General features: G+C 37.9%; 2 protein-coding genes across 5 annotated transcripts; both read left to right on the forward strand.

Moving 5' to 3' along the window:
* Nucleotides 1-23,349: 23,349 nt before the first annotated feature.
* Nucleotides 23,350-33,021, forward strand: LOC110936583 (DNA glycosylase/AP lyase ROS1). Of its 2 annotated transcripts, XM_035989054.1 has the most exons (19): nt 23,350-24,235; nt 24,380-24,904; nt 25,087-26,985; nt 27,089-27,179; nt 27,469-28,372; nt 28,454-28,533; nt 28,939-29,023; nt 29,088-29,179; nt 29,244-29,312; nt 29,427-29,463; nt 30,240-30,322; nt 30,433-30,867; nt 30,976-31,012; nt 31,099-31,156; nt 31,257-31,396; nt 31,494-31,559; nt 31,638-31,752; nt 31,832-31,870; nt 32,507-33,021. In XM_035989054.1, the coding sequence occupies exons 1-19, from the start codon at nt 23,512-23,514 to the stop codon at nt 32,617-32,619; spliced, it is 5,592 nt and encodes a 1,863-aa protein (XP_035844947.1). In that variant the 5' UTR covers nt 23,350-23,511; the 3' UTR covers nt 32,620-33,021. The 2 variants fall into 2 exon arrangements, with proteins under 2 accessions (XP_035844947.1, XP_022034681.1); XM_022178989.2 differs by having other exon boundaries at nt 23,350-24,904.
* A 3,717-nt stretch (nt 33,022-36,738) lies between these two features.
* Nucleotides 36,739-44,214, forward strand: LOC110936582 (zinc finger BED domain-containing protein RICESLEEPER 2). Of its 3 annotated transcripts, none has more exons than XM_035989055.1 (4): nt 36,884-37,590; nt 39,164-42,682; nt 42,756-42,829; nt 42,971-43,200. In XM_035989055.1, the coding sequence occupies exons 2-3, from the start codon at nt 41,099-41,101 to the stop codon at nt 42,819-42,821; spliced, it is 1,650 nt and encodes a 549-aa protein (XP_035844948.1). In that variant the 5' UTR covers nt 36,884-37,590; nt 39,164-41,098; the 3' UTR covers nt 42,822-42,829; nt 42,971-43,200. The 3 variants fall into 3 exon arrangements, with proteins under 3 accessions (XP_022034679.1, XP_035844948.1, XP_022034677.1); XM_022178985.2 differs by lacking the exon at nt 36,884-37,590 and having other exon boundaries at nt 39,777-39,919; nt 40,681-42,682; XM_022178987.2 differs by lacking the exons at nt 39,164-42,682; nt 42,756-42,829; nt 42,971-43,200 and adding exons at nt 43,586-43,758; nt 43,836-44,214 and having other exon boundaries at nt 36,739-37,590.
* Nucleotides 44,215-72,089: the final 27,875 nt, after the last annotated feature.

Consider the following 72,089-nt stretch of genomic DNA (forward strand, 5'->3'; position numbering starts at 1 on the left):
GTTTATCCTTGCTTTACATTGCATACAAGTGTTCTTTGTAAAAGACCCGAGCAAACCAAGATACCACATCGTATTGCAAGGTAAACGACGTATCCTTGGTGTTGATAATGTCGTCGACGAGGAAGAATATGACCACTTTGATGACTTACCACCATTTTCTGTTGGTATTCAACCGTTAGAAATTCAACCGTTAGAGGATCAAACTGATGACCCCACATACTTACGATCTGACCACACGGATGGGATATATGTTGATCCACCACGTCAAACAAGATGATCAAGGTATGGTGTGTTTATATATATATGTATATATATATATGTATATTTTAAGTGTCACAATTTATATATATTAACTTTTTTAATTAACTGTAGGATTATGAATCAAGATGTGGCTCAAGATCTACAAGGCATTATAGAAGATTTGCCTCAAGTTTATGCTATGGAATTGACAAATGTTTTTATGTATTTTTTTAGTATTACTTTTGAAGTTTTTGTTTAATTCTCATTAGGGGTGCTAAATGAGTCGGGTTCGCGGGTTGGCGGGTTCAATCCGACCTAAACCCGAAAATTTTTCACGAACCCGACTCGAACCCGAAAATCGTATCATTCATATATGAACCCGAACACGACTCAAAATTTCGTGGGTTGACCTGAACACGACCCGTCCAACCCGGGTTTTTTTATTTTTTATTTCTTTTCTGAAATAATTATATTAAAATTAAAATTTAATTAAAAAACACAAATGTTTATAACACTGTTTGGCCAAGCCACGCGGGCTAGCCACGCCCCGCCATACCCCACGGACACGTCACTCACCGGCGATTATGTATTTAGCATAAATCAAATCATATATGATGATAATGGTAAAGATAATTTCAAATAAAATGTAAGTAATATAATTGTATACTATGTAATATGATGATAATTGTATACTATGTAATATTAGTTGTACCTTTTAAAGTACTTATTTATGCATCATCATAACTTGCAAAATATTCATATATTCAACTATATGGATATGGATATGTGATAATCGCAATTACAACTTTAAGCTTTATGCATCTCTTCACGATGTAACTTAGCAAAACCCATACCCCTAAACAAATATCTACAGTAATAAAATATTACGCATAATAACAGTTGATTATATTTACCCTGCCCCTAAACTGGTTTAGAAAGGTTTTATTAAAAAATCCAAACAAAGCCCAAATTATATTTACCCTACCCCTAAAAAAAGAGCGTAACTGCTCCTGGCCTTCAATACATCGACGATTCCATCTCCTACAAATCGATCTACCCCCAAAAACCCCGCCATTACTTCTCACTCTCCCGCGCGCGCCTTCAATTGTTCTCCTTCAATACATCGACGATTCGATCTCCTTCAAATCGAGTGTCTTCTTCCAAAACCCTTGGTAAGAAACCCTAGTTTTATCAAGTATATTCTTAAATTCTTTATATTAGTGCAAAATTTTGAATACAATTCATTATTATATTAGATATATGTTTGATTTTGTTATATATATATATATATATATGATTCCATGTGTGGCCCATGTCGTCAGATTCAGTATAGTTTTGAGCGGTTTATGCGTATCTCATGTGGTCCCCTATTATATATATATATATATATGTTAGGTTTACTGAAATTGTTGACTGTTGGTGCTTGTGCTTGAAACAGTTCATGGTTAGATGAAGATATGTCTATAGCTAGTTAAATCTGTTGGTGCTTGTGCTTGAAATTGTTCATGGTTTACTGAAATTACTCATATATTTTACGATAAAACTCACGTTTAGATGAAGATATGTCTATAGCTAGTTAAAACAATTAAAAACTAAAATGATAATATAAGAAAAAAATATTATATAGCCCATATATTATGCTGACCAAAAGTGTGAAGTGAGTTAAATGATGATGAAACCATATATTATGCTGACCAAAAGTGTGAAGTGAGTAGTTTTTCCAAGTTTTGCACTCATTGTGCATCAATACTAATCAGCCATCTTTTATGTTTTTCCATGTCCCATTTCTTTGCTTTTTTCCTTTATAACAATTAACATCATGTTTCTTTAACTATATCAGTATATTCATACGCTAAATATGAATGTGCTTTGCATGATAAAACATATGGGCTCTAAGTTTTCTGAATCTTGAACATTCGGTGATGTTCTATATCTTATAACAACTACTATGACTTTTTTACTTACCGTAAGCTCTTGTTTTGTTTTTGTTTTTGTTTTTGATTTGTTGTTGATTTTACTTGTAAATTGCTCATGCAGCACTAGCACTAGTTGATGCCATGCCAACCACCACAACAGATGTCACATGCAAACTTGGGAGAGGGAAACGTGGGCCTGCGACTTTCTCAAAGAAAGACTGTGACTATACCATTGAGTTTAACCGTGATAATCAACTGATTGGCAAGAATGCGACTGATTATACTTCATGGTTAGGAGTGAAGATGAAAGCCGAATTTTCTTGCCATATTCTGCAAGATAAATTTGAAGAACAAAAATGGGAACATTTATGGAAGGATATTCAGGTAATATATATTTTTGTTTGTAATTTTATAGAAACAAGAATAATATTTGTTAAACTTTTTTGTTTTATAAATATGCAAGGAACTATGGAAAGTTAATAGCATTGCGCCCAAACAAGCGGCACTTAAAAATACAAAAAAGCGTCATACAAATTGGCGAAGTTATCTTACAACAACCTATGTAAGGATGAATAAAACTCCTTTCAAGACATATAAGAATCTCCAATCACAACATTGGGAAAACTTCGTTGCCCAAAGGAGTAGCAAGGAATTTATGGTATATGAGAATTTTTAGTTATATTATTATGTATGCTATTGTTATATGTTCATAACTATTAATGCATTACAATTTGTTTATTTATGTGAAGAAAAAAAGTGAAAAGGCGACAGAAAGTGCCAAGAAGAACGTATTCCATACTTGCTTAGGACGTTCCGGGTATGCGGCTTTGGAGCCTCTTGTTCCGCTCATATGGTCTCAACTTGTGCCGGTGTATAAACACCTCAAAACTATTCAAGACCGGCGCTCTAAAAGGTGGATTTTGGCTAGAGCAAAACAAAACAAGAAAACTAAGAAGTATGAACTTGTAAAAGATGCGCGAATAGAGTCTATTAAACTAGTAAGTGAATGTATATTTTTATATATATGTGTTAAAGTCAAACTTCTTAACAATTGTATATATTACATAGTCCGAATACGAAATAGAAATGAAGGCAGATGGCAGCTATTTTCCCGGGGTGGAGGATCCACTAAGTGGGCTACTTGGACCGGAACATGGAGGGCGATTACGTACTGTTTCTAATATTATAGGTAATATTATATTATTATATAGATAAATATATAATGAGTTTTTGGATTTAATACTTGTGGTTAATGTTGATTAAAGGACGCACAAAGGCTAAGGGAGGATTATTTGAAGGTGCTAGACAACAAAGTTAAACAGACGTGTCTCCCACTCAAAGGTTAGGGGTGGTTTGCGATTATAGAGGGGTGGGCTTGAGCCCTAGTATTCGTGGCGCGAGTGATGTTGGTGGATCCCATATTCATTATCCACCTATAGAGGTACTTATATTTATACATTGTTTTATATATAATGTTGGTTTTAAAAATGTTTTCTCATTTTGTAGGAGCTTGCTGAATGTGAATTGTTATTCTCGGGCCCTTCTATAAAAGAAAAAGTAGTTGGTTCAGGGCTTGTGTATCCTACTATGGATAGGTTATTAGATGAGGTTCAAATGGAGGATGGCTATGTGAAAGTCAAAGTAGATATCATCGATCCAAAATTCGAGAACAGTCCTCTCCCTCCAGTTTCATGTTATGACGAGGTTACAGATTTAGGTGATGCCCGTGGTAAATATGTTCAATGGCCACGTTTTGCAATAAAGGTAATTTCGGGTTTACGTAACATTTGTGGTTTATAGTTTCATGTTTATTGATTGTTTCACACAGTTAGTAAGTGTGTTGTTTTGAAATAGGTTTATTTCGGGTTTACATAACATTTCGTTAGGTTAAGTTCGGTTTTATTGTCATGAGTCTTTTAGCGATTTTAGAAGTTTTTTTTTTGGAATTAGGTTTTAAGGGTAATTCAAAGGTCTGATTGTGATTATAAATGTAATAGCAGATGAGATGGTAAATGAGAAATGTTAGAAAATACTAAAAGACTATTTTTAATATAATTAAAAGTCATTAGCCATTAAAAAAGATTGTAGGTGACTATAGATTTTTATCCATCTGATGGATGGGCTCCAAATACAATCATATGATTCTCACATATTTGACAAATGAAAGAAAATAATGTATGTTTTGTTAAATTGTAGCTTTTGAACATAGAGACAACTCCCCAAAACCAAGACTTGACACAACAATTGGAGGACGTCACATGTTATGAGCCACAGGTTAGTGGTCTGGTTACTTTGGTCCGGGTATATATATTTTATATTAATTTTATTTTATATTGCAACAATTTCGTTTGTTGTAGTTTGAGCAACCTGATGAACTAAATCAAACTCAACATTATCATATTGATCCGACTACTACAGAAAATTTTGATGACGAGGTAATCAACAACTCAAATTCTCATTATATATATATATATATATATATATATATATATAAACAATGCACAAATAATTAGTTTTTCAATTAATGCAGTTTGTTTCTGGCGCATTTTTTCCCGATCAACATGATGTACACATGTCGGAACGACTCGATGCGATGGTAATCAAACAACTCAAACATGTTATATGTTTGTGTATGTGTGTGTATATATACTCTTAAAAGCGTTTGTTTAATTATGTAGTTCGATGAAGAACCTCCCGCTCCAAAGTTGTCAAAGGCTGAACAAAAAATACAAAATGCCTTGTTCAAGATAGAAAATGAGCGGCCTGAAAAAATTAGGTTATGGGCTGAACGATTAAAGGATCTCTTTAATGGAAAGATGAGCATTGAGATTAATGTGCCTAAGGAGATGTACCCCAAGACTTCGTTTGATATCGAAGTTGAATCCATCGAATATGAGGGGATGTTACAGTTTTTGGCGAACGGGTTACTTGAGGCTAGCTTTTTACATTGGTGTCAAATGTAAGTTTTTTCTTATTATTTTTATTTCGTACAATAAATTTATTTTTTAACACAGCTGAATTTTTAACCTTGTAATTTCTTTCTTGTTTGATATCAGATATTTGCATAACGCGGTATTTTATAAATTAGCTCCAGAAGACCCTAAAGTTGCCTACTTCAATATCCACAAAATAACTGGAAAAGAGTGCGAGGAAAATTTTGCAAGTGTAAAAGAACACTTGTTAAGTGTCTACAAACTTAAAAAGGGCACAAAATATTTTCTTGCACCCTTTTTTTATAGGTAATATATATGTTATTGTTTTTTAGTGTATTCAAGTTAATTTTCTTTATTTTATTACACTACTTTATACCTTTCTTTTTTCTAGGGCCCATTGGGTTTTGTTTATCGTTTCTCCCAAGGAACGAAGTGTTTGGATTTTGGATACTGTTTGGATTTTGGATACAATTTCGGTTAAGGCCAACAAGGATAAAGATGATTATCCTCTTTCGAGTGCAATAGAATCTTCTTTTGGAAGTGGACTTACATGGACCATGGTTCAAGTATGTTATCAGTATTATTAACTCTTATGTTATACAATTAAGTGATTATTTTAGTAATTGATTTTTTCTTTTAAATTTAATGCAGTGTAAGCAATAAGACGGGTCTTGGGAGTGTGGGTTCATGGTGATTTGGTTTATGGTCCAGTTTGTTTTAAAGAAGCGATTTCGTTTTCCAAACAATGTAAGTATTTCTTTTAGAATTTACCTATCTTGACTTTAGTATGTTGGGGTTATCAATCCGAGTTTAAGGTTGTATTATTCAGGTTTTATGTTTATTTTTGGTGTTTCGGGTTAACTAATGTATGTTATTTGATTTCTTTTTAGATTTGGACCGAGACAACAAGCGTAACACAAGAGGAAATCGACATGTTGGTTGAAAACATCATGACGCGGTTTTTTAAGAGTAAGAGTATAGGTTGGTTGAATGCACCATGATGGGTTAGGTTAGTGTAGTTATTTGAACTACTTTGGAAGATGGGTTAGGTTAGTGTAGTTATTTGAACAACTTTGAAGTTATTATGTTTAGAACAACTTTTGTAAACTTTGGAAGTTATTATGTAATCAAGAGGTTCTATGATGTTTGCTGAGTTTTAATTGTTTTAGTTCTGGGTTTGTATCTATTATCTACTATTTTGAGCCAATATTTTCTCGTATATAGTATATAGCAGAGCAACCATTATTTTGAGCTCTCCTTACCATTATTTTGAGCTAACATATCGCCATTATTTTGAGCTAACATTAGCATTATTTTGAGCTTATTATTTTAATTATTTTAATAGATAACATAATTATTTTTTTGGGCGGTTAAACCACCGCTCAAAAACACAAAATCACAAATTATTGGCCTGTTTTTTTGGGCGGAATTTGTATTATTTTGAGCGGGTTTTTAACCGCTGAAATTAATCAAACATTTTTTCCGGTCACAAAACCGCTCATAATCTTCATTTTCAGCGCCCAAACAAATCATTTTTGTAGTAGTATGCTCCTATTTGTGTGATCAGATATTGCCATGGCTTGATGAAGCCATTTTTGGTGATTGCCCCTAATGGGTTTGCAGGATTGTAACCCATCTGCTCCAAAGTTTCATTTATTTGTGCTCTTGTAAACATCACAACTTCATTATCATCATTGAGTTGTAGAACTGTCCTGATGATATCTTCAGTTACCAGTATTCTTTGGTTAAGCACCACACTTTCGTTAGAAACCTGTCCTCTACCCCCATATCTCATTAATGTTGCATTTTTCCAGAAAATTTGAAGAATGTCTGGGTAGACCATTATGTGGCCTGTGAGAGCATATTTCAAACGACTTCCCATGATCAAGTTCAGTATGGTTTGGCATCTTTCCCATTGAGGACCCTCAAGGTTGGTCCTTAGTCTAAGATTGTGATAAGGATGGTGAGGAAGTGGGAATCGATCAGCATTGATGGTAAGCATGTTTGTTAGTATGAAGAAGAAGAAGATGAAGTTGAATTTTCTAGGGTTTCCTTATGTGAGAGTGACTGTCTGAGCTCAAGGTGATGATCATTTATAGTAAACTTGAAGTTAGCCATAAATGATATCTACTTGCTTATAGATTTTGTGTCATCCCAATCTTTGTTATTTAATTTTCTAACAGATAGCATAAGGAATAACTGAGATAAACTCTCTTGCATTAATGACTTAGGCGGCCATTTTCTGATAATTTATCATGATTAACTGCCTATATGTCACTTCTATCTCCTTAATATCGATGAGGTGTGATGAATGAAGGAGGGAAAAGTTTAACTACTATTAACGAGTTCCCAGAAAATTTTCTGTCTATGACGTTATTAGCCGTAAGAAGAAAAAATATAATATATACTAATAATAAGAATTGAAAAAAAAAACAATATTAAAAATAGACGAAAAATCTACAGTTATGTTTACGTAAATATGAGATATGAATAAAGATGGTGACATGCATGAATTTGTTTTGATAATCAAGGATGATACTGATGTTTTAACAAGCTTTCTGATGTTTTATCAGAATTCTGATGATTCATCGGATATTCTGATGATTTATCAGATTTTCTGATGTTTCATCAGATTGATGATTTCCTTTATCAGAAAACTGTTGTTTCATCCTTTGACTATCAGAATTTTTTTTGTTCCTTGATTATCATCAAAACCAATTTTCAAGCATTTTTCTGGTAAAAGGTTACCTGTAAACCTTTATTTCAGAATTGACCACTACTCAGCAGATTGTACTTTAAGCCTTCTACATAGGCTACTTTTTCTATGGTCAAACATCCATACTTTATGCATCCATATCCCAAAATCCTCCCTTTTACTCCATTTCCAAAATTAACCATTTTACCCAGTTTTGAAACAAAGTTACTGAGTAAGCTCCTGTCCCCAGTCATGTGCTTGTAGCTTCCAGAATTGCAGTACCAGATCTGCTGCACATGATGGTCCTGAAATGGAAAAATTAGAGGGTTTTTGGTACCCAGACTTGCTTGGGTACTTTTTCTGATGAGATTTTAATCAGATTGTTTTCTCTTGATAGTTTTTCATCAAAATATTTGTTGCATGCTGAGCCATGAACAGATTTTTCATTTTTCATTTGGAGATGGTGTTAAACAAGCTTCAGTATGTCAACACACATACAAGATTCTTTATCAGAATTTTCTGATTTCTTTTCTTGTGATGGAATGAGTGGATAATTTTGAAATCTTGAGTGAATCACTTCTGGAATATTTAAAGATTTTTGTTTGGACTCACTCCTTTTTGCTTTTAAGTTGGGTTTTTCAAAAGAGTTCTCAAAACTGGTTGATTTGCATGATTCAGAATCAGATTCTGATGTAAATTTATCAGAAATCTAATGTGTTGCTTTTACAAAGATGGTGAGTTTAATTTCACTTGTGTCACACCCCCAAAATACCACATGCGAAATCCCCGCTTGGCGTGTGACGTACCAGGATCTAGCCACCAATCACATTGAATTAATATCAAGTTATAAAACAAGGTTTCCCATTTCATACTAAAACATTCATAATCATAATTCAAGATCAACATGTTCAGCGGAAGCGAAAAATAAATAATCAGTCAATGTTTTTTAAAAAAAAAAACCCAAATGTATAAAAACCAATGTATGTCAAGAGTACTCCAAGGAAGCTCAACCCATGACCACTCCAGCATCCCCAGATGGCAAGATCCATATCCATAATATCTAACGACCTGCGAGCATGCAACAAGTGTATCAGACAACGCTGGCGAGTTCATAGTTTTGTGAAAATGTTAATTGCCAAGTGTTTAGTTCAGTTTAATTTTTAATGTTGATAATAACTCGAGTACTGTACAAGATGGCTTCCAGATTGTTTTGCCCGTCCCCAATGCCCCCTATCTACGCATTGGTCATGATTAAGGTCATTAGTTCACGCCCGTCCTCTCCGGTACGGTGTGAGGTTGCCAAGCCTAATAGCGCTATCAACTAATACCCCGCTACCTCTCAGGTAACTAATTCGGTATAAGATGGGACTTAAAATGATAGGAATGAGTGTATTATCTAACATCCCAGATTTAACCCAAAAAAGATGTATTCCTCTCAGGAATACCCATTGATTGTCCCACCCACCGGGACGCTTGCTCAAGAGAATGAACTCACCTTTGGTTTGCTCGGTAAGATTAGTTACTTGTTTAACAGTTGATCAAACACGTCCTAACATGGTTACCGACAATAATCAGTTTCATGTGCACATAAACCACATATTTCACGTACAATTAATTCATGTATTCCTTGTTCACATACCACACAATTAATGCACAAGTAGCACACATGTAGTTCAAGTCATAATCAGTTAACACATCAGCCTAATATCATCAAATAGTTACTTAGCATGCATTCGGTTTAAAAGCAGATTCACCCCCATGATTTCATGTTTACAAGACACATGCACTTAACTCCTCAACACAAGAATACGTGAATTATTTAAGTTAATGATCCACCTAAGAATCGTGCGACCCGTGGTTCTAGTATGCTGTTTGTGATTAACTTGTGGCCCACCCCCTAAAACCCAAACCAATCGAGTTCAACTCCCATCAGTTTGTGCGTCCCGTTTCAGTTTACGTGATCCATTGCAACACTCCGAGCCAGATACAACTTATGGCCCAAGGTGACATGCAAATCTAAGAGGAGTGAGCGACCCATTGGAGCCCAGCCCACATCGGGTATGCGGCTGTCCCCGAGACAGTGTGCAGCCCAATCCAAGTCAATGTATGATTTATTCACTAGTGCAGCCCGGTTAGCATGTAAGGCCCAAATTAACCGTGCGATAAATCTGAATGCTCCATTAATTACTTCTCCAGTTACTACCAAATCATTGAGTTCATGAGCATAATCCATTATATATGTTATCATATATTATCATTATCATCAAGTGAAATACAGTTGCTCGTATTCTTCTTTATTAACTTGTACCAGTTCTATTATATGCTTGGACGGATGTCGCTATACCGTACCGATTCCGTGTTTCATAGCTATCATAATCTCACCGTTTACTAAGACATGAGAACTATTAATACTATTTCCTATGAACACAAAAAAAACATCGTTCGGATGATCTCACACGGCCTCGGTCCGCATGCCCTCATCGTCATAACAAATTCCTAAATTGGATTATCATGCAAATGTTGTCAAGACTTAGCATACATGCAGGGCAAGATCATCGATTAACTAATTAAATAATTCCTAGCCACATAAAATTCAGTTTAGGACTTACAAAACTATCAAGCCATTAGTTGGTGATCGTCGATCCCAACACAACACATATTAAGAGAATATATTTCAAGTAGGGGTGTCACACTAACCACAAGGTGTTGTAGGTGCCACGATAGATGGAAGATGAGGGCTTCACAGTGAACAAAGGTTACCGTCTCACGTAGAAGGAATTAGGGTTTCTTTGAAATTTGAGTATACTAATAACTAATGGTAATCAAACCATTATTTAATGAGTGTTGTTAATGAAGGGGAGTCCGGGCTCGGGTTGGGCTTATGTTTAGGCTAGTGGTGGCCCATGTGATACAAGGAGTGTGCGACTAGGCTTAACGAACCGTCGAACAACTTACAATAGTATAATAATAACAATCTTATAGAGCCATCATGTGTTTCACGTAACATACGCTCGATTAGTACGTAGTAAGACATAAAATGTAACCATGCAAGCCAAGAGTCAAGGAATCAAGAAATACTAACCTTGAAAGTTTGGGTTGTCACTTCATCCCCAACTTGAAAGAAATTTCGTCCCGAAATTTGATAAGCAATCTCAGAAGGGTGAAGTGATAGATTAGGATGACTGCAGATTTTCCTCAGGTGCCACAACTTGTTTTTACATACCCTAAACCCTCTCATTTGTTCTTTGGTGTAGATTCAATAAAGTTATGAATTCCTTTGCTTGTTGAAAACCTTTTACATTTATTTCCTTATCATAAATTTTCTTGTAAAGATCTTTTCTTTCCTTTTCATAAAATTCAACTTTAGCTTTGTGATCTAAACTTTCTTCTATTAGTAACTGGTTTTCAAGTATAACTTTTGTCATGGTTTTGCAACTCATCCGATTTTTTACTATCTGATTTTTGTTTATCTTGCAGATTTAGAAAATCTGACATGAGCTTGTTTAACTTGTGTTCAAGATCAAGATTATCTAAATTTACCTTATGTTCTGAAGTTTCTGGTAGTTCATCAGAAAGTGTCATAAGGCAGAAATTAGCCATCTCTTCTTCTTCTTCATCAGAAGAATCATCAGACAGCCATGTATCTGTCCCTGCAATCAAACTAACTTATTGTTGCTTCTTTGCTTCTTCCAGCTTCTTCTCATAATATGCAACATCCTTCACTTTCTTGGTTTTGCACTCTGATGCATATTGACCCTTTTGTTTGCATTTGTAACACACAACTTCAGCCTTTCCCTTATCCTTAGATCTTCCTTTTTCCCTAGATCTTCCATCCATCCTCCCTCTGTCACTTTTCTGGTATCTTTGGCCTCCTCCCCTCAACCTCTGCTCAAAGGTTTTAGTGAGCAGTGCAATTGCTTTAGCAAAAGCTGAAAAAACGATGATGTATTAGAAATTTCAAGATTTTGACTGTTTGAAGATTGTGCATCATTGGTAGGTGTTCTTTGTGAGTTTGAGATTAAAGCTAAAGATCCCACTCTCTGAATTGATTCTTCAAAATTTCTTCTTCTCTGGGGACCAGAATGCTATATAAGTCATGGAGACTCATATTACCCAGTTCTAAGGTGGAGGACAAAGTCATGGTTAGACTTCTCCATTCTCTAGGTAATGGATCCAGAAATTTTATATTTCTTTCATCATTTGATTTTATTATCCCAAATTTCTTTAGCTCATTCAAAAGTTTTGTAAATCTTTGATATGTTTCATTTAGTTTTTCATTTGGTAAGCTTTTGAATATCTCATATGAGGAAATATTGTTTGTTCTTTTGTTTCTTTTCATCCTTTCTCCTTCTTCACAAAGATTTTCCAACTGATCCCATATTTCCTTGGCCAATGCACATGCATCAACTTGAGAAAATATGTCATTAGGGATAGCCATTATTAAAAGTGACTTTGCCATTTCATCTGCAGCCACCAGATCTTTGTCTTTTGGGCTCCAAAGTGTTTCACTTTTGGGAGCCCGGGAGGCAGGGATTCCTGGTGATTGATCAGTTGCTGGAATAGCTGGTATTATAGTCATTGGTACATTTGGACCCCTTTCAATGGATTGAAACAGAGCTCGGTCATGTCAATTAAGGACATTGAACCAATGTTAAAAGCATTATTCCATGTTTGAAAGTTTGCCATGTTTAGAGAAAAGAAGATGAGCGATTGATCGCTTGAAAATGATTTATTCAATCTGCTCTGATACCAATTGTTGGTCCCAGTTTGGACTTAAAAACTTCTTTTCACGTAATATGGCAAGTGATTTCAACAAATGTGAAAATAGTGTGCGGAAATAGAAATCAGACTTTCAAGAAACAAGACCTACAGAATTTTCAAATTTATATCACTTTGAAACAAAATGGTTTACAAGGTGATTGTAAGGCTATTATCTATTACAAATGAATACTTGTGAATTCTGAGGTGAAAGGACAATGGAGTTTTGTAGTATGTATTGAATGCTAAGCTTAACTCAATGTCCTCTGTTTGATGAGCCTTCTATTTATAGACGGCTTGGATACATGAATAAACATTTGTTTATTCATGTATATGTCCTACAAAAAGTAGCTTCTTGACATATTCATTGAATCCAATAATCAAGTTGCATTTGTCATCATGATATCCAATAATGTCAAGTTGCTTCGATTATTATAGCAGGATAGAACTGATTTTTAGACAAGTGGGGTTTTATCAGAATTTCTGATAACCACTTCATCAAAAATTCTGGTGAACAAATCATCAGAAAATCTGATGATCAGAATTGTCAGAAACTGATGATATTTCATCAGAAATATCATCAGATCCATCAGAAAGACATTCTCTGATAATCTTCTTCAGTTCTTAATCAAATTATAATTATTTGAAGTAGATATTGTTCTTTTCAGTTGTCCTATCCGATCTTTTTCTTGTTGTCTTGATCTTCAGGACTTTTATCTTCTTCATAGATCAAGCTGAATCTGATTTTCTTCAATACTTACAAATAAAGTTTTCTAACAGACGGTATGATATTGATTAATTTTTTTAAACGACTAACCCACAGACCCTTTATAAAACTTAAATGAAGATGGTCTATGCTGATGGGTTCGGATGTTGGGGAAGAAGAGACATTAATAAGATGAGTGTTTATGAGAAAGAGATAGAAAGATTGTTTAGAAAACTAATTTAAGAGGGGAAGTAAAATGGCCAAAAAGTTCTCACATGCGATGTGACTTAACCAAGAAATTTAACGGTAGTAGTGTTAAAGGTTGACCCATGTATCAAAATATGAACATAAAGTTTGGTTTTGACCGATCTCAAAGTAAAAGGTATATCCAGCAGTTTAGATAAGGCATGAAGGTTGTTTTATGCATTTTTATAAGTTTTATAAAAGCTTAATTACAATCGTTTTAAATATTGACAAGCAATTAAAATGTAACAATTGTACACCTTAAGAATAAAAGAAAATGAATACTAAATGAAACAAAAAAGTTGATTTGCCCCACCCATCTCATCGTCAACCAGTCCATATTGTTTCCTAGGAAAAGAAAGACCGTTGCCTTAGTCGTATAATGTAGCGTCCATGGCCTCTCCTATCTCTCATTGTCCCTTGACGTTTTTGGTCGTACTTAGGAATCTTATTACGAGTGTACTTGTTATTCTCAATAAAACACACAAGAGAATCATTCTTGCATGTTCTATATATCGGGATTATTACTTGAAAACCCATATTAGTTTACAAAACCCGTAAAAACTCGGTATACCAATCGATTTTTTGTTTTGTTTTTAACATATGTAAATATATGTTATATAAGTTATTACAAATAACATTTAACTTTTTTAGGTACTTGTTATGCCTGTGATTTTACTTTTGTGTAACACATAACTTTGAAGAGCAAAATTTGATGTTTAATAATTGCGTGTAATTTTTTCTTTTGTTTTCATAACTATAATAACATATATTGCATAAATAAAAAGTATTTCAATGTTTGATAGGGTTTTTATAGATTTTCTTAACTAAAATGAGTTTTTAAATTGTCTTTCCTATATATAGTTTCTTATTACTGACCAGTAAAACATGTAGACACCATAGTTATCACAGAAAGTTTAATAATATATCTGATAATGAAACATTATACAATAAACTCACATGTTCATATAAAAGCCAACCATAGTCTACAACCATGAAAGTACCATCTGACAACAAGTTAAGCTTCACAATTAACCTTATGTCATTCGGGAGAATCACTAAACATATGGGAAGAACCATTAAACACAATCACTAAACATATGGGAAGAACCATTACACACTGTGTCCCTTAAATTGCATATGTAACGCACACCACAACTTGAGACAAGAGCGGTTTTACCACGAACACGCCTACATGACCCATCCTCAAAGCTTTAAGCTACTGTAACGATTAATAAACAATAAATAGTTTATTGAAGATTATAAGACTTGCAAAACTAGATTCAAGAAGCAATTATTTCCTAGATTCTACAACCTAGAAACTACCGACAATCTTTCCGATAAAGAATCAGTCTCTGACGGTATGATATTGATTAATTTTTTAAACGACTAACCCACACACCCTTTATAAAACTTAAATGAAGATGGTCTATGCTAATGGGTTCGGATGTTGGGGAAGAAGAGACCTTAATAAGATGAGTGTTTATGAGAAAGAGATAGAAAGATTGTTTAAAAAAACCAATTTAAGACCCCCTGTAGTGGGGCGCCATTAATGGCATTTTTTCAAAGATAGCGCCCCATAACGCCCCGCACACCACGACGGGCGGCGCTATGGGGTCAAAATGGGTTGTGGCGCCATGCTCTTCGCGGCGTGATATTCTCCAACACAAATCCCCCCACTCACACACATATATATACATACATATGTATGTATAATTAAAGGGCTTTATATAACCCCTTACCACTACACCCTATTTTGATATAACGCCCCATAAAGCCCATCTCTTATGCATTTCGCCACATGTCGCATAACGCCCCCAAAGGGGCTTTATGACTACGGATGGCATAAGAGGGGAAGTACAATGACCAAAAAGTTCTCACATGCGAGGTGACTTAACCAAGAAATTTAACGGTGGTAGTGTTAAAGGTTGACCCCTGTATCAAAATACGAACATAAAGGTTGGGTTTGACCAATCTCAAAGTAAAAGGTGTATTCAGCAATTTAGATAAGACATAAAGGTTGTTTTGTGTATTTTTACAAGTTTTATAAAAGGTTAATTACAATCATTTTAAATATTGACAAGCAATTAAAATGTAACAAATATAAACTTTAAGAATAAAAGAAAATGAATATTAAATGAAATAAAAAAGTTGACTTGCCCCACCCATCTCATCGTCAACCATTCCATATTGTTGCCTACGAAAAGAAAGTCCGTTGACTTTGCCGTATAATCTAGCATACCTGGCCTCTCCTATCTGTCATTGTCCCTTGACGTTTTTTATCGTACTTAAGAATCTTATTACGAGTGTACTTGTTATTCTCTATAAAACACATAAGAGAATCATTCTTGCATGTCAATTATATATATATATATATATATATATATATATAATGTAAGTATCTATAGAAAACCCACTTTAATTTAGAAAACCCGGTAAACTCAAAGCTCCCGATGCTTTTTTCTTTTGAAAAAATTTACACATGTTATATACATGTTTTTAAGGGTTTTGGGCAAAAAAAATCAAAAAAACGCCGAGTAGTTATTTTTTAAAAAATAAACAAGTTTTGGTGTAACACATGTTACAAATATGTCAGATGAATGTAACATGTGTTACACCAAAACTTGTTTATTTTTTAAAAAAATATCTACTCGGCGCTTTTTTGATTTTTTTTTTTGCCCAAAACCCTTAAAAACATGCATATAACATGTGTAATTTTTTTCAAAACAAAAAAACATCGGGAGCTTTGAGTTTCCCGGATTTTCTAAATTAAAGTGGGTTTTCTATACATCCTTCCCCTATATATATATATATATATATATATATATATATATATATATATATATATATATATATATAGGGTGGGAGTTGGCTACAAAGTCCATTTTTCCTACAAAGTGTAAAAAGTCATAAAACATCATAATGTCAACCATAAAATACACTCAAAATCCATAAATAACAAAGTGAAGATTACTAAAACGCCATATTTGTGGGTTTTGTGTTGTGTTTTGGATGATAAGGCTTTGATTATCGAATGACTAACATTAGTGTGTTTTGTGTTGATTATCATGTTGTGTTTTATATTCATTGTTCTACGATGGTGTGTTTGAAGTTTTTATAGACTGTTAGGGTTTGGATATTGTGTTTTAGTGATCTTCACTCTGTTATTTGTGGGTTTTGAGTGTGTTTTATGGCCGAAATTGTGGTGTTTTATGACTTTGTACACTTTGTAGGAAAAATGTACTTTGTATATATATATATATATATATATATATATATATATATGAGGAGTTTATAATTTGAAAACCATTTTAGTTTACAAAACCCGTAAAAACTCGGTATACCAATCGTTTTTTTTGATTGTTTTGTTTTTAACATATGTAAATATATGTCATTTAAGTTATTACAAATAACATTTAATTTTTTAGGTACTTGTTATGCATGTGATTTTCTTTTTTGTGTAACACATGTGCAACAATATGTAACACTTTAAAGAGCAAAACTTGATGTTTAATAATTGTGTGCAATTTTTTTTTTTTTTTTGCTTTTTTTCATGGCTATTATAAGATATACTACATAAATAAAAAGTATTTCAATGTTTGATAGGGTTTTTATAGATTTTCTTAACTAAAATGAGTTTTCAAATTGTCTTTCCTATATATAGTTTTTTATTACTGGCCAATAAAACGTGTAGATACTACTTTCTTGTAATGATTTTTAATATAATTATTCTATGTAAAATAATGGGCTACTAGAATAAATAAAGATATACAATTTTAGGATTGTGTGATTTATGCATTTTTAAGTGTTTACCCTTGAAAATATATAGTTTTAAAAAGTGTAGTTAATACAAATTAATGATAAAATAATAAAAGATTAAACATTTTTAATATATATTATAACAAATCTTGATCCCGCATGGCTAGTACTGGTAGCACCAGAAAAATATGCAACAAGAATAAAAAAAATATACAATGAGATTGTTTCACTTTATTTTTTTTAACGGTAAATTTGGATTATTGACGGACCACTGGAGTATCATCATGCCACCAGTGGAACCATCTGATTATATCCATCTCCACTAGGCATAATGTCATACACCAATTCAGGAGAAAACCCAATAAATATGGGAAAAACCCTCCTTGTGAAAATCGAACCCAGAACCTATTGATCCCAAAACCTTATCTCATCTTTAAGATGTCACTAGACTATAAAACTACGGGCTAAAAGATCCCCAAAGCGCGCTGCCCGGGATGATTGTTTCACTTTATGGATAAAGAAATCATAGGTAACAAAAAAATTACTTAAAAAGTGACTTTGAATGTGCACTTCTATGCATAAAAAACTCAGTGATTTGAATAATTAATGAATTAGTTATTAAAGAATACATCATATTCCCCACCTATCTTAATTTCTCCGCCGTCCGTCCTGAAACCAACCGAATCTATTAAAATCTGGAGAACCCTATTCTTGGGCAAAGACCCATGCAATTACCTTTAGTTTCTGGTGAGTATTTTCTATTCATGCCCCTTCATTACTATGTGTACTACATAAATGACCCCACATTTGAAGTGGAGACGCACTTAGACCCCTCTCACATACAACTAAATAATATTTAGAGATATAACTTGAAAGAATCATAAGATTCCAGCTTATGCTAAGTGAAATAATGGAGGTTGTCATTTATTGTAAAAATGGGTTCTTTTAGAAGTATAACAAGTATTTTATACCTTTCAATTTTGTAGTTAATGGTTGAGATAAAAAAAAAGGCTTAAAATGTAAATTATGTTTTTTTTTTACTAATTTGGTTAGATTAGGGGTAATAATGTCTTTTTATATTGTATTGTTTAAATAAAGAAACTGGCATCAATTTCAATGCACATGCAAGTTCCGCCCATCTTTTTTAACATTAGTAACTTTTTATACATAATTTTTTTTTAAAATACACCGTAATAATGAACTTTTTTGTCTTTAATATGAGTACCATATTGCTATACTTACATAGAGAAAAAAAATATGTTTCAATCGGATATTTTAGTCCATGGTGTTTTGTTTATGTTCATACAATGGTGCTTTAATTGTATTGTGATTCAATGGGTAATGTTTTAAATAATTAGACGTGAGTATCATTTATATAATTAACGGGTTTGTGTTATAATATGTGAGAGATTAACAAGTTAAATTGTGTCTACAACGAAGCTAAAACGAATGAGATATTGATGCTCAAAAAGTTGCGTTTAAAATGTTCAAAGCTGTGAAAATGGATGAGAACTTGTCCCACATAAGAGGATAATAGAAACTTGGAGTATTTGTTATATAAGTGAAAGTCTTCCAAGGATATTACTTCTATAGACATAAGGAATAAGTAAAAACCCTTAAAAATTGCAAAGCACTTCGCGAATCATGAGAACACATCAAGAAGGGTGACCGATGGACCATCATGTATATTTTTTAAAGTTCCAAGGGACAATGACACATAGATCCGCCCTATATAATTTTCAAAACTGTTTTTTTAAAAGTTATGTTGGAAATGACCTTGTTACTGTCTAACATGAAACATCAATACATGATGGTGGTGGATCTATGTGTTAGGTTAAGTTGGGTGAGAAGGACCCTTTAAAGGTGTTGAATGACTACTTTTTTCCAAAGAATAGTTATTTTCTATCCAAGATTGTCTTAATATCTAATTACCAAAATAATCTCATTATTTTCTCACTTTTCACGTTCCCATCTTGATCACATTAATGAATATCTTATGAGAAACTCATACCCTTGTTTATCTAACAAATCTTACTATACAATGCATTATGTATACCCATTTAATTGTTATGTATATAAAAACAATACATTAAAGATATTTATGTAATCAGGGTGAGGTTCCTATAAAAAAAGGATTTTTTTTCGTAAGAAGCGTGAGAAAACATAGAAATTGACACGTAGGCATCATATTTTAGATTTAGGCATCATGTTTTGGCAAGAAAAACACCTAACATAACAATTTAAGACATAATGCAATGAATTCTAGGCATGAAATTTAAAACACGACTAAAACACACTGCTTAACACTTAAAACACACTACTTAACGTGTTTGGCATGGTTTTTTAAGTAGTTTTGCTCGCATGCTGCAATTTTTTGAATACGTCCTTGAACAAATGTTCTTTGTTTAAAACAAATATTGTATAGAAAATTGACCAAACATTTAAATTAACATAAAGGGGTTCAAGTGAAAGTTATTCAACATGGGGTCTCATTTTGATTTAGATTATAACTGAAGGACCTGATTGACTCTTTGTTTGTTTGTTAGTTAAAATACAAGTAGACATATAAGTGTATATTAACGTTCACATGAGTGTTGCCTTTTGGACTCAACCAGGAATGTAAATGACCAAGCTACCCCTTTCTTACCTAATATTTCCTGATGTATCCTATATCTGTAATAAAGAATTAAATACAATATTAACTTTTAGTATTGTCAGTTTGTTCAATAATCAGCGACATAATACAATAGATGATTTAGGGGACAATAAAAACATGATCCTTGTGTTGTGTATGCATCAATGATTAAAAAAAATCACCATAATATTTCATTAATACGATATTATTTTCAATCAAGAAGATGATTTAACCAATTTAAAAAATTAAATTCATATTAGCAACATAACAGTAGATTTCTTTTAAAAACCAGTGGACAATAAAAACATGATACTTATTGTTTATACTTCTATGCATCAAGGATAAGAAAAATAAATTCACCATGATATTTCATTAGTACAATATCGTTTTCAATTAAGGCGATGTAAGATCATTTAAAAAAAAAAAATCAAATTTCATAATTCCAATGATTTATGCTTTTATGTTCAGTATTTTTTTGAACGGCCAACTAAATCACCAGATAAATATCTTGGGATGCCCTTAATTGAGCAAATGCATCCCCTCATCTATAACGATCAGAGTTGGATGCATACTCGAGCTACCAAACCACCAGTTCCGGGGAAAACCCACCCGCCCAAAGCTCCATTGTAGTAAAACCAGGTTCGGCTCGGTTCGAACCGGCAACATCCAGAGATGCCTAGTTCTAAACTTCATTGTCACCACCAATGTCCTTCAAAGTGATGCTAGTGGAAGCTAAACTTGGGATCTTAAGGAGAGAAACCAAGTGACTAACCATTAATTAATGAACTTGTTTTCTAGTAACATGTTAAGAATCATTTGATATATAGATATCTTCCAAAAAAGAAATATAAACTAAACAACTTCTGCTAAAAGATTTCCTATTGAAACATTTCATGCTAGTGGTAATCGAATAACTATTAATCATTCTTAACCGTTATCGGACATGTTCTTTCTTGAAAAGTTGTAACGTTTTAATAAATTGTTGTGATGGTTCCTTTTACATATTAACATTTTGCTCTAGTTTTTTCGTTAAAGTATCCAAAATGAAGATTTCGAGAGTGCTACCAACTTAAATATGAAAGTAGCCAGTGACGGATCTAGAAAATCTTTATAGGGGCAATGTTTCATATAAAAATAGGTAACGAAATAAAAAAAAAAACGTTAAATTTTTTCAAAATTTACACTATCACCGGAGCGTCAAGCGGTAGCAGAAGCTACCCCTAGTAACATGCTAAGTCCACGCCTGAAAGTAGTCATACACATTTCAAAGAGATATTTAAAGGAGTTAGAAATTGTAAAAACTTGTAGTTTCAATTTTTTTTTTTATCCTACAAGTCTTTCTTATGGATTCATTATTACCAAAAAGTTTCCATCTCATGGAGAAAAAAAATTTTAGAATGATAAGATCGAAGTAGTGTTTATGGAAATATTTGTCATATAGTTAATAGTTATAAACAACAAAAAATAAAAATAATATGGTATTTCTGTATATTTACCTTTTTAACTAATATGTAAACATATATAACGTCTTATTATCAAAAACTTCTATCATTAGAATATCTTATAAGTAAAGTTAAAGTAAGCCTGAAATTGTAATTTTACAATTTGAACATCACACATATATACAAAAACACATATAAAATGCAAAATATAATGAATATAAACGATAAAAGTGAGTTTCTTAATACCATCTAAGATCATGCGTAGTGGTTGGATGAATAATGTCCCTATCCTTGGGCGTTTTATACCATGTGGCAGTCCAGTCAGCATGGGAACATTATTTGACGTTTTTACAAAAGTGACGTAGTGGAATAATACCCAATAACGCCACGTCCAATCATTACACAATTATTAATTTTTTTTAAATTTAAAACTTAAAATACTTCATTAAATTAAAAAAAAAAATACAATACTAGTTAAAGTTTTGTTGCGGTTGGGTGGTATTCGGGTTCCCGGGTCTTGATGGAACACCAAAAGGGGGTTGGAATGGATTCATGGTTAATAAGTTTATAAAATGTGAAAGAAGTAGAGAGAAAGTTTGATTGAGAGTGGGGTTTTTTTATATAAAATTGGATGTCAAGTGGGGTTTTTATACAATTAAATGGGAATAAAAAATAAAAAATAAAACATTAAAGAATGTTACCGTTTGTAACGGTAAACTCTCGACCCAATGCACAAATTTGACGTGTTTTAAACCACGCTGCTCAACTTTTTTTCAAAGAAAACGCGTAATAACGCCGAGGGGGTGGAGTTGGGGCGAGATTAAGCGTGTTTGGTGAAAGATTTTGAAAAATAAACATCCGTTACGGGTGTTCTAATTCTTTTTACTTATCCGTCCGATACAAAACCCAACTTACACACCTTTTTATTTAACCATCAATTTTTTAATTTAAAATAAATACATCTTTCTTACTTATAATAAATGAAAGCTTTAATTAAGAAAGCCAATTATTAATCAAACAATATCCTAACTTACCATATATGAAGTTAGGGCAAGCAGTAGAACAACACACACTAACCTTTTATATTTTTTGCTTTCTATTTACTCAACCTTATTTTTCAAGCTTTTTTTTAAATAAAAAAACTAATTACAATCATCCATAATGCTCATTCAACGTTTATAAAAATTATTTTTTTAGAAACAAACAATAAACTTTAAAACACCACCTGCAATACCCAGATCGCCGATCAGAACTTCCGGTGACTACTGACCGATCCGGCGGTTCATTTTTTTTTTTTAATTTTTCAACGGAATTTAAAGGTTTGAAAGGTATTTGACCATATATAAGTTCTGCCACTTTTATAAAAAGCAGGACTTGCCCACCCATGTGTTTCATACACAAAATATTAATTTTTTAATTTAATTTAATATAATAAATACAGAAATATATATTATCATATATTATATTTACTACACATATATGTACTGTTTATATCTCTCTTGTTTGGTTTAACAAGAAAGAGAAAGACTTAGTTCTCGGTCATTGACTTGTTCTCCGGCGAATTTCACCGACGGTGATTACAGTTTTAAAGATCGGTCAGCTGACCGTCACCTGAGATAAGATTTCACCTTATTCTTTCTTGTTTTTTGCAAATTATTAATCCTCTGTGATTCACATTTTCAGGTCCCATCAGATTCAATAATTACATGGGGTTTTATATTTGTTTCTCCAAATTAAAACCCTCATTTCAATTTTTTTGATTTTTAATCATCTAATTTGGTTCAGATTTGGGGTTTTCTTGATTTTTATGGCAAATTGTTTGCTGATAACCAAAGCTACCTGCTTTTCTTTTTTCTTTTTATAAAGATTGTTAATTTTTTTGTGTGTTTGTTTTTGTTTGAGGTTTGATCAATTTTTTGTTGGCATTAATTGCTTGCATGGTTATTTAGGTTTTGATTGTTATGAAATTGCCTTTTTTTTAATTTTTTTTAAATTTAACAATTGTTTATTATTGAATTGCACATTTTAGGTGTCTGAGGATTGTTTCAGTGAGATTGGGGATTAGGGTTGTTGAATTGGAATCTGAATTGCAATTGATTTGAGTATTTCTTAAAATTAGGGTTTGGAAAAGTAGAAAAAAAAGGTTAAAGGGGGGAAATTTTTGGTGGTTGGGTGAGTTCAGGGATGAACTATGGGAGGGGTTTTCCACTCCCTCAGTATGGAAATAAGGAATCGTGGATTGCCGTGAAGGTTATTCCGCCGGAGAATAATGGTGTTGGGCCGAACCCGGGTTCTTGGACTGCCGCCATGTTTGGCGGACAGTTTCCGCAAGGGGTTGAGAGTTTAGGCGAGACTCCGAGAAGGGGGGTTGTGGTGGATGATGGAATTATTCGACCCAGGGAATCGGAATCATGGATGACAACTCCGGTCAGGTCAACTGGAAATGGAATTGGAATCGAGGGTCAGAGAGATTCATGGACAACAATCCATCATGGGAACGGGAATGGGAATGGCTTTGTGCAAAATGATGGGATTTGGAATCCGGTAGTACACACGAATTCATATTCCCGAGGGAATGGGAATGTGAATGGGAATGGGAATGGGAATGCTAGTGGAAGTAGCTCTTGGACTCCCGTGACACCTGGAAAACCGAATCTCCAAACGTCAAATGTGATTACGGCTAACAAGCCCCGAAATCAAATGGGAAATGAAGATTGGGGGGATTTGGTTGGGATGTACCAAGGTTTGTTACAAAAAGAGCCTCTAAATTTGAACGAAGTAGCTCAAGACCATCATCAAAATAATGGAGGTCAAACTCGGGTTTCTGGTACACCGAATAAGAACTTCAACCCGATCTTAAACTCCGCTCACGTTCCAAACACAATGCATAACCTTCCTAGTACACCAAATAAGAACGTCAACCCGATCTTAAACTCCGCTCACGTTCCAAACACAATGCATAACCTTCCTACTACACCAAATAAGAACGTCAACCCGATCTTAAACTCCGCTCACGTTCCAAACACAATGCATAACCTTCCTAGTACACCAAATAAGAACGTCAACCCGATCTTAAACTCCGCTCACGTTCCAAACACAATGCATAACCTTCCTACTACACCAAGTAAGAACTTCAACCCGATCTTAAACTCCGCTCATGTTCCAAACACAATGCATAACCTTTCTAGTACGCCAAATAAGAACTTCAGCCCGATCTTAAACTCAACTCCTGTTCCAAACACAATGCATAACCTTCCTAGTACACCAAATAAGAACTTCAACCCGATCTTAAAATCGGTTCCTGTTCCAAACACAATCCATAACCTGAACCCTAACCATGGTTCTAACCAAGCTTCACCACCGGTCTCGTACTTCCCCTTGGAAGACCCTGCAAATTGGGACTGTGGTCTTTTGGCAGCTATAGTGAGGCCCAAAGCAAGCCCGATAAGTGACCCGTTCAAAACTCGACCACAAAGCAATAGTGTTCATGATTTAAATAAAACACCAGCTCAAAATTCATTTATTCAAGGTGGTTCTATGCTTGGAAATCAACCGTCTCCGACATTCGGTCAGAAAGGTGAAGAATTTTTATATTTTATACATTTGACATTGAAATAGTTACAGTTACGCATAAAAGTTATATATCAATTTTAAAGTTGTTTTTCTGTAATAAAGCTAAAACATAGGTTTTTTATTATTAAAACCTTTAAAACCCCATTAAAAATAATAATGATAGGGATCATTTTTTGTTTTTAATAGATGGATTTCCGGTCCCATGCCGCCCCTGCTATGACTTAAACTCGCCACCAAGATCCGAACTCGATGCAGTCTCGTCTAGGATCACGGGCTCATTGCCATTTGCTCCAATTACTCCCGATACTCAACGAAAAGATAGAGATGAAAGTCAAAGAATTGAAGATGGTGATAACCATTGTATCGGGGATTCGACGTCTTCAGCGGTTTCAACAACACAAAAAGAGCATTTGGTTTGTGAGGAGGGTGATGAATTAGGGATCGACTTAAACAAGACACCGAATCAAAAGACACCTGCAAGACGGAAAAAACATCGCCCGAAAGTGATTCGAGAAGGGAAACCTAAAAGGACACAAACACCAAAAGATCCTAATCGCGTAAAAAGAAAGTATGTGAGAAAAGTTCCGCTAGAAAATGGTGTTGAAAAAAGCCCTAATGGTAAACGAAAGTACGTGAGGAAGAAGGTTGTTGATCAGTCGGATAGTCAACCGAAAACCGAAGAGGTAAAATCTTCAAAACCGGTTGTTGAAACTCCCACTAAATCATGTAGACGACAATTGAACTTTGACTCGGAGCATGTGGCGATAGACGATAGTCAAAATAAAGAAACGCAGGGTATTAATTTAAAGAATAATCTCCAAGATATAGAACAAGAAAGAAGAATAAACAGCATACTCGAGAGATCAGCTATGAATGCTGCACAGAATAATATGCATGCAGGACTAATGGCCCGTCAAGACAGCATGAAAACCGTTATACAATCTGAGCTAAACGGGCCGTCAACACCAATGCCGAAAGTACGGGACCATGCTGTGAATGTGCTTGCCAGAAATTTGACCATGAGAAACAGATATAATCAAGTGGGTCCCGTGTGTATAGATCTTGAAGGGGGAGAACCAAACGGTCAAACGGTTGATGAGAGAAGAGGGGTTAAAAGGCCGTCTTTGGAGCAGATAAATCCCCGTAATTTAAATGCTATGGATTCGCTATATATGTACCAGAAACTGTTGTTAGGTGGTGATAGTCGTGTAGACCGTAGCGATGATTTGACTAGAGTCAGTGAAAGCCACAAGAAAACCAAGATGCAGAATGACCTTTCTATCCCTCGTCCTGAACATAACTCGACAGGAGATTTACGGCGACCCGTTTACGGAAACGTGTCGGCTATGCAGTTAGTAAATTCTTGCGTTAAAAAAGTCACTAACCCATCTTATCAGGTCAACGAGCGGCATTTCCAATCACCAACGCCTGCTACTACACGTAACTTACAAACGCATTCTGGTTCATCTGGAATGCGACCGATCGTTGATATATCACGAAGATCAACTCAAGACCATGTTAACTTGATAACCGCAATGGTGAGCTGGAATCAGGCGCCCGCTACTCCACCGAAAGATTACTCTAGATCTCCGGTAGTAACCTCTCCTGCTACTTTGATGGAAAAAAAGAGGACCACAATTCAATATTCACCTAGTCAAAGGTCAAACGGCCCTCATAATACGCCTCCGCAACTATGTAACGATGCCTCCGGGGTTCACCAGATATCCTTCACAAAACCGAAAGGTGCAGGTCGGCCGAGGAAACAGAAAGGTGGGTCATTAATTGAGGATATTACGCGTATGTTAGAGGGTTTATGCATCTATGAAGAGAAGAGGAATGCGCTTGTTCCGTATAGGGGTGATAATAATGCGATCATACCTTTTGAGCCAGTGAGAAAACGAAAGCCGAGGCCTAAGGTGGATCTTGATCCCGAGACAGATAGACTTTGGAGACTGTTGATGGGCAATGAAGGGAGTGAGGCTGCAGAGGCAATGGATAAAGATAAAGAAAAATGGTGGGAAGAAGAACGACGAGTGTTTCGTGGGCGAGCTGACTCATTTATTGCCCGTATGCATCTTGTTCAAGGTAAAAAAAATTTATCTCAAATCTCAAATTTACTTATGGTCAAGATTTGGATTATGTTAGGACATGTAGTCTTGACAATATTTCATGGTACGTTTTTTTCCAGGAGATAGACGATTTTCAAGATGGAAAGGATCTGTGGTCGACTCGGTGATTGGTGTGTTCCTCACACAAAACGTTTCCGACCATCTTTCAAGGTAAATAAAAAGTGTTGATTATCACCGATATTAACTGCATAGGTGTTGATTATAGGTGGCAGTTTCGACCCATTCACTTATGAACCGGTCGATTTGGATTGTTTTATTTCAAACTGGTTTAACGTTACCAATTATGTGTCTTTAATGCGTACAACCTCCTAAATTTTTATATTTAAGAACTTAGATTATTATTGTAGCAACAATGTTTTTTTGTAAAAAAACAATCTAATTACCTTAAAAATAGTCAAAAGTCAAACCTGATAACTTAATTCATTTCCACTGTCTGCAGTTCGGCCTTCATGTCTCTTGCAGCAAAGTTCAACCCCAAAACAAGAAGCACCAACGAAACACGCTGCGAAGATGGCGCATGTGTATTGGTCGAAGAGCCGCTTGAAACAATATTACCAACTGATAAAATAAGCAAGCAGCCCGTATTCAGTGAAAGACCGTTTGTATCCGATATGAGACATAATAGGAATATCATTTCATCAACAAACTATGCCCCAAATAAACAAAACTACGCATCAGAAGAATTGATTCTCTCACAAGATTCCCTCGATTCCTCCACAATTCAAGCCATTGATGAAAGTAGATCGAGTGCAGGGTCGAACTCAGAAGCCGAAGATCAAACGTTCGGGTTTGAAACTAGTAAGGTGCCCGAGAAGGTTACCATGTTCAAAGAGCTTTTCAGTCACGACAACTGGACCACACCACTAAATAACCGGTCACAATACACGCATCAGTTACCAAAAACACCCCGAGATTTCGGGTTGTTAGGAGGCGAAAACATTTCTTTGCCGTCAACCAAGTCGGGAATAACTTACCAACAAAAGGTTCCATCACAAGGGCCAGCCAAACCAGCTATCGGTGCACAGAAACATGACTTGTGTGGTGAGGATGCGGGCCCGGAAGCAAGCTCAAAGGAGCCCAATTACGGATCTCACGACCCGTTAAACAGGCAAACTAATAACATTCCCAAGGGTAGAAAAGGAATATCGGAAGATGAAAAAAAGAAAGCGTTTGACTGGGATAGTTTAAGAAGGGACGTGTTATTAAACGGTGAGAAAAAAGAAAGAAGCAAAGATGCAACGGATTCGCTTGACTATGAAGCATTAAGACGAGCACATGTTAATGAGATTTCGGATGCTATTAGAGAACGTGGAATGAATAATTTACTGGCTGATAGAATAAAGGTGCTAAGAATTCATTATGAGCAAAATGATAGTGAAAATCATGATTAGTAATTAATTATTATTATTATATTTCAAATGCAGGATTTTCTTGACCGACTAGTAAGAGACCATGGGAGTATTGACCTCGAATGGTTACGGGATGCACCTCCAGATAAAGCAAAGTAAGCTCTCTCGAAAAAGTTTGTTATTTTACAAAAGGGAGTCTAATATATAATTATATATATATATATATAGTGTGTGTGTGTGTGTGTTGTGTGTGAAAGGTTTAAATACAAAAGGGTCTTAATGTGTGACCGTGCGCGAGTGAAAAATAACGTGCATAATTATGCAAATAACGTGCGTAATTAGGGTTTAACCCAACCCATGCGTAATTATGCAAATAACGTGCGTAATTATGTATTATAACGTGCGTATTTTAAAAATGACGTGTGTAATTATGCAAATAACGTGCGTAATTCACTCGCGTACCGTCGCACGTTAAGGGGCTATTGTACGTTAACCTTCCCCATATATATATATGTGTGTGTGTGTGTGTGTAATATTATACTGATAATATAATATTGCAGGGATTATTTACTAAGTATTAGAGGATTGGGGCTTAAAAGCGTGGAGTGTGTGCGCCTATTAACGCTTCATCATCTTGCTTTCCCGGTAAGACCGAAAAGACTCCACGTGTTGAAATTTTCTTATTCTTACAATGAAAGTATCTTTTTAGGTTGACACAAATGTCGGGAGGATAGCAGTGAGACTAGGGTGGGTCCCGCTTCAACCACTACCCGAATCACTCCAACTGCATCTCTTGGAGATGTAAGTAACATAATATAATGAATTTATACTTTTTACGAAGAGGTTCTGATTTCATTTTACGCAGGTACCCTGTGTTAGAGTCGATTCAGAAGTATCTCTGGCCTAGGCTGTGCAAGCTCGATCAGTTGACATTGTAACCAACACTTACCCTTATAGAGAAAAAGAAAACAATCATCTTTACTTATAAGTTATCATGCTTTACCTTAAAGTTGCTAGTTTTACCGATTAATATTTGGTTAAATGACAGATACGAGCTACACTACCAAATGATCACATTTGGAAAGGTATGTAAACATTTGTAGTTCAAAAAAGGAATAGAGTTTTCACCGTTTTAACTAGGCATGTAAACGAACAGAACGAACACGATCAGAGGCATGTTCATGTTCGTTCATTTAACTTTAACCGACCACGAACACGAACATATAATCGAACACATTTTTTTGTTTATGTTTGTTTTTTAAGAAAAATGGGCATGTTTGTGTTCGTTTATGTTCGTTCGTTTAAAACCTAAACTAACAGTTCACGAACGTAAACGAACATAAAAAACTTAAACGAACATAATTTAACAAACAATAAACAACACAAATGAACATAATTTACTAAACATAAATGAACATAAAGTAATTTTTTATATAAATTAGGGATTTGTTACGATAAATTCCATTGCCAAACCCATTTTTATTACTAGAAAGCTCAATTACCAATTAGTTATTTTTTATATAAGTAGTTAGAAAGTTCCTTTTATGTTTAATATTCATATAAATATAACAAGTTATGTCTTTAAATTGAAATGAACATCAAAGAGCAAACATAAATGAACGAACATAAACAAATGTAAATAAACGAACATAAATGAACAAACATAAACGGACGTTCACAAACATAAATGAACGAACAAAACGTGTGTTCATGTTCAGTCGTTTAGTTAAATGAACAAAAAAATGTGTTCGTGTTCGCTTTTGTATTAAATAAACAAACTTCCCGCCGAACAAGTTCACGAACTGTTCAAAAACGTTTGGTTCGTTTACAAGCCTAGTTTTAATTACTTCAAATTATGCAGGTTTTCTGCACAAAGAGTAAACCGAACTGTAATGCATGCCCTATGAGAGCAGAGTGCCGACACTTCGCCAGTGCTTTTGCAAGGTATGTTATAAATATGTCTATATCCTTCTAAAAGTTGAATACTTTATATATAATCATAATGCAACGTATTGAGCAAATATTATAATATAAGTGATATCTGTATGTTGCAGTGCAAGGCTTGCTCTCCCGGGTCCAGAAGAGAAGAGAATGGTACCTTCGGATGCACGAAATCCAACAAATGCAACGTATACAACCCCGCCACCTGTGATCAGTGAGCACATGCAATTACCGCCAGTCGAAAACAATGGCAACAAAAATACGCAACTTTCATGTGAACCGATAATTGAGGAACCAACAACTCCAGAACCAGAGACGGCAGAATTGTCATTAAGTGACATCGAAGATCAATATTATGATGACGCTGATGAAATCCCAACTATCAAACTTGACATGAATGAATTCACCGCTAACTTGCAAAAAATGCATGATAGCATGGAAATTCAAGGCGATATGTCGAAAGCGTTAGTCGCGTTAAATCCACAAGCTGCTTCCATACCTACACCAAAGTTGAAAAATGTCAGTCGATTACGGACTGAACATCTAGTGTAAGTCTCTACATTCTTGAATATATCACATAATTCGATAGTTGACTACCAAAAAAGTCAAGATTGCATATCTACAATACATAAATTCTTTAACTCATTCTGTGGCAGATATGAGCTACCGGACTCACATCCACTTTTAGAAGGGGTTAGTAATTCTGTTTAGCCAGCCAAACACTCTACACGTCATTTTGCTTCATAAATCAACTAAAAAAATTTGATTTTTTTTTTCAGTTGTATAAAAGAGAAACCGATGACCCAAGCCCTTATCTCCTTGCTATATGGACGCCAGGTCAGCAGTCAACATTTTCTTACTAATAAAAATATAAAATACATACTTTTGCATTATGATCACATAACTATAACATGATTTTTTTATTGTTTCGTTGCAGGTGAAACTGCACATTCCATGCAACCTCCTGAAAGAGGATGTCAAGCGCAAGAATCGGGAATGTTGTGTGATAGGACAACGTGTTTCTCGTGCAACTGTATAAAAGAGGCAAACTCACAAGTGGTTAGAGGAACTATTCTGGTAAGAACATCTTAATTTCAAGTAACCGTAAATAAAAAATCATCAAGTACGTCTATCTGAAACTAATGTTTTGCTTATGTGACCAATTTGATCACAGATGCCATGTAGGACCGCAACACGAGGGAGCTTTCCGCTCAACGGTACTTACTTCCAAGTTAACGAGGTACGTTGAAATCTGAATTAACAAATGAAAATATCAGATGCAATTCAATTAGACTTCATGTGATCGGTTTATGTGCAGATGTTTGCGGATCATGCGTCGAGTTTGAATCCGATTGATGTTCCAAGGGCATGGATTTGGAACCTTCCGAGAAGAACGGTGTACTTCGGGACTTCTGTATCAACGATCTTTAAAGGTATAAGCAACCCGTCTATAGCTTCTTTCTTAGCGATATATACATTTTAAACTTAATAATTATAAACTGATATTTGTAGGGCTGACTACGCAAGAAATTCAACAATGCTTTTGGAGAGGTATGTAGACCTTAAATTAATGACCTTTTTACATAAGCACGTGATGCCCGAACACATAATTTATATTAGGGCGTGTACAAAAAATCGAATTAACCGACCCATAACCAAATTAACTGAAAAAACCTAACCAAATAAAAAGCGGTGGGTCGGTTAATGGTTAATCTGAGTACTGAAAGTAGGATTTAGGACTTTTGACCATTTTTTTTAATATTTGATGTTTTTGGTTGAACGTTTTTAGTATTTAGGGGTTATTTCATATCGTTATGGCTAAATGTTTATCTGAATTTATATGAATATATCATATCACTTTGTTTGAATTTTCGGTATTAATATTATAGATTATATGTATTTTTAATACTATTTAATATCAATGTATAGACATATGTAATAACAATTTACTCCATGTTCAAAAAAATTTGAGTTATTTTTAGTTAGGCCTAAATTCACGGTTAACCACCCATAACCAACCCGCTATAGCCTTCAAAACCGATTAACCAAAACCACCATAACCGATCGGTTATGGTTATCGGTTATCGGCTATCCATTAACCGACATCGCGGTTATGGTTTTGGGCCAAAACCGACCCATGCATACCACTAATTTATATACTAATGATACGTTGTGTAACATCTGCAGGGTTTGTTTGTGTGAGGGGTTTTGATCAGAAAACGCGGGCACCGAGACCTCTGCTGGCAAGATTACATTTTCCAGCAAGTAAGTTGGTGAAGAACAAAAACGAAGACAAGTAGACGAGGCGTGAAAACCACAAGTTCAGGGGTAAAAAGGTCAACCGGTTAACAAAGTGTTGTATATTCGTCTATCCATCTTTTAACATGACCCCATTGCATGCAGTAATTGCATGTAACCAACCTTAGACAGCAAAGATAAGTTGAGTGATAGTGGCCTCATTCACAACCACCTGCCATTAGTTGATACACAATTGTTGGTATCGTTATTTGGTTTTCGTAAACTAGCGATTTTTTTTTTTATCGGTTAGCTGATTAAAGAAAAAAGAAGAGTTTAGTTGACATTAGTTATTCATTGGTTTTGGTATGTATTTTGTTACAGCTTTGAAATAATATCATCTATGAGAAGCCATTGCTTCAAACTTTAGGTACCATACAAGAAATTGACTGCAAATTTTCAGATCATCTCTTTTTTCTGCTGTTGTATTTATTTATTATATGTTGGTCCATTTCTAAATCCAAGCAGTTGATAGTCAACAACCTAAGGGTATATATGTCACATAAAATATATATACATGTAAAATACAAGCAAAACATTTAATCAGAGGTCTGATAAAATAAAAAGATGCAAGATTTCAAAATAAAAATACCTAATTTGTATGATTTGGATAGGAATTCATTGAGAACAATTCAAAGTCCGAAACACCTGTAAAAAAAGTCAAGCGTCATCGTGGGGTATTATTATAAGTTGCAAAGACAAACAAACAAATCGACATATGGAAGATTGAAAGCTGAGCAAATAAAGAGTCTTGCTAGATAAAATATAAAACCTAATCAACTCGAGAAGTGCTGTATGTATATTCACAATGGACGAGGAGGCCAGGAGCATTATTTATGTATTTGTTTATCTTTTTAGTTTATAGTTATCTCTAAGGGCGTAGGGAGTGGTTAAACACTTTGAGTGGCAAACCAAAAAACCGACCAATCAGAGCACGCCATGTCAATCAGTCAAAAGTGTTTAAACTTTGGTGAAAAATGTTGGCAATGGTTTACACACTTGATGAAGTGGTAAACTATTTTAAAAAAAAAAAGGAAAAAGGTGTGATTGGTTGAAATTGAAATGGACCCCACCCCTCTCTCTCCTTCTCCCTTCTCCGAATCGGTGTTGCCTCACCGATTTCACTCCCATTTCGTCAAACATGCATGCGGCAAATGGGTTGGCATTGGTTTGCCACCCATTGCCGATCGGTGACTTGAGTTTGCCGACTCCCACACCGTACGCCCTAAGGTTTTTGAACTATTTAATCACGCCGGTAAGTTTATTAGTTTTTCAAGATTGAATTTTGTCAAGAAACCTTGAGGTTTGAATTCTTTTAGAGTAAATTGTTAAAATCATCCCTAAGGTTTGGACATATTTGCCAATTTCATCAAAAAACAACTTTTTGTACTATATTTTCCTTTACTTTTTGGATTTTTTTTGTTATTTTCATCTAAACGTTGTACTATATTGCCCTTTACTTTTGGATTTTTTTGTCATTTTCATCTAAACGTCTAACTTTTTTGCTAAAATCGTCCTTGAGATTTAGGATTTTTTGTCATTTTCATCCAAATATTTGACACAACAAATAAAGCAAATTAGATTTTTGGATGAAAATGACAAAAAATCTCAAAAGTGAAGGACTATTTAGTACAAAAAGTTGTTTTGGATGAAACTGACAAATATACACAAACCTCATGGATGATTTTGACAATTTACTCAATTCTTTTATGTATACTCATAGCTATTCATTTCCACATCGCATACTTATACCAGACGATATTGTGGTGATTGTAGAGACTAAACAGTGCCTGAACGCGATGGTAGAGGAGTGGCGAGTAGCTTTAGAGAGCAAGGGCCTAAGGATTAGTCGATCTAAAACTGAGTATCTACACTGTGATTTCAGTGGTGTAGCCGATGACGATTACACCCAAATCACCATTGAGGATGAATTGGTCCCGCAGGTAACTAGATTTAAGTATCTGGGGTCGTTTGTACAAATAGATGGTGACATAGATAGTGATGTAACCCATCGCATACAGGCTGGCTGGTGTAGATGGAGGGCAACCAGTGGGGTATTGTGTGATAGGAGGTTCCCAACTAAACTAAAGGGGAAATTTTACAGGGTAGCAGTTAGGCCCGCTATGCTATATGGAACAGACTGTTTGGCTATCAAGAAGACACAAGCGCGCAAGATGGAGGTAGCAGAAATGAGGATACTGAGGTGGATGTGTGGACACACGAGGTTAGATCGGAAAAGAAATGAGGTTTTTAGGGAAAGATTAGGAGTGGCTAGTATATCAGAGAAGATTAAGGATGGGAGATTGAGATGGTTTGGGCATGTGAAGCGGAGGGAAATGACGGCACTAGTTAGAGTAGTGGAAACTCTTACTGTGGAGGGGAGGAGAGGAAGAGGAAGAGGCAGACTCAAATTGATATGGGATGAGCATATTAGGCATGATTTACTAGAGTTGCATCTTTCTGAGGACATGGTCGAAGATAGGACTTGGTAGAGGCGTAGGATTAGGGTTAAGGACTTCTAGAGGATATTGCAGTAAGGTCTTAGGTATATTTTAGGGACGTAGGTTTTTCTTATTCTTTAAGGGACTTTTCAGGTGATCGCCTTGTGTTTATGCCAAAATGATGTTGTATGCCATTATACATGATTTACATTATATTGTGTCACTCTGATCACTTTCTTGGTATGGGTGACTTCTTATTTCTATATTCTTTGACTTGGTGTGTTGGTATGTTGTTCGTTTTCGAGCCGAGGGTCTCTCTGGAAGTAGCTTCTCTATCCCTATGGTAGGGGTGTTCAAAAAACTCGTGGCTCGCAGCTCGCTCGAAAAAAGTTTGAAAAAAGCTCGGCTCGAAATTGGCTCGGTTGTAAACGAGCCAGCTCGGCTCGGCTCAGTTTGTAAACGAGCCGAGCTCGAGCTTGGACTGGCTCGGCTCGTGAGCCGACTCGATAAGGTTTACATCCTTCATTTTTTTGTCCCACATCGCTCAGAAGACAAAAACTAAGGGAGTATTTCCCCTATAAAAGAAGGTAAAGAAAATGTACAGTGTGAGTTAACTATTTATACTTGCATATTTAGCCATTTGGTTAAATTAAATTGTATATATGGCCCTTAGTATATGAAAATATTCTTTTTTAGGGCTTTTTATTTAGTAAATTTTGTGGTTTTTTGTTAGTTCGAGCTAGATCGAGCCGAGCGAGCTAGCTCAAATTTTAGTCGAGTCGAGCTCAAGCCTCAAATCCCAGCTCGATTTGAATTTCGAGATCGAGTCGAGATAGCTCGAATTCAGTTCGAGTCGAGCTCGAGCCCTACCCTATTGATAGAGGCAAGATCTGTCTACATCCCATCCTCCCAGGCTCTATAAGCAGTTTTGCTATTTATGAGATTTACTGGGTTGGGTATGGTTGTTATATATGTAACAAAAATCTAGGTATTTCACAACTCTTATCCGACATTTCATAATTTCAGCCTTATATGTCCCGATCACCTACTTTTAATATCCACGAGACGAGACCAAATCAAAATCCCGTGACAAGACAAAACTCTTCGGTCTTCACATCCACACCGCAAATACCGTCCCCTCCAATATGTCTCTCGCATCCTCTAGGGTATGTATGTCGAGTAGTATATAGTAAGTGTCGTTCAGTGTACTTTTAATGCATTACAAATGAGCAAAACAAGTATTCCTAAAAAGCTCCATCCTAACATGTTAGGCTAATTTGTCTCCAGCTACAACTACACAACATCCAACATAAAAAAACTTCTTAAAATAGGATATTATTATTATCTTTAAAGATAATAAAATACAAGAAAACCCTAAAAACGTAAATATTCAAAACTTGTTATGCTTTATTTTTTTTCAAGTTTTTTATTAAAAAAAATAACAAAGGCGTAATAAAAAATTCAAAAATTATTCATCAAGTAATTAGGGTTACGGTGGGCGGCTAGAAGGAGTAGAAAAGTCTACAATACATGCACCGTAACCTTGATGAGTCAAACGCCAACCTAGCACACTTTTACTCTTTTTCTCATATGCATTTTGAACCATACAATTATACCAACGTGTCCTGAAAAAATGTATCAAGAACAGATATTTATTTATTGCTTTCTGCACCATACAATAACAAATCACACGTGAACTGTACTTCTACTTCCACCCACCCATCTCTAATCGTTATTTAACCAACTTTTCATCAATAACAACATCAAACCTTAATATTATCAAACATGATGATGAGAAGCTCATCAACACCAGTTCTTGGATCCCTGTTATCACCAGAGAATCCCAACAACCACCACCACCATGCAGACATCACCACCTTTCATCCATACAAAATTTCACCAATTCACAAATTCTCATTTCACCAAACAATTTCATGTAACTCATCTCCCATTTCACCAGCTTTCCGTAACAACGCTGGCATTCGTCGCGCCCAGTCGGATGGGAACTTGGAGAGTTTGATGAGTTCTAGAGGCAATGATAGTGATAATGAGGATGATGGTGATTTTAGTTTTTATAATCCACCCAAGAAAGTTTCTCATAGATGTTTGTTGGAAACAATCCCATCTATGTCTTTTCATAATTCAAGATTTAGGTCAGATGGTGATGATGAAAGTGATGAACAAGAAGAAGAAGAAGAAGAAGAGGATGAAGGGTTTTGTGGGTTTAATGTGGAGAATACGGTTTTGAGCTTGAATAAGCAAATGGGCTTTGGGAATTTGGAAATGAAAGGTGGTGTAGGAGAGAGTGGGACTCAGATGTATCTTGCAAAAGGGTTGGGTGTTGATGCAGGGTTTGGATCTTTGGATGGTGGTGGTGCGGGCAGTGGTGGTCGGAGCCTTTCTCATGTCGGTGGAGAAGGAGATGGCGGCGGCGGTGGTGATAACCAGGATGTGGAGGAGCATTACCGGAAGATGGTGAATGAATGTCCTGGAAATCCTTTATTACTAGGGAACTATGCCCAATTTCTATATCAGGTACTTTTTGAAACTTACAATTCTAAAATAATATATATATTTTTTTTAAAGATTTGCTATGTTAGTAATTAGGGAAATTTCCTTTTAGAACTAATGATATGTTTAGATCTTGTACATAGTGCATAGAAAATAATCTGGAGTAAATTGCGTCTATGTATTACATTCAAAGAAATATGTACACATTCGTTATATCAGTTTTCAACATATTATAGGTTCTGAAATAAAGATCCATTGATCATGTTAGGTTACACTAACTAGGCTAAATATATATTAGAGATTCTCTCTCGCTGTATGAGGTTCAATTTGATACTCAAGAACGCTACATATGAAATTAAAACCGGGTTAATTTCCTTTTTGTAATAAAAGTTAGATTTTTTTTTGCATAAATGAGTGTTTTAGAGAAAAAAAGAGTGCCTTTAGGTGATCACTGAATTTTGTTGCAACTCTAGGTAAATCGCCATATGAAACAGCGACCTTCCAAGAGAGTTCTGTCCAAAAGCTGCAAAACCTGCAAAAGAAACTGAGGTTATTAAAGATCGCTGTTTGAAACAGCAACCTTCATAAGATCGTTGTTTGAAACAGCAACCTTACCAAAGGTCGCTGTTTGAAACAGCAACCTTACCAAAGATAATTATATAACTAATTTAAAAATAAAATATGGAACCACTTTATTAATTTACATGGATTTGCATAATTAATAAAATAGGAAGCCTAAAATAAACAAAAAAAAATAGATTATCAAAGTTGCATTACTAATGTTAATCAACCTTAATTACATGAAAATAACGCGGTCAATGATTTCTGCTTTAGAATTATGTTATTTTTCTAAACGTTCTACTCATGTTATTCTACTAAAATGATTACAAAAGGATAATACTGATCAATGACTATGTTCGTTGATCCTATACTCATTGTTGGGGAGATATGATCCTTTTATCGTCATTGTTAAAAACATATTTTTACACCTCATGACCCGACCCCCACACTGAAAATAAATTTGGTCAATATTTTACGAGGCACATGCCACTATACAATCTTCAATACATAAATATAATGTCAATCAACGACTTCTATGTTAAAAATGTGGCGAGATTGCCTAGCTCATGCCTTTGTAAAGAAAAAAAAAGATTTACCATTACCAATTGATACACAATCAATATGGACGATACACGAGTCAGTAGTCACAATCATCATGTAGATATAAAATATAAAATATAAAATTCTAACTCTAATTCCTAAATTTGTGATTAAGCCTTAAAACGGTTTGTTAGTTGTAGCTAGAACTGGCAAAACAGGCCTTAAATAAACGGTTTCTTCTTCCAAAATCTCATTCGTATTTATATTCATAATCTATTTTTTGTTTATTTAAGGCTTCATATTTTATTAGTTTTGCAAATCCATGTAAATTAATAAAGTTGTTCCATATTCTATTTTTAAATTAGTTATATAATTATATTTGGTAAGGTTGCTGTTTCAAACAGCGATCTTTGGTAAGGTTGCTGTTTCAAACAGCGATCTTATGAAGGTTGCTGTTTCAAACAGCGATCTTTAATAACCTCAGTTTCTTTTGCAGGTTTTGCAGCTTTTGGACAGAACTCTCTTGGAAGTAGGGGTGTACAAAATGCTCGCGGCTCGCGGCTCGCTCGAAACTCGCTCGAAAAATGCTCGAAAAATGCTCGACTCGAAAAAGCTCGTTTTGCTATCGAGCCGAGCCGAGCTGGCTCGATTCATAAACGAGCCGAGCTCGAGCTAGGGTGCTCAGCTTGTGGCTCGGCTCGTGGCTCGACTCGTTGGCTCGGCTCGTGACTCGACTCGTTGGCTCGGCTCGTGGCTCGACTCGTGGCTTGATAAACATATGTTTTATATAATAGATATTAATTAATAATAACTAGTTATATAGTTTTCATATCATCATCAGAAACCTTTTTGTTGATATGATGTAGGCTACGAAATGTTTTTAAAACTGTCCTAGTATCAGTTTGTTAAATGGTAGATTGATTGATATAAAAATTATTATTAAATTAATAAAATGTACCTCAATAATAAACAGTTTGTCCACAATATAATGAAAACATATCTTTTTGTTTATTTAAAAGATATCTTAACATATTACATACAATAAACATATCTATTAATTAATAAAAATATATATGCTTGAAATTTAAGTCACCGCCATATTACCCTAAATCCATTCAAAACCAATTTCCATATGCAATTTACACAATAATCTATTTCATTCCTAAATTCTTTGATTTCTCTCACACAAATACACAAGCGGCAACTCAACCCCTGCGACTAAACCCTAGCAATTCATCTTTCTTGATTCAAGGTAAAGATTCATCTACATATTCATGTTAACCTCTTAATTACAATCTTTCCTAACTGCTTCATCTCCATATACATATTTATTATTTACGAAAAGGTGACATGCTTGGTAGATATTAGTTGGTGGTATAAAATATCTTGATAATGTAACTGTATGTCTTATGATGAATGACAATTGATCATTCTTTTGTTATGAGAAAAATAGATTTGATAACTGTTTTTTTGTTAGTATGTATCATGTTAGTATGATTATGGTGTTTAAATCAAACATGATTGAAAAAAACAAGTGCTACTAAAAAAGAAATTCACTAACTGATAATGGTGAACACCTTTTGTGATAATGCTCGTAACATATTAGTGATAATGTTGTTTAAATCTAGTTTCTTTGAATTGAATTGTTAGTTTAGGTTCTTATATTATTATATTTATTATTTGAATTATTAGTATAGGTTATTACGTTATTATATTTATTATTTGAATCATTAGTTTAGGTTATTATGTTATTATATTTTTTGTAGAATATGAATAACTTTATCATCAGCTAATTAATTTAGTTTAGGTTATGAAATCAGACACACCTTTTTTATGTATATTTTTAGATCGTTTGATTTGTTAATTAGTTATTAATTTACTTATACTATATAAATTTAATTTATTATATTCATCAAACATGAAATAAATGTATGCTTAAAATATTTCTAGGGGTGTAAATGTATGTTGTACTAATCATTGTTAGCGAATATTTTTGGGTGTCTCACTTTGTAGGATGTCTTCACTTAAAGAATCACTTGATGCGACCGACAACCCAAGTGAGCATGTTGATTTAAATGATGAGGAAAGTTTTGAAGAAGAAAATATGATTGACGAAGATGATGTTGATGCTGGTTCAAAACGAAAAAGTAAATCTGAAGTTTGGCTTCATTTTGAAACAGTTGAAATGATGGAAGGAGAGAAGAAGGTCATGAAAGATCGATGCATACATTGTAAGAAGCTATACAAACCACAAGCTTCAAAGGCCACAACACAGCTAAAGCGACACTTGAATAAGTGTTCATACTTGAAAAGGTCAAAAGGTATGACACACCTACTCCTAACATACTTGTAGCATACTGGTAATGAAGCAACTGAATATGGGTTGAGTGGGGGATTTGAACAAACAAAATGTAGGGAAATAATTGCCAAAATGATTGTAGCCCATGAGCTACCTTTTTCCTTTGTAGAGTACCATTGGTTTAATGCCCTGTTGAAATACTTGAACCCTCTTTTTCAAAAAGTGAGTAGAGCCACAATTAGAAAAGATTGCATTAAAGTGGTTGAATCAGAAAGAGAGAAGATGAAGAAAGTTTTTAAAAAGACTGATATGATCTCACTTACTAGTGATTGTTGGACCTCAAATCAAACTATTGGGTATATGTGTTTGACAGCTCATTATATTGACTCTGATTGGAAAATGAAAAAGTGCATAATTGGATTTAATGAGCTAGCACCGCCCCATAGTGGTGAGGTCATTTCGGATGCTATTCTAGAGTGCCTCATTAAATGGGGTATACAAGATAAAATAGGTACAATAACATTAGACAATGCATCAAATAATGATAGGGCGGCCGCAATTTTAAGGAATACCTTTCAAGGAAAGGGAACATTGCACTTTGAGGGTTTATTTTTTCATGTGAGATGTTGTGCTCATATACTAAACCTGGTTGTACAAGATGGACTTGGAACAATTGATGGTTGTCTTGTCAAAATAAGAGAAGGTGTGAAATATTTGAAGAAGTCAGCGGGTCGCCTCTTGAAGTTTGGTGAAATTTCGATCACCCTTGGTATCGAAACCCGCCGATCATTGTGTATTGATGTAAAAACCCGATGGAACTCAACACATCGTATGCTTAAATCAGCGATTCACTACAAACATGCTTTTGAAGGTTACGCGTTGAGGGATTCGAATTATGAGTGGTCTCTTACGGATGAGGAGTGGGATCGGGCTAAAAAGGTATGCAAGCTACTTGAGGTGTTTTCGGATGCTACAGATTTGTTTTCGGGTACATTATATCCGACCGCAAATTTGTTTCTTGTTGAGATTTTTAAAGTAAAAAGAGAGATAACTAATGCTGTTAAATCAAATGATAATTTCTTGAAAAATATGGGAAGGCCAATGTTTGACAAGTTTGAGAAGTATTGGGGAGAAATCGGGGTACTTATGTCAATTGCTTCTCTTTTAGACCCGCGTTTTAAGAAGGAATCTATTTCTTGGACATTTAAGAAGTTGTATCCAGAAAATGAGGTTGATGGTCGGGTTGAAGATGTGATTAATAAGTTAAAACCACTTTTTGAAAAATACTCTAATGCATATCAAGTGGCTAGGGCTGCCGATAGCAATCTAAATGGTACATCATCTGAGGGCCCAAGTATTCGTGATGGAGACGATGATTTTTACGCTTATCTTGAAACTAAACCCGTTGAAAGTACACAAAAATCAGAACTTGATGTGTATTTAGAAGAGCCAAATTTTGTAGTTCCAAGAACTATAAAGTTTGATGTGTTACAATGGTGGTGTCAAAATTCTAGCAAGTACCCCGTGCTAAGCAAAATGGCTCGTGACATTTTTTGCATTCCAATCACAACGGTTGCCTCGGAATCAGCATTTAGTGCTGGGGGACGTGTATTGGATGACTATAGAAGCTCTCTTTCTAAAGATATGGTCGAGCTTCTTGTTTGTGGAGGAGATTGGATAAAGTCGGCATCAAAATCATTTATTAAAACACTAGAAGTAAGTTTATATATATCTTTCAAATCTTTAGTTTTATAATTTATTTCTAATGTTCGTATTTTTTTATATGTAGCAATCGGCAAAGGAAGAAGAAAATTTAGAAATTCCAATCCCGACGAGTGATGGGGCATCTAGTTAACATAAAAGGTAATTTAACTACTATTTACAATATATATATATATTGAGTGTAAAACAGATTGCAACTTAGATTTTAATTGAAAATTTAATTACAAAGGTCTTTGATCTAGCAATATATACACATAATTAACTTTGTTTTTGACATTGTAGATTAATTCGTTCTCATGGCTATGGGCAAGTGTTGGTGAAGGAATATAAGATGGTGATGGGCAAATTTTTTAGTGATGGCATTGGTGCTAGTGACGTTGTTTTGAAGAACTTAGTTCTACTTGTTATTTACTTTTTCTAACTTGGTTAAGAACTTATGTAATTAACTTGGGTTTTTTTTTTCCGAATGGATATCTTGAATTTGGTTTTATTTTAATGCATTGAGCTGGATGTATCTATGTTAATATAGTATTTTATTTTCTTTAAACACAACAATATGTAAAAATATAAATTATACAAAAGAAAAGAAAATCGAGCTGGCTTGTCGAGCCTCGAGTTGGCTCGAGTTTTTTCGAGTCGAGCTCGAGCTAAAAAATCTAGCTCGTTTACATTTTCGAGCCGAGCCGAGCTGGCTCGATTCCTATCGAGCTCGAGCTCGAGCCCATCCTGGCTCGGCTCGGCTCGGCTCGTTTACACCCCTACTTGGAAGGTCGCTGTTTCATATGGCGATTTACCTAGAGTTGCAACAAAATTCAGTGATCACCTAAAGGCACTCTTTTTTTCTCTAAAACACTCATTTATGCAAAAAATTCTAAAAGTTAGAACTTTTTTTGGCAGTCAAAGCAAGATCTGAAAGGAGCAGAAGAATACTACTCGAGGGCTATTCTAGCGGATCCTAACGATGGTGAAATTCTTTCGCAATACGCAAAATTATTATGGGAGCTTCATCACGACAAAGAAAGAGCGACGGCTTACTTTGAGAGAGCAATACAAGTAGCTTCTGAAGACAGGCAAGTGATTATTATATTATATATATATATGTGATTTTGTTGCTGAAAATTCATAATCTAACATGAATTTTCTTCAGTCATGTTCACGCAGCGTATGCTAGTTTCTTATGGGAAGCAGAAGGGGAGGAAGATGAGGAAGAAGAAGGGTGTTATAGTAATATCCCACCACTCTTCAACAATGGATCAATGGCTTCTGCTGCAACTGTTTAAGCTTCAAGATGATGACATTGATTATCAAAGCAGAATTGGACTAGGAATATAGGGGTGGTTACAAAATATGTAACATATTCTTTAGTAGAAGTCATGGCAACCTATATATTGTTAGTTGAATAAAGTATCAAATTGTATTGCTTTAGTTATATCAAGCAGCCTCAAGAACAGAGTCATGAACATGATTAGAAGGCTTCTTCAGACTATTTGGTATATATGCTACAATATATTCATTTTTACCATGTCGAATATGAAGACGTTAATCTTGAATTTAGGAGATAATTATCAAACAGGTTATAGATAATTGTCGTTGAATTATTTATTCAGTCTTTTATATATTTAATTTAGGTATAATTGTTAGTTTTAATTAATGTGGTTTATCTAGGAGTTTATTTATTTAAATAAATAGAGTTTGAGTTGGTTAGGACTAGAATGAGTTTAGTATAAATAGATTGTTAGGGTTATTGTATTTGTGCACCTTCATCAATAAATAAAAAAGAGTTGAACAAGTTCGTTCACACAGTGTTTTTGTGTTTGATCAAGGGTCTGATTTCCAACGGAATATGTTTAACAATAATGTTATCTATATAGGCAAAGGTGAGCGCATGGTTCACTCACGCAAGGTGAGGCGTTTCAAACAGATGCAAGGTGACCTTCGTGAGGAGAGATGAGTGCTTTGCTCCTGTCCAGGCGCAAAGCTGGACTGAACCAGCTGCTACATACCGACCTTAAACCACCTTATCATGTCAAAATCAGACTGAGCCGTTAAAAATGAACTAAACACGCCTGGTATATTTAGCCACATGTGACATGACCAGAAACCAGCTACTCCTTTGATCTGATTATATGTTGAGTTTGACTGAGTCTGTTTGGTTTATATGTCTACTAAAGATTGTTAAAGAGTGACTTCTGTCTGGTTTATACTCTAGACATAAATGATTTGTATACCGCTAATTCAAAACATAACAGTATAAATGATTTTGGTTATCAGGGGTGTTTGAACTTTGAAGCTTTGATTGATACATGTGAAAATATATATATACTCTAGAACACATGTAAACTAGACCGCAAGGGCGGACCCAAGCCCAGCCTAAGGTGGGCGGGCGCACCCCCGGGGAAAAAAATTTAGTGCTAAGTTCCGTCGAAAATCCCGTCCGCACCCCTTGGAGTTTTTCGTCCGCACCCCTTGGAATTTTTCGACCGCACCCTTAAAATTTTTCGGCCGCACCCCTTAGGTAAAAAGTGTTATCAAATTATATTTTAAATTTTTTTAGTAAACTCTTATTTTAAAAAAAAATTCTACCTAAATTATATAAATTTTAATACCCAACTAACTAAACCCAAATACTCATACATTTACCCACTTATAATTCCTAACTAGCTAGCCCACTAAGTCTTAGCCCATTAACCAAACCCAACAATATTTCAAACTATAATAAAATAATTAAAGCCCAAAACCTTTAGAAATTCTCTCCCGCTCTCTCTCTCTCTCTCTCTCTCTCTCTCTCTCTCTCTCTCTCTGCGTCCCTGCACTGCCAACGAACAACATCACCCAGCGACAACAGTCCAGCAGCCGGCGACAACCGTAATCAGCCACCATACCACCGTCGTTTGACACCAAATCTAACCGGAATCCGAACACGGGTAAGTTTCTTTGTTATTTTGATAATTTTGGTTGATATTATAGGAAAAAGGGTAATAAAGTTGTTAAATAGGTTTGAAATTTTGTGTGTTTTGACATTGTTTATGGTTGTTTAGATGATTTTTAGGGTGATTATGCTGTTTATATATTTTTAGGGTGATTATGTTGTTTATATATTTTTAGGGTGATTACAACTTACGTTATAATTTCTAGGGCTTGAATAATTGAAAATTAAAATTAAAATTGAAACATTATGTTATGGAGCTGTGAACTTATGTTATATAGAGAAAGAATTGCTTAAGAAATTAGTTTTAGATGATGTTTTGGATAGATTTCAAAAGATGAAAACCCGTAGGGCGTTGACGTTTTAATTATGTTTGTAACAAGGTTTGACATGTTTTTGATGATTATATAAATTTAGTTTGATGTTCGTTTGTTTTACATGACCCGACCCGACCCGACCTGATACGAACCGATTTTTTACTTATATACCTAGGAGTCTAAAATTTTTAAAAATGTTCCGCACCCCCATGGAAAAATTCCTGAGTCCGCCAAGATGTTGCGCAATTTGGAAAAAAATGTTTTGCCTTTCTACCAAAACATTACAAGACTACACACATACATATATCCTTCCTGCATGACAGGGCCGGATCTAGAGGGGTGCGGGTGGTTCGACCTTACATGGCCGCCCATGTTTCAGAAAAAACTTATTTATATCTCTATAAAATTATGGGGAAAGTACGAAAATAGCCATTGACCCACACCAATTACGAAATAGCCACCTGAAGCGTCCATATACAAACGCCTCAAGTACTTGATGCGTCTTTTTGTAGAGTGTCACTGAAATCACTAGAAAATGGACAAATGACATTTCAATACTTGAGGCTTGCAGCCTTTTCTTGCGTCTGCAGCTTTTTATAAAGGCATACATCTCCCATGATTACTACTTTCTTCACAAGCCAGCTCCCACTTTTAAATGACCTCAAAGCCAGCTCCCGTTCCGACTTCTGACCTTATCAAGACCATGATGCTTTTATAATAGTAATCATGGGAGATCATGGTCTTGAGGATAATGTAATACTTGAGGGACTTGCCGGAAAATAATATTCAGGAAAACTCGCCGGAAAATATGGCGGAAACCTGCAACTTGCCGGAAAACATCGTCGGAAACTTGCCCGACGCATCCCGTGCATGATGCCTCGCTCCAAGACGCATCCCATGGCCACGTGTCCATTTTTTATTGGGTTTTGCTCCAAAGACGCAACCTGTGCTTGAAGGACGCATCCCGTGGCCACGTGTCTATTTTTTATTGGTTTTCGCTTTAAAGACGCATTCCGCGCATGATGCGCCGCTCCTCCAACGCATGAGGGGGCCAATTTAGTAAGTCAACTTGATTCTTAGCCATTTTCGTAAATTCCCCTAAAACTATTATAAAAAAAAAAAAATCTGTAAAGTAATAAACCCAATAACCATTAAAAAAAATAACTGAATTAAACAAAGTTTTAAAGCCCAATAACGTTAACCTTTTTCGTTTGCCTCATCTAAATGACTGAATCCAATTGATATTTACCCATTTAAACTCATTATTTAACTCAATTAAAAACTAATAAAAATATATCATTTTGCTAGAATAGTTTTGTTTTGTTCATTGTTATCACCGTTATCATCTTGTTAGGAGTCCATTGATATTCTTAACCTTACATTCCAATAAGTCATTTGAGCAAGCTTTGAATTATTAAATACTAACTAATGCATATTATGATTCAACTATCTCCTGGCCGCTGTCCCACAACTGTGATTTTGATTTGCTGGAGATGGTATATAATCAAACGAAACTTTCAAATTATTTCGAAAAAAAAAAAAAAAAGCAGAGCAGCCACCAACTTTTCGTGTCCGGGTCAATTGTTCATAATTTTGCATTTGGCCACTAGCCATTATTGAATTAGAGGTAAGTGGAAAAAATAGCTTATTGCGTTTATTTCTTTTTAGTACTGTTGTAGATAATTATTTTATAAACACCTAAAACTTTTAAAATGTGCATTGCCTATTAAAAAAACAACAATGATAAAACATTGTAAAATACACAAATCCTCTTCAAAAAAGTTGTATAACGTTTACAGTTAAACCTTTAGCATTGTTATGGAAATCACTAGTCGGCCGGTGAGGTGAGGACTAGCGATTAATCGGGGATTAATTATGATTAATCAGAGATTTATCGCGATTAATCGGCGCCTAGTTGGAATTTTTACAACCTTGACTTTAAGAGATGAATAATTTATTTTCATTTCTTTGAATTGTTCAATATAAAGCTCCTCTCTCTTATATGTGCTTTTTTTAGGCCAAGTGATTTATAAAAAAAAGGAATTATCTAACATTTAAATGATAGTGTTAGGGAATTTCTGAAATGAATGAATGTTTGGATAATTTGAGAGTTGTGTGACACTTTTGTAGGAATCCGTTCGTGTAAAATAAATAAAACAATTTATTAACTTGAATTACAAGAACAAAAACAGAATTACAACTGAAATAAAATACTTATTACAACTGGAAAAAGGGAAAACCAAAGACAGAAAATCCGAACAGACGAAACTGTTCTTGGCTGAGGATCGTGTTAGACACGGGTCCCTTAAAACAAATTTCGTGTCTCCCAGGAGAACACGTTTGTTTCCAGGATACAACAGCCTCAAGCAGTTGCACTGCCGGTCTTGACTCCAACCCGAACGAGTACCTTGCGCCTTGAGAGAAGATAATGAATTCTGTAGAAAGAAGATTGTATGAAGCTTGTGTAATGCGGTGTCCAGAATATGCCATAGGAACCTCCTACTTATACTGCAGGTCTTGAAGAAACTGAAAAACGAATTAAATGGGTGAATTAAACTGCATTAAACGTCTTTAATGCACTTTAATTCGTCACTTAATTCTCAGTCAAACAAATTAACTTCGTCAGTTTCAAATACTGAATGTAACTGCACTGGCATTAACTGCAGCAAGAAGCTTCCGCGCGCGCGCAAGACACACTGTCGCGCGCGCAGGTCTGCAACCTCACGCGCGGTGCGTCCACTTGGCTCACTGCGATGCGCGCGTGCGCCATACTCACTGGTGCGCGCGCAGGTTTGCACCCGCATGCGCGGTGCGTCCACTTGGCTCAAGTCCATGCGCGAGTGCGCCACGTCACCTGTGAGCCTATACGAGCGCGCCACACAGTCGCGCCGTATTGGCTCACTCTGGTGCGCCGCGCGCGACACAGCAGGACCCATGCACCATGCGCGCAACTGCGCGCCTCCGTGCCATGTGTACTCGCGCGCGCATGCGCATGACTGCCACGTCATGCGCCGCATCACCTACCACTTCGTCCTTGCAACCCTTGTGCTCCACCACGCGCGCGCGGTCAAAAATACAAAGGCGACTCTCAAGCGTCTCGAGTGCGAGTTAGGGTGCTCCGCACCCTTCGCGAGTACACTAGTGAGTGCTTCCATGAAACAATAAGGATGGAGAGATCCTACTTAAATACCCCCTTTAAGTTCCATCTCTCATCCTATGTGGGACAAGGTGCCACTTTCCCACATATTTCAGCATTCAAGTTTCAAACACCAAACTTTGAGCATCGATATCTCATTCATCTTAGCTCCGTTTTGGACGTGGTTTAGTTCGTTGTGAAGCCCTTCCAACGTAGAACACAAACCCACAAATAAATATATAAAACCCGCTCATTTTATTATATTTATTTTTAGTCCAAAATTAGGAAAAAAAATCATTTTCCTAACAAAATTTCCAACAATCCCCCACATGAATAGAAATCGATCTATCAAGTTTCAACGATACATGTTCAACAGTTGAGCATTGCAAGATAGGTAGGTGTAACCTTTGAACCTCCTTTTGTGAAGCATACTTAGCCTCCTAGGGTCTTGTAGACGCGGTGTCCTTGAACAATCCCCCATTTATGTAGGCGACAATATACGTTCACACAATAATCTCCCTAGTCGAGTCAAGACCTCATGGTTGTGTCCGTTTATGGTCATGGAACACGTTCCTGGTTCTGCGAGAGCTCTAGGATTTGCGCCTCCCCACAACTCCATTCGAAGCGACCCCACTTCTCTCTAACATAGGTGATTCCTCTGAATCATTAAAAGCATCATGGTTAATTTGGATTTCCTCAAAATCCTTAACCTCAACATGCTTAACCTTTCCTTCATGTCACTGATTGGAATGGACTAGGAAATATACAACTCCCTTTATTGAATTTGGGGCACCCCCCACAGTGACTCCCTTTGGGTTTATGATTAAGTTTGCCTATTGAACCTAGATCTTGGGATCTCCAGTCAACTAGGTTAGGTTTCCCTTATATTCCCTTCATCTTTGGGCTTTAGTCCCATTCCTCTTGACAACCTATACACCTTATCTGTGCTTAAGCCTTTTGTTAACGGGTCCGCAATGTTCTCATTTGACCTCACATAGTCAACTGAGATAACACCCGTTGAGATAAGTTGTCGTACCGTGTTGTGTCTACGTCGAATGTGCCTTGATCTGCCATTGTACATCATGCTTTGTGCTCTAGCAAGAGCAGACTGATTGTCACAATGTATGCAAATCGCCGTCAACGGCTTTGGCTATCTTGGAATATCTTCCACAAATTGACGTAGCCACTCCGCCTCTTCCCCGCTTTTATCTAAAGCGACGAATTCGGATTCCATCATAGATCTAGCTATAACCGTTTGCTTGGAAGACTTCCAAGCTATAGCTGCGCCAGCAAGTGTAAACACATATCCACTTGTCGATCTATGATCTTTTATATCCGATATCCAGTTCGCGTCAGTGTATCCTACGATCACTGTTGGATCACGGGTATAATGCAATCCATAGTCTCTCATGTATCTTATGTATCTGAGCACCCTCGTGATAGCTTTCCAATGATCCTCGCTCGGATTACTGGTGTATCTACTTAGCCTGCTCACAGCATACGCTAAGTCGGGTCTAGTACATGTCATTAGATACATTAGACTACCAATGATCCTTGAGTACTCTAACTGAGAAACACTCTCGCCTCTATTCTTCCTTAGGCGTTGGGTATTATCAATTGGACTTCGAGCTATACTCGTATCGTCCGAATTGAATTTCCCAAGGATCTTGTCCACGTAGTGAGATTGACTCAACACAAGACCATTTTGGGTTCTAGTGATTTTTACTCCAAGAATCACATCTGCGAGACCCATGTCTTTCATGTCAAACCTCGCTTTCAACATGTCTTTCGTTGAGTTGATCATCTTATCATCACTCCCAATGATAAGCATATCATCTACATAAAGACATAAAATCACATAACCTCTTGGTGTGTCTTTAAAATAAACACACTTGTCGCACTCATTTATTTTGAAACCATTGTCAATCATGACATGATCAAACTTTTGGTGCCATTGTTTTGGAGCTTGCTTCAAGCCATACAAAGACTTGACCAATTTACATACTTTACCCTTGTTTCCAGGGGCGGAAAAACCCTCAGGTTGTTCCATGTAAATTTCTTCTTCTAAATCGCCATTTAGAAATGTGGTCTTTATATCCATTTGGTGAACTTCCAAATTTCTTAGAGCCGCAATTGCAAGAACCAATCGTATAGAGGTTATTCGCGTCACAGGCGAGTAAGTATCAAAGTAGTCTAGACCCTCCTTTTGTCTAAATCCTTTGATTAGTAACCTTGCCTTGTATTTATCAATACTTCCGTCAGCTTTCATCTTCCTTTTGAATATCCAACGATATCCAAGTGGTTTACAACTAGGTGGAAGATCTACTAACTCCCAAGTATGATTTTGCAATATAGAATCAATTTCATTCTTAATTGCTTCTTGCCATTGAGGTCCTTCTGCGGAGGTAACTGCCTCGCGGTAGGTATTGGGCTCACCCTCAACCATGTAGCTCATGAAGTCAGGACTGTAGGATCGTGAATCGACCTAATGAGTCAATCAGAAGAGTGCTCAGACCGAATCAGAGGCGGAATACATTGATTTGGTCTTCGGTTAGCTTGGATTCACTATTAATTGTCTCTTGTATTGATTATAAAGCAAATACAGTCACGGAGACACTTCGACGGAACTTCGCCGTCGGAAAAACAGAATGTTACAACTGAATCCGTTTGAAGACTATATATAGAAGACTCCTGACCGTTTGAAGATGACATGCCATCCTTCAAACGGTCACCCTTCAAACGGAAGGGATTCAAACGGATAACATTCAAACGATTACATTATATTTCAAACGGACAACATCATTTCAAACGACCAGCTTTCATTCAAACGGCCAGCATCAATTTCCTTGTTTCCTGATGTCATTCCTGATCAGATCCGCAACAAACCCGAGACTCGACATAAGACGAAGACGACAGATGACTGCACCAACAGACTCCCCCTCAGATGTTGACGAATCTTAAGTGTCAAGTCTTCACAATCTTTAGTCTTAATCTGTCTCTAGGCTTCACTCTCAGTCTTTTCTTGCAGGTCTTCAGACTCCCCCTTGCGATATGCTGGCATTTCTTCAGATCATCAGCATCATCAGATTTAGGATCGTTGTCTGGCTTTCTGACTAGCAACTTTTCATCCTATCCTGCAAAAAACTCTACCTCAAAGTAAATTTCTCTCACATACATATTTCAAATGTAAACACTCGCACTACTCAGACTCTCTATCAAAACAATTACAGATCTTCCAACCAGATGAACCATTTTAGGGTTAGATTATGAAAACATTAAATTCCAAACAAACACTCCCCCTCAAATATTGCTCATCATGTTTAGCACTCAGAATTTTGAAAATCTGCTTTTCAATATCAGTTGTCGAAAATCTTTTTGAATTTTTCAAGATTTATGCTAAAACACACCAAAAATCTTTTTGAATTTTTGAATAGAAGTAAATGCAGAAACAAAATATTTACAGACAATATTTTTGTGAGTTCGTGCAAGAGGATCATATCAGATTTTGAGACATATCAGAAACACCGTTAAGCTTGATTACATCTTAAGTTCTAAACAATTTACCTAGATTGTCAATATGTTTGTCCTCTTAAATTTTCACACAGATTTCAATCGATTCGAGATACGATATTAGTGTTTTAGAAACTTAAACTTAATTGTGTATCACTCCACTCGAATATACTCCTGTATCCAGATCCCAATATTCAGTCTTACAGGTGAGTATACCACAGGTGATATCTGTAAAGGGGTTATGTGCGAGGGCCGTGAGAGCTCAGGTCGATACTTCCGTATACGCAAAGAGATGACGGCTTCGACTTTAGGTGGGTCCCCTTTAGAGGATCTTTTGATTACAACAGCAGCGACTATCAATTTTATTGTTTCATCAGCTTGCTGAGGGCGATGCTATGTTTCAAGCATTTTGCGAAAAGCATTATCCGGGGACTAGGTCAATACTTTCATACAGCAGAAGTCCCGGGATAATACCCCAGATATCACTGAGTATAAAGACCTAGTATCTCAGAATACGGGACCTTTCAAACAAGATTTCGGGGGTTACCCATATATTCAAGAATAGTTACACGAATCAAGCAAGTTTGAATTAGGTTTATATCTCGTTTCAATTTACTAAATGTGCAAAGACCTACTGACACATCCGTAGTAAGATTGTTTATCACTTTTAAACTTTCCAATTCTTTAGCATGTTGTGATAGTCCACTGATGTACTATCATTTCCTCTTTTTCACAACAAAACTCATTTTTGATTTTATCATGTTTTTGGCTTTTTCAAATTTTCTAATGTTTTTGGATTTTCTAAAATTTTCTACTCCCCCTAAAATGCAAACACATTAACGAAAATATGAAAACAAACTGTACAGAAACTTGACAACCGATATTAAATCACATCAATTCGCCATTCACTTGGCATAAACAATCAGAACTCCCCCTATCAACAAACTATTTTCCCATTTAGATTTCAAAACACTTAAGTTTGTTTTAATCAAAATGGTTTTTCCGGAAAATAAGTTTGGTTGATTTTACTATTTGCAAGTATATCAATACTAGGTTCGGGGATGTGGTTCATCATCTTGTCTTTCAATCACTTGTTGGAAAATGCAAGTACAAATTAATGTTCTTGATTTACCATACTCAATCAAATCGTCTAACTACTTGTAATTATAACCAATCAAACATAAACAAACCTCTTTACCGTTTAAATGATTGACGTTACCGAATATAACTCAAGAAAGATGCCGATTCATGCTCCACGCTTACCAACCTGGGAGCTCCGGAAAGTCAGGTTTTTCTATTTAAACAGATTCACCCAAGCCTGACGACCCTTGGGTGATTTCGAATTCTTGTTCAACAATGGTGGAAAGTTTGCATCATCCATTGTTAAACCCGAATTCTCCTTTTTTACCTCAACACCCGGCTCTTCTGGCTTTGACAAACCAGAATCATTGCCTGCACATGGCTTGTCTGACTTTGATCTGTCAGATTCATCGCCTGAATGTGGCTTGTCTGACTTTGATGAGCCAGATTCATCGCCGACAACTTTCTTTTTCTTCTTTCTCTCTTCTGTCCTCAAATTTGTATCTGATGAATTCGTCTTTCTTGACTTTGCAATCGAAGGAGTCGATTCATCAGAACTCTTATTTGATTCAACTGGTGAACCCGAGGACAAAATCCTTTCGAGATACTCTCGTGCTTTCTTCCTCTTCTTCCTCAGTCTGTCTTTCTGCCCTTGTGAAAGCTTCACTTTCTTTTCTTGAACTTTAGGTTCTTGAACCTTCTGTTCCTTGGGCTTGACATTGACTTTGACTGACTTCATTACCCTTTTCTGAGATACAGCCCTCGATCTTTCATTTGATCTCATTGGGCAATCCCTGGCAATGTGACGTTTGATTTGACAATTATAGCATCTTCTCGTCTCATAGCTCCAATTCTGGCAGTTAACAGCAATGTGTCCTTGATAGCCGCATCGGTAACACACTCTGTTATCGTACCAATCACCATTGTCACACCAAACGCTCAGATCAAAGCACTGTTTGGCTTGGTGATACTCTTTCCTCCTCTTGATTGCTGGATTTGACTTTTGAGCACTGTGGTCCGACCTGCACCACTTATTACCAACAAATTTTGAGTTTTTATTTTTTACTTTTTGTAATTTTTCATTGCGATTGGATGATCGATCTGATGAACTTTTATTATCTTTTTGAACATTTTTCTCATTTTTAATTTTTTGTTTCTGTTCCACTTTCTTCTTCAAAGGTTTTTGCTTATAGCATTCACCTTTTTCAGTTGATTGCAGAATAGTTTTCTGAAACTTTTCTTTTAATTTCAAAAACAATTTTTGTTTTCAATTTTTTCATTTTCATCATCAGATTTCTCATCACAATCTTCAACTTTGACATTGTCAAAGTTTGTGACATTGTCACTTATTGGAACTGAATTGATTGGTTTTGGACAGGAAAAATTCAAACTGTCTGAGGAAGTCACAAAACCTTTTAATTTCTTCTCAAGTTCATCAATCTTGTTTCTTGAATTCTCAGCTTCATTTTCAAGCTGAGATATTCTTACAAGATGAGACTTGATTGATTTTTCATTTTCATTCTTCATGTTTTCAAGAATAGACTTTTCATATTCCAAAACTTTTATCTGTTCTTGAAATTTCGTTTCATTTGCTTTCAAATTTTTGTTTTCCAACTTAATCCATAAATTCTCATCTTCTGAAAATTTCTTTTTGCTTTCAAACTCTTTTTCTAACTCTTTGATTTTCTTTTGAGCAAATTCACCTTCTTTTTCCAATTTTATAATTTTCTGAAGATGGGAATTTATCATTTTTTGTTTTTCAATGTTGTTTTTGCTAAACACATCTCTCCCATCTTCAAGAATTTTCATTTGATTTTGAAATTCTTTTTCAATTTTTGATTTTTCAATTTCGAAATTCTTAATCTTTTCTTCAAGAACTTTTGCCTTTTCTTTCACACTTTTGTTTTCAGATTTCAAACTGTTCAAACCATCCAACAGTTTGTCATTTTCAGTTTTTAACTTCTCACAATTTTCTTGTAAATCCAGAAACTGTTTTTCATCAGTTTGCTTCTCATCTTTCAACCTCTTGACTTCCGATGTCAAACTTTCCGCATCCTTCAAAAGTTTGTCATTGTCAGTCTTAAAGTTGTCACACTTAGAGCATACTGATTCACAACTTGATGATCCAAACTCTGCAGATTCCTCAGCATTTGAAGCTTCTTCTTCATTTGCCCTGAATGTACCTGCACAAACAATTTTAACAAAGTCAAGAGGTTTTAAATTTTCATCAATGTAACATCCTCTTTTATAATCATACTTCATGTTTTGTTTTGCACCAAAACATATACAAATTCTTTTATTAATCTCAGTAATTACATCCAAATTGATTTTATCCAAATTTCCCAGATTCACTTCATTTAAATGCTCTTTGATTTTATTCATCAATATTTTTTTCTTATCAAGATTTTCATAATGACGCTTTTGAAGTTTACTGATGAAATCAGATGGATGTAATTTCGAGAATTTAGGCTTTTGTTTTAATTTCTTTAGAACATCATCCCATTTGGCAGGTAAAGCGGCTTCCAACTTTGATATCTTTTCAGTATTTGTCAAATTTATTTCAAATGATTTTAACTTGTCCATCAAGTAATCAAATCTTTTTTCCATCTCTTTCAAGCTTTCATTCTGTTGACAAGCAAAGTTTTCAAGTCGAAGAGTCCAAATATGCTTATCATCTTGATCAAACATACTCGTATGATACCTTCTAAATCTATTTAACCTTTCAACCAACTCATTCTCCTTTTCATCAAACATTTTGTCCATCTTTCAAAAACAACTTGTTCAAACAATCTGATTGTGCCTTTACTGATTGGGTCGATGATAATGAAACTTGGGCCGTTTAACTATTTCAATGATCTGCTTTGGGCCGCCTTTAATGAACTTTTAACAAGGATTGGGCCTTAATATTGTAACTTGGTCGATGTCACATGAATTTTGATTATATAATCAAAATTTTTAGTGCATATCACATGTCCCATTCGTGAATATTGAAAAATCAAACAACAATTTTTAGTGCATCTCACATGCAAACCCGACACCTTCATTAAATGTATCACATGTTCATTTACATTTCAATTAAAGTGGCCAACAAAATTAACTTTTACTAAAAACTGATTGGGCCGCCACTATGATGAACCTTGGGCCAATGACTTTGTTTTAAACGTTGATTGAGCCGAGACTTTTGCTTTAAACGTTGATTGGGCCGCTTAAGCAATGTAGTCAAAAACCACTTAACCGACCATTTTATGTTGTAAATTCTCATGCAATCTTTAATTCTTTTTTTTTTTTTTTTTTTGATTGGGCCTCACAATCTTAGTGGTCGACAAAATCAGTTATGTCTATCAGGGCCACTATATTCAACACATGGGTTGTATCAATTTATCTTGGTCAACAATATTAAGTGTGCATGAATTCTGATTGGGCCGCACAATGAATCTTGGGTCAATGACTATATCACATGCAACTACTGATCAACCGATACAACCTGTCATCCTTGTTTTTTTTTTTTTTTATTATCACACAACTCGATGCACAATCACGTGAAATACTGAAACACTTTCAAACGGTGACCATGTTTCAAACGGACAAGATTTATTTCAAACGTACTGAACACACTTCAAACGATAGTTCAAACAAAATGCACTTTTTCAAACGGAACCCATTTTTCAAACGGTAAGTTCAAACGGGATGGCTGTTTTTCAAACGAGACAGTCCAGTTTCAAACGATAGGTTGCAGATGTCAAACGGACATGCAAGCCTCGTTCAAACGGTCATCAATTTTCAATCCATTTTGACCAGTTTTACTTCGAATTTACAGCTGAAACTTTCAAGGCTTTGTCTATGTCCAGTAACACACAATCTATGAGATTTTGATCCAATTTTGTCCGGTAAAAACACCCTGAACTGATGAAAGAAGGTGTAGAAATCAGAATTTTGAGCGAAAAACGAGCTAAACGGTAAGAACTTTTCCTCCTGAGCTCTGATACCACTTGTAGGATCGATTTCAGACCCGAACGAGTCGATCAGAAGAGTTTATCTCTAAACGAACGGCGGAAACAGACGTGTAGAGCTCAATTCAACAAGAAATACACTATAAACTGTTGTATTATTGATTTGAGAACGTTTTACAACCTGACTACACCTCGGCAGCACTTCGTTGCTCTAGCCGGAAAGTTACAAATGGTGAAAGTTTGAAACCTATTTATAGGAGAGACCCTTTAGTTTGAAATGACCCTTTAGTTTGAAACTGTTTCAAACGGCCAGGACCCTTTAGTTTGAAACTGTTTCAAACGGCCAGGACACATTTCAAACTAAACCCTTTCAAACTTTCATGTTCAAATATAGTAAACCGGGGCTCGATAAAAGACGTAGACAACAGATGAATGCACCAACAAGGACCAAATGATTTTTCAACCCTTTGTCGTTTACTTCGTCTAAGCTCACCCTCCTCGACCTCAGGTCGTTCATGTGTTTCATCTATCCTAGTAGATGAACTTGGTCCTGCTTCATCTAACCATGTAGACGAACTTGGACCGGCTTCATCAACCGCTCTTGATGAAGGTGCATATGTTTGTCCTAACATAGGAAACACATTCTCAAAATATGAGACGATATTAGAATTTGCCTCCATGATAGTGTGTTTGTGTACATCGGGATTCTTGGATTCATATACAAGAAAACGATGTGCACTACTTTGATGTGCATATCCAATGAAAATGCAATCAACAGTTTTGGGTCCTATCCTAAGAGCCTTAGGAGGTGGTACAATCACCTTAGCTAGGCACCCCCACACTTTCAAGTATTTGTACGATGGCTTCTTTTTCCTCCATAACTCATATGGAGTTTCGTCCCTATTTTTCAAGGGTATCTTGTTCAAAAGATAGTTTGCTGAGAGAATGGCGTCCCCCCACATTTCTCGGTTCACTCCCGAGCTTATCAACATGGCATTCATCATTTCTTTCAATGTGCGGTTCTTTCGTTCCGCCACGCCATTTGATTGTGAAGAATAAGGAGGTGTACACTCATGTATAATGCCACTTTTTGCACACAAATCGGCAAAAGGTGCAACATATTCACCTCCTTGATCGCTTCTCAAAGCTTTTATCTTCTTTTTAAGTTGATTCTCAACTTCATTTTTGTACAAGATAAACTTCTCTATTGCTTCGTCTTTACTCTTAAGTAAATACACGTAGCAATATTTAGTACAATCATCAATAAACGTGATGAAGTACTTATTTCTTCCACGCGTGGGAACCGCTTTTAAATCACACACATCGGTATGAATTAAATCAAGGGGTTCGGTTATTCGTTCAACCGATTTAAACAATGATCTTGTAAGTTTGGATTCAACACAAGTCTCGCATTTGTGATTGGACTCGATATGGAATGTTGGTATTAGGTTTAATTTAATTAAACATCGTAATGAATTAAAATTTACATGTCCTAGTCTACCATGCCAAACATTAGAAGACTCAACCATGTAAGCAGAAATAGAATTTTCATTCATTTTCTTGTTATCGTTTACAACAGAAACATTCATTTTAAACATTCCATTAAGGGCATAGCCCTTTCCAATAAAAGTCCCACGTCTAGACAAGACAAAATTGTCCGATGTGTTAATGCGAAAAAATTAGACAAAAACGTAAAACACAGAAAAGAATAAATAAGTCGATCTATAACCCGTCCGTTGCGGCGAACTTGCCAAGGGTGAAAATAAACATGTTGCGACTTTTCTTTCAAATGTAAAAAGATAGACAAAAAACATTGAACCCCACACGCACATTGCAACGTGTATATCACAAAATTTGGAACGAAACGTAAAACGAAAAACTTACGAAAGATAAAAAGTATGGGGGACCAAAGTTGTAAATAAAAAAGGGCCAGGTTAAATTACAAAAGATGAAAAATTTTGGGTTGAAAGTAAAAAAAATAAAAGGGTTAAAATACAAAAAATGACAACCTTTGGGTTAAAAGTGAAAAATCTATTTTTTTTTTTTTTTGAAAAACCCCATGCCTGGGGTAGAAAGTGTTTTTAATTTATCTTATGAAAATTGCCAAAATTCCATCAGAATTTTTATGTGTAATATTCAAATATTTAATGGATTTTCTAGAAAATTAAATTCGACCCCAGCCAGGGGCGTTGCTCTCGGACCCCATCGAATGGGTAGGAATGGAAAAAAATTACCTAAGCCTGAAGGGTATACCTGAAACCCGAAGCATTTAGGATGGGTATATCTCCGATACCCGACGAGTATTGGGCCGGGTATGGGTATGGAAAAAAATAATTTGCGGGTATGGGATTAGATGATATCCGACTCGATTACCCGAAACTAATATACCCGTTACCCGAAATATATACCCGAAAACTTTTAAGTATTATATTTATTTTCATTTTACTATAGTTTAGTAATGTTTCATTCTTGTAGCTTTATTATTTGAAAAAGTAAATTTTCATTTAAAATATATATTTTAATGACATTATTCATATTTATATGTTATGAAATACAAAATTATTTTTTGAGATTAATATTTATATTATATTTACATTTTTTGAATCTATCAAATATTATTATGGTAATGATGATATGTATGTTATTTATCATAATTTAAAATATTATATAGATTTTTAAAACATAAAATTATAAAGGAAACTAAAAAATATGTATACATTGAAATCGTAACGGTATACCTGAAGGGGTATGGTCCCAGATCTCGCGTCAGCATGGACCGCGAGTGACCATTACCCTTATCAAAACCCCCACTAACTAACAACCTACTTGTGCCCATGCGGGAACGCGTCGACACAAGGGTTGAATCCAATCTATCTAGTAACAAAGAAGGACTTACATGGAACATGAGAACGGTAGAGTGATGCGACATAGCATCACATCTGGTGTATGAAAACGGAAGTATTCACAGCGATGCGGCATCGCACCGCATCCAGTGAACACTTCTATCAATACAGGAAAGCCTTACCTTAGGCATAGAAGAAGATGTACGTAGCGGTACGGCTGACACCGCACCATGCGGACATTTTCGTCACGACAAGGGATGCAGGCAAGACGACGATGCGGCTAGCACCGCATCTCGCGTATTCCTTGATCACAAGTAGGAGACGCGGTAACTTCAGATGTTACCGCACGTAGCGATGCGGCTTGCACCGCATCCTATGTACTCAAGCAAGTGGTACTGACACCACAGTGCAAGTGGCACCAATGGCAGTTACCTGTCAGAGCTACGTAAGCAATGGACTGACGTGGCGTAACCTCCATAACCGACGAGCCTGACACACCTGAAAAGGTGCAGCACGTCGTCAGTCCATCCATCATCATCCTCCTTCACTCCTCGGCTATAAATACCAACCCCAAACCAGGTTTGAGGTATCTTCTCACAACTCTCTCACTACTACTACTATCTTACTTTGCTTCCCAAGCAAACTACTGATTCTCACGCCGGAGAGTGGTAACAAGGAGCACCCCCCACCCCATCCTCCTTGTTACGAGTCACGGCTTGTTTCCTTGTGCAGGAGATCAACCACCGGTGATCCAGCCAGCGATCCTCGAGAGGAAGGGATTAACCCTTCTTGACGAGACCAGTGTGTTAACCCTGCCCGGTTAACCATTGTTTCATCATTGGCGCCCACCGCTACTCTTAGCATTTTCTAAACCATCCTTTTTCCTCTCTCACGATCATGACTGATCACCAAAACAACACTGCGGATAACCAAAATCCTCCAATCCCAAACCCGGTAGGGGTCAATGCCTCGACCTCCCAACCCGGACACATTGGCACGTCCACACAAAGGAGCCCCTCCTTTATGTTCGGACATGACTTATCACAATTCCCATCTGTGATCCCACCAGGCATGACCGTTCATGCCTGGTACGAGCAGCAGGCAGCCACGCTGACTGCAGCATACAACCGCGCTTGTACTGAAGCGAATATACGAGCTGGGCTTCCCCCAGCACCGCACACCCCTGTCGAGCGTATTTTACAATACGACGGTAGGATACATTCACGCCCGGCTTCAAGAAGCCGACGTGAAGAACGGGGATCGTCTTACTGTTCGGTCCACACCCTCAACGAGGATGATTCCTCATACGGGTCCCACACCAGAGGACCGGTACATACCCGCCTTGGCCCCCATGGCGAGGACAGGAGGCGATCAACCTCCAGACGCGGCCCAGGCATTCAGAGCCGATTGGGCCCACAACCATACACCGAAGGGTACGGTCATACCGACCCTGACGACCACAGCTACCGCGGTGATTCGCATGACACCAGTAGCAGACCAGGAGGACGCAACTATGTTCCTCCCAGTCATCCCCGCAACACATACCTTAGGGCGGCAAAGCGCCCTGCAAACGAACCATACAGGCCAAAGGCAGCGGCCGAAAATTCCAAGTTCGGCCCGCGGATTGCCAACGCCCATGTCACCACGACAAAGTTCCCATTCAACGTTGGGAAATACAGTGGTTCGACCGACCCGGACGACCAGATGAACGTCTTCATGGGCGCGGGCATCAACGGCCAGTGGGACGAACCCACTTGGTGTAATTTTTTCCCCCAGACCCTTACGGGCCTGGCCAGGGCATGGTTCGATTCTTTGCCAGTGGGATCACTGGATTCATTCGAGGACTTGCGTACCAAGTTCCTCGCACATTTTTGCCAGCAGCGACGCCACGAACGAGATTCGGGTGACGTCATGAACATCTGGCGAAGGAACGACGAATCGCTCGAAGCATTCGTCGTCCGATATAATAAAGAGTGCCTGGAGATAGGTGACGTGGCAGACCAGATGGCACGAAACCACTTTATCCGGGCCGTCAAAGACAGAGAGATGATCATGACCATCTCTGGCAAGGAGGGCTTGCCCAAAAAATGGGAAGATTTCATGACGGCGGTCAAGAAATACGCCCAGACACAGCGGTCACTCGAACCGCATGTGACAAAGGCAAAACCCAAGCCGAAACATCCCAACAAGGGTCCAAGCGTAACAATAAACGCAACCGGGACGTTGAAAATCGCGATATTTCCAAACCATACTTCCCGCAAACCAACACGTTCGACCCAAAGAACTACAACCCCGCCCGAGACAGTCGGGCGTCAAAGAAAGAATCTCGGGACCGCAACTGGACCGAGATCACCATGTCGCCAAGTGAGGTCCTCCTTGCGGACCCACAGTTCTTGCGACCGGCCCAACCAATTAAGTCCAAGAAAAATCAGGACCTCACACTCTACTGTGAGTACCACAAGGACTCGGGCCACACCACCAACGGCTGCATCAGTCTCCGACTGGAGATTGAGCGCGCCTTAAAGGAGGGGAAACTGCAACATCTTTTGCCAGGTGGGCAAAAACCCACCAAGCGCATTACCCCTCATGGCGAAGGTACCTCCTACGGGAAGAGAACCATGCACGTGGCTTCCACCCACATGATCCACGGAGGCAAGGGCAGGCCGCGAAAAGCGGCAAGAAGGCCGGAATGTGACTGGAAGGACGAGCAAGTCGTCTTTCCAAAAGTCCGAGGCGGACCGCGCGATAGGCGCGCCGTCGTCATTTCAGGCCAACTGGCACACTACTGCACCGAGCGTCTATTCATCGACCCGGGCAGTACATCTGATATAATCTACGAACAATGCTTCAACCAGTTCGACCAGGAGGACAAAGATCGGTTGCAAGCAGTAGATTACCTGTTAACCGGGTTCGCAGGGGAAACTGTCTTTCCCCTAGGCCAGATTACTTTCCCTGTGCGTCTTTCCAGCGGAAACCGCACAAGGACAGAAGAGGTAAACTTCATGGTTTTACCTCACACCTCCAGATATGACGTACTCCTCGGGAGAGAATCCCAAGGAGATTTCAATATGATTACGTCGGTCCCCCACTCTGCGGTTGGTTTCCCAACCGAATTGGGGGTCGCGATAATCTATGCCCGCAGGGACGTCATGATGTCGGACGAGGTACGTCCGACCAAGGTCGCAAGGCCCACTCCCAACGACCAGCCATAAAAATGGGTTCTCAACGCGAGATACCCAGAACAAAAGGTCACATTGGGTCACGCCTTGTCCCCGACCACCAAAGCACAACTGAAGCAGCTTCTCTTCAGTAACCAGGACATCTTCGCGTGGACACCCGCAGACATGACCGGGGTCCCACGTGATATTGCGCAACATCACTTGAATACCATGCCAGGTATCAAGCCAGTGATCCAAGGCCAACGCCACCTTGGGTCAGCTAAAAATCAGGCGATGCAAGAGCAGATCGAAGAACTGCTCTCCGCAGGCATCCTGCGGGAAGTCAAATACCAGACTTGGTTGTCCAACCCAGTCATGGTAGAAAAACCGTCCGGGGGCTGGCGCATGTGCGTCGATTACAAAGACCTTAACAAAGCCTGCCCCAAGGATTGTTACGCGCTTCCAGAAATCGACGAAAAGGTCGATAATCTCGCACCATTCAGGTGGAAGTGTTTCCTCGATTGCTACAAAGGATACCATCAAGTACAAATGGCAATCGAGGATGAAGACAAAACGGCATTCCGGACTCCCACCGGAAATTACTGCTATACAAAAATGCCGTTTGGGTTGCGCAACGCGGGCTCAACCTACCAAAAGTTGATGAACGACACTTTCCGCGGCCAAATAAGCAAAAGTGTCGAAATCTACATGGACGACCTGGTCGTCATGAGCATGGAAGAAGATACCATCCTCACAGATATTGAAAGAACATTCCAAACTCTGCGAAGCGTTAACATAAAGCTCAATCCAGGGAAATGCTCGTTTGGAATGGAAGAAGGCAAATTCCTTGGGTTCATCGTGACTAAAGATGGATTCAAGGTAAACCCGGAGAAAGTCCAGGCGATCGAGCGCATGCCATCGCCTTCATCGATGAAGGATATGCAACGGCTAGCCGGCAGGCTAGCGGCACTCAACAGATTCTTAGCCAACCACGCAGCTAAGTCTTATCCGTTCATAAAGACCCTGCGGAGCTGTTCAAAGAAAGAACAATTCCAGTGGACCGCAGAGGCTGAACAGGCCTTCCGGGAAATGAAGGAGTGTTTGATACAACTCCCAACTCTAACCGCACCACGCAAGGATGAGCCACTCATACTATACCTATCCGACGCGGACAACGCGGTGGGTGCGGTACTAATTGTGGAGCGAAAGGGGGTTCAAACACCCATCTACTACATCAGCAAGATGCTCAACGACCCAGAAACGAGGTACTCAATAATGGAGAAATTGGTGCTAGCATTAGTGCACGCTTCAAGACGGTTGCGACGCTACTTCGTAAACCACGTCATCACAGTGCTAACCAATTACAGGATCGGCCCGATCCACTCCAAACCCGACATCTCTGGGAGATTAGCGAAATGGGCAATCGAGCTGGGCGCGCACACGATACATTATAAGCCGCGCCCCGCGATTAAAGGCCAGATCTTAGCTGATTTCGCCGCCGAAGTACCGGTGAATCGCATCCAAGAATGCGAAGAAGCACAAACTCCTGCACCAACGCCACCCTCCTCAGAGACATGGGCACTCTTCACAGATGGTGCCTCCAACGACGAAGGGGCGGGTGCAGGTCTGCGACTCGTCAGCCCTGACGGCCAAGAACTTACATATGCAATCCGCCTCGAATTCAAAAGCACAAACAACGAGGCAGAATATGAGGCTCTGTTAGCGGGGCTACGTTTAGCAGTCAAAATCGGCGTGCAACATCTGGAAGCCCACGTCGACTCTTTATTAGTTGCAGGCCAAGTACGCGGCGACTATGCCGCAAAGGGGGATATCATGATCCTCTACCTCGAGCAAGTCCTGCAACTAAAATCCAAATTCACTTCGTTCAATATTCGCCATATTAATCGAAGCGAAAACAAGTCCGCAGATGCACTATTAAAACTTGCATCTACCAGCTTCCAACACTTGGCAAAGGAGATACGCATCGAAATCCTGCAAAATCCTTCGGTACCCCTGCGCCAAGTCAACGTCATTCAATACGGTTCAACATCATGGATGACACCTATTATCGCATATCTACAATCAGGTGTGACTCCCGAAAGCAAATCAGAAGCACGCAAACTACAATACAAAGCGTGCCATTATCAAATGGGAGACGGTATCTTATACCGCAAATCATACCTCGGGCCACTACTACGATGCGTCAACCCCCAGGATGCCACATACCTCATTCGAGAGATACACGAGGGCATATGTGGCATACACGCTGGACCACGCATGGTAGTGGCCAAAATCATGAATGCCGGGTATTACTGGCCCGGCATGCACCTGGACGCCGTCAAAGAGTTGCGCAAGTGCATCGACTGTCAACGTCATGCTCCAAAAACCTTGCGGCCAAAAAACAACTTAGTCCCCGTCACAACCGCATGGCCCTTTCAGAAATGGGCAATTGACGTTGTGGGACCTTTCCCTGACGCTTCAGGTGCGGTTAAATTTATCATAGTGGCGGTTGATTACTTCACCAAATGGGTAGAAGCAAAACCGCTCGCCTCAACCACTGCTATGATAACAAGAAAGTTCATTTGGGAACACATCATCTGCCGTTTCGGATTACCAATGTGCATTGTCACCGATAACGGCACCAACTTCGCTGCCGACGAATTTCAAAAATGGCTAGAAGAACTACATGTTGAGCACATATTCTCATCAGTCGCACACCCGCAAGGGAACGGCCAAGTCGAGAGTATCAATAAAAGCCTAGTCGAAGGGATCAAGGCACGGTTGGGAACGGCCAGGCGTGGCTGGGTCGATGAACTCCCAAGTATCTTATGGGCTCACCGTACAAGCCCAAAAACAAGCAATGGGGAAACACCCTTCAGCCTAGTCTACGGTTCAGAAGCGGTGATCCCCGCAGAAGTAGGTCTCCCCTCTCCTAGAATGTTGGCTATTGAAAAACTAGACAACAACATGGAACGCAGGATCGATTTGGACCTCTTGGAAGAAAGGCGCGAAAACGCTGCCATCAACGAGGCCAAATATAAATCCAAACTTGAAAAGTACTACAACGCGCGCGTCCGCGTTTGTACTTTCAACCCAGGAGACTACGTCCTACGCGACAATGAGGCATCTAATGCCGAGCGCCCAGGCAAACTCGCCCCCAAGTGGGAAGGACCCTACCTCATCAAAGAGGTCTTAGGGAAAGGCGCATACAGATTGCAAACACTAGAAGGCGAACCTATCGCACGCACATGGAATGCACAACAGCTTCGACGCTGTTATATGTAAGCCATGTTCTTACATTTCTCTATGTAACCTATCGGGCCGCAGGCCATTTGCAAATAAATAAATACGCAATTTTATACATTATTGTTTGTTATTACTATTACAAATGCGTGTCCCACTTTGCGGTATCCCAAAAACAGATTGGCAAAATCTTCATTCGAGATACCCATACAAAGTGGTAACCACACACAAATATTGTAATAGGCCAGCAAAAGGCAAAAAGACTTGCATGTTCATCCGGCCGGATACACAAGTTTTTGTCAAACACTTGACACAATTCCTGAGCCCAAAAAGGCAAACAATGGAATTGACGCGGACTCATACGACAAAGGTATGGAGTACACTTGACCCCATTCACAAATGGGTAGAGTTCCGGAAACATAAGCTTTTACAAAGCTTAAGCAATTCTAAAACCCTCACACGGTAAATAGCAGAATTGATGCATACTCATACAACAACAGTATGGAGTATACTTGACCCCGTTCATAAATGGGTAAAGTTACGCATACATACGTTCAGACATGCAAGAATTAAAAACACTTGTACAAACTGAACAAAGAAACTTTATATTCAAAAAATTCAAGTGTCCACAGGATGCTTAGTGAATTTACATAAAGTTCCTATGCTATACAAGAGGAATACAAACAGGAGGCACACTCGCCAACCTAAACCCTATTTTGTACCGCTGGTCCCCGCATCTCCTCCGGCACCACCAGCGGGTTCTTCCTCTTCCACATCCGGATAAAGCATCCGCAAGCGGTCAACATAGTCCGCAACCTCCAAACAGTCGTCCAGCTCCCCTACACAGGCAAGGGGCGTATCATAAAAGGAGGCTACGGCCGCTTTCAGACGACCTTCGGTATCCACATCACGGAACCCGGAGGCCTGATCAGTATAACCGCCTGCGGATAATACATTGATATGCCCAATGCAGCGGTTATAACCAGCCTTGAAGCCAGCATCGCGCGCACGTTCCTTAACCAGGTCCAAACCAGATGCGGTCTCAGGGGCATTCATTATAGCCTCAACAATCTGCAATAAAGGGATCATAAGTCTTGGATACTAACCCAAGCAAATGCAAAGACAACGGATACTTACACGCGCGATGCCGTGAGTCCGCAACCACTCACGGTCAGCTTCCAGCTGGTTAAAAGAGGACACCAAGGCATCCTTGGCCTCAGCAGCAGCGTCAGCCCGCTTCTCCGCAGCAGACACGCGGGCAGTAAGGTCCGTAACCGCGACCTCCCGGGCCTGAACCTCAGCCTGTTACAAAAACAGCAAACAGTTCACTCGATAAATATTTTCAAAACAATAAAGGACGAAAGCAACAAAGTTAAAGAACCGTACCTGCAGACTTTCAACAACTTTGCCTAAACGAATGCGCTCCGCATTCGCCTCTTCAAGAGCCTTGGAAGAACGGCTCTCCTTCTCTGCGGCCTCTTCAAGGGCCTTTGAGGCACGAACCCCGGCTTCTTTGGCCTCTCCAAGCGCCTTCAGGGCGTCGGCCTTCGCCTGCAGTGCTTTAACAGATATGGCCTCAGCCGCAGCCTTCTCCTGGCTCAAGGTAGCATTCGCTGCCTTGGCATTTGTCAGCTCCTGCCGAGCATGAAACAGAATGTCATTCTGCTTAGCCCACGATGCATTCCACTTCTTGCGCTCATTGGACATTTTTTCATTCCAACTCTTACGCTCATCAGCAAGATGTTTAGCAAGGGTACGCACCTGTTTCAGCTGGGCAGCGGCAGCCCATTCAGAAGTCTGCTTCTGCTTCTCAAAAGCAGCCTTGTCCTTCTCGAGCTGCTCCGCACCCGCACGAGCAGCCTCAACCAACTTCTCTGCCTCGGCCCGCATGCGAGCAGTTTCTTCCTCGCGGCGGCCTAGCACCTTATAATCTTCCAAAATGGCATTTGCCACAATGGAAGTCCCTACCAGCATTGATGAAAGCTGGTTAATACGCAGCTCTCGGGGCGCGGCACGGGCACGCTCGACTTCAAAAGGGGTGCCCAGACCACCCAAAATCTCCCTACATGCCGCAGGGTCGTTAGAAATGTCGTCCCCCTGCATAACAGTCCAGGGGGGTCGGTGATACACCATACTGCGACCCGGGGAGTATGTGCGGTAATAATACTCCAATTCAGACTCCCAGGCTGAATTGGAGGCCCGTCATAACCCGCACCACCAGCAGACGAGCCGCTACCTTTCTCCCCAGCAGGAGACTTCTGCGGCTCAGCATCCTGCTGCCGCACCTCAGCATCAGACTTCTGCTTACCGGCATCTGAAAACCTCAAGTTCAATCCATCACCCTCATCAGGAGAGATCAGATTGTCCGAGGAGTCCACAGTGTCAAAAATCCGGTCAGCAGTCGTCTCCACCGTCTTCTCCAAGAGGGGATCGCGAACCGGCCCAACAAAAGGGGCCGTAGGCTCCTTGGGCGCGACCGTCTCCTTCGATACACCCGCACCCGCAGCAGCGGTATGCGGAGGAGACGCAGGGATGTCGAAAAAAGAATACCCCGCATCTCGGGATTCTGCAATACAAAGAGTATTCAATAAGTATTTCCCACCCATTGTACATACAAAACAAGGAAAAGGGATATAGTTACCAGCAGCAACGGCAGGTTTCTTCTGCGCCGGAGCAACTCTCCTGGTCTGCAGTCTCCGCCGTTTCGGTTCTCCACCACCAGCAGCTTTCTGCTCTGGTCCCCTTTTCTCTCCAACAACGGGGGGAACCACAGCAGTTCCACCCGCAGCCGCACCACTACCTATAACACCCAAACCCTCAAGGGTGTCAGATACTACGACGTAATCGGTATATCCCCGAGAACAAGATTGATAGGTACCTGCGGCTTCAAAAACTGAAGAAGGGGCAGCTGAGCCTTCAACACTCCCCTTGCCACGACCCCGCACGGTCTTCACCGTTTTCTTCTCCACAGTCTTTTTGGGGACGCGTTTCTCAAACTTCCCCAAATCCGCAAGGATACCTGGATTAACACAATCAACAGAACCAGTCAAAAAGATAAACTGAAAAAACTAATGCCACGTAAGACGTACCTCTTGCGTCTCCCGGAACCGGGGCCTCCAGCACCGCTTTCGACGGCACGCGGAAGTTCTTAAGAATCTCAAGGTTGAAATCTTTCTTCAGCTCAACCGCAATCAGTTCAACCTGGCCCTTGAAATCGGGCTCAAACATCCTCCACAACCCAACCGCATCCGCTGATACATGCATGCAGGTTACTACAAAGACTTGGGAAATAAGGAAAATAACAAGGTGTAAAGAGCTTACCACCACCCTGTTCCCGCAAAACGGGCCTTTCCTTCCTATCCGGTCTGGAGAGCATCATCCGCAATATCCACAGTTGATCATTATCCAACTTCTTGAGTTCAATAGGCCGCAGCCTAGAGAACCAGTCCACGGTCTTTGCGGAAGCAACAGGAATATCTTCATCAGAAACTCCAACGTTGACATTCCTGAAAGACATGCTAGCATAGACCGCACAGGCTTTCACGTAGAAGAACCTCTTCTTCCAGCCTGTCACACCCTTAGGGGGTGTCATCAACTTCAGACTCCCATGCCTTTGAGTAAACGAGAAAAAACCGGTGTTCACCGTCAACTGGTAGAACCGCCGGAAATTCTCCACTGTAATGGGCAGGCCATGGGCACGGAATGTGTACTCAAAATTCCGAATTCGGAACATTCCGAAAGGACTAAGTTGGGAGATATGGAGGTGATAATACTCCAATACCTCCGCCACAAACACCGTCACCGGCAACCTAAGGTTGCCGTGGTTGAAAAAATCCGCCCACAAGGTTATATAACCGGCCGGAGCATCGGCACCGGTGTCCCCCACTTGTGGGTAAGTAGCATTCCAGTCTTTGGCCATCTGCACAGTGGCCATCAGGGTTTTAAAACCACCCTTGGACCATTTCAACACCGGTAACCCACCACCGGTAACGTCAACGTCATCATCTTCGTCTTCATCAGCCGATACTACCGGCTGTTCAGGGTTTTCACCCTCCACATTGTGTGGATTAGATGGTTCAGCCATCAAGAATATCAAAGAAACAGAAGATGGTGAACAGAAAAACCAAAACCCTCACTAGAACTTCAAGGAATTTCGTCGGAGAAGACAAAGAACAAGTTTCTCTCACCGGCAAATTTTTGAAAATTTCAAACAAGTGAGGGGAAACCACGAACGGTTTCCCCTTATATACCCATCGCAATTAATGCGGAGGGAGAAATCAAATGATCACGTTCAAAAAGGGCGAATCATAGGACACCACGTGTCGAGCGCCGTTTCCGCTGACGGTTATCACGCGCGCGTGGCCGCCCACGCGCCTGACACAAGAGACGTTTACACTCTTCGCTACAGTGCATTTAATGCCTCGGGCAGTGCAAACGTCCTTTCATTTCAGCACATGCCAGGAAGATCTCACCAACTTCCACCAACTCACACGTGCGTCCAGCCACGTATGCAACAAAAAGCGACTACATTATCCAATTATAAGCGGCATGCGGTTTCTCTGGTATACCGCACCATAACCCATACCGCATGTCGTTTTTTAACGTACCCCTAAAAATAGGTAAAAATATATATCTCTACACTATAAGGGGGTATAATACCTATCCGCACTACCCACGAGCACACGTGGAATATGCGGACATGTCACACACGAGCCCGTTCAGGTGTGTCAGATGCTCAGAACCAGCGCTGGCCGTTGGACTGAACCGCATCTCAGACACAGGGGAACCGCATTGCCTTCATTCTCTTCAAGCTTCAAATCCCTCCTGTCCGGTTCACAACCGCAGAGGGTACATGAACACCTTCTTTAACAAAAGGAAGGAAGTGAATGCACGCGAACGCACATCAGCAACCCTGTCTCCTGAACCTTCAAGAGCTACATCCGAGCCACACCCGCTTTGAGCAAATGTGGTAATGCAAAACCACAGACACTCACGAGGAGCTACGGACATAACCATAGCTTCCGCAGAGTGGTTGCTACGGAAGAGCCAAGCTCACTCCACATCACCGAACAATGCTACTGCAAAGCAAACTCGGTATTGGAGCGGGAAGGTAAGTGGCTCCAAAACGAACGCAGAACAGCGCTCTAAATAAACCCTCGTCGAACAACAAGCATCCGAACAGCGGTAACAAGTCTGCTTATGACTTTGTTAGCCCGACTATGGGCCGCATAGAATAAA

Source organism: Helianthus annuus, chromosome 4 (assembly GCF_002127325.2).
Source record: "Helianthus annuus cultivar XRQ/B chromosome 4, HanXRQr2.0-SUNRISE, whole genome shotgun sequence".
NCBI classification, from domain to species: domain Eukaryota; kingdom Viridiplantae; phylum Streptophyta; class Magnoliopsida; order Asterales; family Asteraceae; genus Helianthus; species Helianthus annuus.

Bases quoted from the DNA above. Each gene is read 5' to 3' on its own strand.
- LOC110936583 (XM_022178989.2), top strand. From the start codon at position 23,512: ATGAACTATGGGAGGGGTTTTCCACTCCCTCAGTATGGAAATAAGGAA. The intron at 29,313-29,426 runs GTAACCAACACT...GTTAAATGACAG, and splicing joins AAGCTCGATCAGTTGACATT to ATACGAGCTACACTACCAAA. The intron at 30,868-30,975 runs GTAAGTCTCTAC...ATTCTGTGGCAG, and splicing joins TTACGGACTGAACATCTAGT to ATATGAGCTACCGGACTCAC.
- LOC110936582 (XM_035989055.1), top strand. From the start codon at position 41,099: ATGATTGTAGCCCATGAGCTACCTTTTTCCTTTGTAGAGTACCATTGG. The intron at 42,683-42,755 runs GTAAGTTTATAT...TTTTATATGTAG, and splicing joins CATTTATTAAAACACTAGAA to CAATCGGCAAAGGAAGAAGA.